The sequence below is a fragment of the Musa acuminata genome, unplaced genomic scaffold, assembly GCF_036884655.1.
Source record: "Musa acuminata AAA Group cultivar baxijiao unplaced genomic scaffold, Cavendish_Baxijiao_AAA HiC_scaffold_1075, whole genome shotgun sequence".
Classification (NCBI taxonomy): domain Eukaryota; kingdom Viridiplantae; phylum Streptophyta; class Magnoliopsida; order Zingiberales; family Musaceae; genus Musa; species Musa acuminata.
In genome coordinates, this window is record NW_027021289.1 from 9,342 (window position 1) to 78,330 (window position 68,989).

The window sequence follows — 68,989 nt, forward strand, 5'->3', positions numbered from 1 at the left end:
GAGGAGGCGCAGCGGGAGCGTGGATGCGATAGCGGGACCCACGAGACGGACGATCGTGATGCATGAAGATGCATCAAGATGTCGACGGAACCGATAAGGACGAGATGGACGATCACAGGGCATGGAGATGCACCGTTGCACACATAGATCTTGATGTGAGTGATTAGGCCTACTGGCTCGGGCCTAATCACATTAGGTTGTGGTCCATGATCATCTGGTGTGATTGCTTATACACATACTAGATATGTATATATATTTACATGCGATATAGATATATATTAAATATGTATATGTGTGACATGTCATATTAGGAGACCAAATCATAGAAACATCTCTCGATAATATTAAGTCGGTAAACGTGAGGCAATTAGATTGACCCACATGGCCTTCCATCATTATAAGTAGGAACCGATTCCCGGTGTAGGTTGAGTTGGTCGAGTCCCTCGAGACTCACATATATCGCGATTCGCTATCTTGCTTACGACATAGAGATGTCACCGGTGACCTGAGGGCATGGTATGCTTGGTCGAGTCCCTCGAGGGTATATCATCAAATCAGACTCATCTTGTAACGAATGTGTTGACTTAACCGAGCATCATGGTTGGTCGAGTCCCTCGAGGCCATGGTGATTCGGAGGCCGAACAGGACGGGAATCACAAGGAGTTATGATCGGCAAGAGTTGCATACCTTTTAGGCTTAGTGTGATTGGTCGAGTCCCTCGAGGTTACACTAAGACGTTGATTGGATCCTGATCCCCACTAGAAGTCGGTCGGAGACTTCCGTTTCATGTGCTGAGGGTGTCGCGTGACTCGTTAGTGAAATAGTGGGAGCATATTAAGATAGAAGTCCATATCTTGATAGTTTATTTCTTGCAAAATCTGCATATTATTCATTTCTGCTGCATCTTTATTTTTAGAAAATGTCGCTTTCGAATCCCTTACGTGGCATACTTGATGTCAACCGCCTCACTGGTCCAAATTATACAGATTGGCTCCGTAACTTGAGAATTGTTCTCACAGCGGAGAAAATCGTGTACGTCCTTGAAACAATGATGCCTACGCTCCAAGAAGGGGCAAGCGAGGATGAGATCGCTCGCTACGTGAAGTACATTGATGACTCCACTCTTGCTCAGTGCTATATGTTGAGCTCTATGACTCCTGAGTTACAGAGACAACATGAAAAGATGGATGCTAGATCCATTCTCCTACATGTCATCAAATTGTTTGAGGAACAGGGAAAGACTCAGCGATATGAGATATCCAAGAGCCTCTTCCGCACTAGGATGACTAAGGGGACACCAGTTCAGAACCATGTCCTAAAGATGGTTGAGTGGATAGAGAAACTCATAGGTCTAGGAATGGTCCTAGAGGATAACTTATGTGTGGACATTGTGCTTCAGTCCCTACCAGATTCCTTTTCACATTCATAATGAATTTTAATATGAACAAGCTTGAGGTGACTCTCCAAGAGCTTCTCAATATGTTGAGGGAGGTAGAGAGTACTATTAAGAAAGAGAAGCCAGTTCTCTACACTAGTGAGACCAGAAAGAAAAGGAAAGCAAAAAGGCCCCTTAAGATGGGAAAGGGCAAGGGCAAACCAGGTAAAGCAAAGGTTGCTAAGAAAGACCCAACAAAGGACAAAGGCCAGTGCATCCACTGTGGTAAAGATGGGCACTGGAAGAGGAACTGCAAAGAGTACCTTGCAGAAAGGGCGAAATAGAAGCTTGGAGAAGCTTCAGGTACATTCATGATCAATCTCCAATTGTTAGATTTTTGTGATAGTGCATTGGTATTGGATACCAGTATTGCTTATCACATCTACAATTTATTGTAAATTCTAGCGGGGGAGATTGACGAGAGGAATATTGCATAAAGGTTTGTTTATGCAAGACACTACTCCACGTATCATGAATGTAAGTGTCTAAGAGGAAACGAGATGAGGTGAACAGTGCATACCTATGGCATTGTAGGCTAGGTCATATCCATGAGAGAATGATTCAAAAGTTGTTAAATGATGGATATCTAGATCCATTCGACTATGTGTCATATGCAAATTGCGAGCCTTGCCTTCGTGGAAAACTGACCAACTCTCCATTTAGTGGAATTGGAGAGAGAGCCGCTGAGCTGTTGGAACTTATACATAGTGATGTATGTGGACCCATGTCAACTCATGCCATTGGTGGTTACTCCTACTTCATTACTTTTACTGATGATTTCTCAAGGTATGGATATGTGTACTTAATGAAGTGCAAGTCCGAGGCCTTTGAGAAATTCAGAGAGTATAAGAATGAGGTAGAGAACCAGACTGGAAAGAGTATCAAAACTCTTCGATCAGATCGAGGAGGTGAGTACAGAGTTTACTCGGTTCCTCAAGGACCATGGGATATTTGGACACCTCCTTATACACCTCAGCTCAATGGTGTCTCTAGAAGGAGGAATCGTACGCTATTAGACATGGTACGGTCCATGATGAGTTTCGCTGACCTACCCATTTTATTCTAGGGATATGCCCTAGAGACCGCAGCTTACCTTCTGAACAGAGTTCCAACTAAGTCGGTAGTGTCTACACCATATGAGATATGGAAAGGGAAGAAGCATGATCTTAAGGTTGTTAAGATTTGGGGCTGCCCTGCCCACGTTAAAAGACACAACCCCGATAAGTTAGAATCAAAGACAGAGTGATTCAAATTTGTGGGATACCCCAAGGAAACTTGTGGGTATTATTTCTATCATCTCGAGGACCAAAAGATCTTTGTAGCTAAGAGAGCAGTGTTCCTTGAGAAGGAACATATTCTTGGCGGAGATAGTGGGAGAATGATAAAGTTGAGCGAGGTTGGAGAACCAAGCTCAAGCATCACTCTACAGCCCGAGTTTATTCAGGTACCTAATACACAAGTTTCAACTTTATGCAGGTATGATAGAGTATCCCATCCTCCTGATAGATATGTGAGACATATTAGAGGAGAGGATGTTGAGGATATTGATCCTCAGACCTACGAGGAGGCTATTATGAGTATAGACTCCGGGAAGTGGCAAAAAGTCATGAATTCTGAGATAGATTCTATGTACTCCAACAAGGTTTGGAACCTAGTTGATGTGCCCGAAGGTATTGTACTCATCGGTTGCAAGTGGATCTTTAAGAAAAAAATCGGAGTAGATGGAAAGGTAGAGACCTATAAAACAAAGCTAGTGGCTAAGGGGTATCGTCAAAGGCAATGTGTTGACTACGACGAAACCTTCTCACCCGTAGCAATACTAAAATCCATCAGAATTCTATTGGCTATTGCAGCACACTATGATTATGAGATCTGACAGATGGATGTAAAAACTGCATTCCTCAATGGGAACCTCAAGGAGGAGGTGTATATGATGCAACCTAAGGGATTCGTGTCCAAGAACTACCCAGATAAGGTGTGTAGGTTACTTAGATCCATTTATGGACTAAAGCAAGCTTCCCGAAGTTGGAACATAAGATTTGATGAGGCAATCAGATCTTATGACTTCGTTAAGAACGAAGATGAGCCTTGTGTGTACATGAAGGTAAGTAGAAGCGCTATCACCTTTTTGGTATTATATGTGGATGACATCCTCATCATTGGGAACGACGTAGGAATGCTATCCACAGTAAAGGCTTGGTTATCTAGACACTTCTCCACGAAGGACTTAGGGGAAGCATCCTATATCTTAGGGATTAGAATCTATAGAGATAGATCCAAGAGGATGCTTGGCTTGTCCCAGTCCAGGTACATAGAAACCATTGTCAAAAGGTTTGGCATTAAAAATTCCAAGAGAGGTCTCATACCGATGAGACATGGGATATCGCTTTCTACGAGTATGTCCCCAAAGACTCCAGAAGAAAGGGCGAACATGAATATGATACCTTATGCCTCAGCAATATGGTCTATCATATATGTCATGCTATGTACTAGGCCTGATATAGCGCATGCTCTGAGTGTCATGAGCAGGTATCAAGCGGATCCAGGCTTGGAGCACTGGAAAGCAGTAAAGTGTATCCTTAAGTACTTGAGAATGACTAAGGATCTTTTACTAGTATATGGAGGTAATAGCCTTAAGGTTGAAGGCTACACTGACTCAAGTTTTTAGTCTAATGTTGATGATAGCAAGTCGAATTCAGGGTATGTATACACCTTGAATGGAGGAGCAGTGTGCTGGAAGAGTTCCAAGCAAGATACCACTGCTGACTCGACCACAAAGGCGGAGTATATTACTGCATCAGATGCAGCAAAGGAGGGAGTCTGGTTGAATATGTTCATCACAGATTTGGGAGTCGTTCCAGATAGCGAGAAGTTGGCTTCCTTATATTGCGACAACTATGGGGCGATTACTCAAATAAGGGAACCCGGGTCTAATCAGAAGTGTTCTGAGGAGGTTCCAGCTTATCAGAGAGATCATAACCCGAGGAGATGTAGCAGTGGAAAGAGTTCCATCCGAATATAACATTGTAGATCCACTGACAAAGCCGTTGTCTCAGATTGTCTTTGAGCGTCACAGGGGTCTGATGGGGATCAGACACATAGGTGATTGGCTTTAGGTCAAGTGAGAGATTGCTAGTCATAGGTGCCCAGCAAGCCAATCACGTGAGCGATAACACGTGTGACTTGATACATAATCTTTTTGCTTATTATATTTTAGCGTATATCACTTTATAACTATTGCATAAATGCATATATATATTATGATGTCCTTGGATTTGTGCAATGGGAATCAGATCGTGATGAGATCACGATAATGAGATCGATTCACCTTTAAACACATATCCTAAATAATCCTGGTCATAGGTTACTCGAGAGGGACATCGTGATAACCGGACAGACTGGTGTGCTGTATACCCGTCCATATGATGGATGCAACTGGTCTCATAGTTTCTCGTGTAGGGACACTAGGGATACAGTACAGGTGCTCATTGGAGAATGAGTTCACTGATTGATCCGCTTACGGAATGCTGGATGGTTGATGATGCCTTATTGTCAGACAGCGATTCCGTAGTCCTAGTGGTGTATCTGGTCCTTAGACTTGAGACACCAAGGATGTCCTGTATGAGTGCTCCACTCTTTGATACCAGACTTATAGGTTTGGCTGTCTCAGATCTAGTACAACTGGTCATTGGGAGTGGTAGTCAACCTTACGAGGGCTATTGAGTGTCGATAGAGGATCATCTACTCTCGGCGTCATGAGAGGAATATCCCATGTGTTCTTGCTTAGACAAATCCCAGGCCAGGGTCATTCGGGTTGAGAGAGAAAGAGTTCTCCGGGAGAATCCGATTAGAGCGAGACTCGAGTAGAAACCGTATGGGTCTGACAGCACCATGCTCGATATACGGTCTCTGGGATATTAGATGGATGAGGGACTATAGATACACGATAACTGAGGACAGACAGGTCCAATGGATTGGATTCCCCTGTATCGTCTGGGGACTACGGCGTAGTGGCCTAGTACGTCCGTAGTCGATGAGTCGAGTGAATTATTACAGAGATAATAATTCACTGAGTTGGAAGGAGTTCTAACAGGTATGACTCACGGCCAGCTCGATATTGAGCCTAGAGGGTCACACACATATGGTAGGCATTGCGATGAGTAGAGGTTCGGATATGAGATATCCGACGGAGCCCTTGTCTTATTGGATGTAGATCCAATACCCACTAGGGAGGACCCATTAGGGTTTGACAAGGGGCCTCTATAAATAGGAGGGATTCAGAGCCTCATAGGCTAGACCCTTTGCTTGCCTCTCCTATTCTCCTCCCCCTCTCCACCTCAGAGTAGGCCTGGAGTTTTGAGGAGCGTCGTCGTAGCCCTGCTGTATGGATCACCGCTAGAGAGGAGGACGTTTGACCTCCTTCACCCTCTCCTAATGATCTGCAAGGAAACAGAAATATACGATCTCCCTAGGTAACACAATCTACTCTATACGTAGTTTTAAGTTTCGCGGATTTTTGCGTACCAATCTTCGCACGACGACGAACATCTCTTTGGGAATCGGGGATTTTGTTTTCTTATTCTTCCGCTGCACATATGATGTCGCCCCCAAGATTTCTCAACAATTACAACATCTTTCCACTCTTTAATAAATAAATAAATAATCATAACTTTATTAATACACATAAATTATAAATATTTATTATAATTTATTTATTTATTTATTAAAATAAAAGTTCAAAATAGTAAACATACTAATATCAACTCAAAAATAAAATCCAACTAATTCTACCTAATATTAGATAAAAGCCTATTCTCTATTAGAATAGTCTATGCTATTGGGAGATTGTTTTGAAAATCCATAACTAGCCATAGGTTTTATTTAGCAACACTAAGTAAGAATCTCAATAAGTCAACTATAAAATAAATATATATCTAAAAGTCAATCATCTCACTAGTGTATATCAAATACTCGAAGGAGCTCACCTTTAATGCAGATAAAGAAGTTTTATCTTACGAGATAAGTTATGTTCTCTAAAAAAAAGGATGAAGACAAACTCATATTGCACTTCTAACAATGAATAAAGTGGTGTTCGTCACTCGTCAAATTAGGGACACATTCCTCCCAATACCGGATAGAGAAACAAAATCATCTCATACTACTCATGTCCATATCGAAATAAAATAATATTTTAAAATATCTTAATTTATCTTTCAAATATCATTAATGTGAAAGAATATCACTTAACTCTTAATTCATTTGAACCCTAGCTCAATAATCTAATTGAACTTGATTTAACTAGAACCTAACTCAATCAATCTCCAATAATCATTTAACCGATTTGGAACTGGTCTAATTTAAAATAGATTATATTCAATTTTGATTAAATAAATTTGAATAAGTTAACCCGAGGATAATTGACTATTTAGTGTTAAATCATATCCACGGATGTAATTGAAACCTCTAAGTTAATCATAACTTTCACCAAAATTGATTAAATCAAAACTGATTCACTAATAGTTCAGTTTTGAAGACTATAAACGTTATAATATATTAATCGATTGAACTTATATAAAATGAATAGCACAAAACGTATTAAGAAAAATATATACCTAATTTATACTATTAGATAGATCTTGTACATATATATAATACTAATCATTATCAACATGAGGTAAGATCGTCTTAAAGGTCAAGATTGGTGGATGCTAAGATATCCATTTGGTTAACAAATTTAAACTGAATTGATTTTGATTTAAAGGATATCAATTCAATTGAATTTACTATCCTAAATTCTTAACCCGTTTAAACCGATTAATTAAACCAACACAAAAGTCTAATTTTAAAAATATTTTGAACTCAATTACATAAATCTTATTGTGGTATCTAATTTGACTAAGATTCCAATTTGATTCAATTAAATTGAATCATTTTATTTGAGATATATATTTTTAAATTATTTAAAATTATAAATCAATTAATCGAGTTGGATTAATCAGTTTTGAATCGATTTGATTTGCTAGATCCAAATCGATTTTGATTATAACTATCTTACTTTAGTCAAATCCAACAAAAAAAAATGATTTGATTTTATCTTAACAGTTCCATATGAATCGGTTTAAACACCTCAACAAGCCACTACCATTCTCAAATTGGTCTTTATTTAAAATACTGCCACAATAAATATCATATATCAATCGATTTAATACATTCAAATAAATATCATATATCAATCGATTTAACCCATTCAAACTGAAGTGATTCACTATCCTAAATCTTTAACCAATTCAAACTAATTAATCAAATCGACACAAAAGTCTAATTTTATAAATTTTATAGTGTTATTTAATTGGACCAAAATTTTGATTCGGTTCTATTTAATATAATTTTACTTAAACTTATAAATTAATTAATCAAGTCATATTAGTCGGGTTTTAAATTGATTTGATCTAAATTGATTTCAATTTCATTCCAATTTGATTCAATTAAATTGAATCATTTCATTTGAGATATATATTTTAAATTATTTAAAATTATAAATCAATTAATCGAGTCAGTTTAATCAATTTTGAATCGATTTGATTTGATAGATTCAAATTAATTTTGATTAGAACTATCTTACTTTAATCAAATCCAACAAAAAAATCCAACAACAGTTCGATATGAATCAGTTTAAACACTTCACTACCATTCTCAAATCGGTCCTTATTTCAAATACTATCACAATAAATATCATATATCACTAGATTTAACCCATTCAAACTGAAGTGATTCACTATCCTAAATCTTTAACCGATTCATACTAATTAATCAAATCGGCACAAAAGTCTAATTTTATAAATTTTATAGTGTTATTTAATTGGACCAAAATTTTGATTCGGTTCTATTTAATATAATTTTACTTAAACTTATAAATTAATTAATCGAGTCATATTAGTCGGGTTTTAAATTGATTTGATCTAAATTGATTTCAATTTGATTCCAATTCGATTCAATTAAATTGAATCATTTCATTTGAGATATATATTTTAAATTATTTAAAATTATAAATCAATTAATGGAGTCAGATTAATCAATTTTGAATCGATTTGATTTGATAGATCCAAATCAATTTTGATTAGAACTATCTTACTTTAATCAAATCCAACAAAAAAAAATGATTTGATTTTATCTTAACAGTTTGATATGAATCAGTTTAAACACTTCACTATCATTCTCAAATTGGTCCTTATTTGAAATACTATCACAATAAATATCATATATCACTCGATTTAACTCAATTAATTAATTGAGTCATATTAGTCAGGTTTTAAATTGATTTGATCTAAATTGATTTCAATTTGATTCCAATTCGATTCAATTAAATTGAATCATTTCATTTAAGATATATATTTTTAAATTATTTAAAATTATAAATTGATTAATTGAGTCAGATTAATCGGTTTTGAATCTATTCGATTAGATAGATCCAAATCGATTTTGATTAAAACTATCTTACTTTAATTGAATCAAATAGAAAAGAGATTTGATTTGATCTTAACAGTTTGATGCTAATCAATTTAAACACCCCCAACAAGCCGCTACTATTCTCAAATAGTGCCATAATAAATAACATAACAGATATCCATCGATTTAACCAGGTTGAACAAAAGTGATTTTGATTGAAAAGATACCAATCCGATTAAATTCGCTATCATAAACCTTTAACCAATTCAAACTGATTAATCAAATCAACACAAAGGTCTAATTTTACAAATGATAAGAATTCAATTTTATAAATCTTATAGTGTTATTTAATTGGACCAAAAATTTGATTGGGTTCAATTAAATTGAATCGGTTCATTTAAGATATATATATATATATATATATATATATATATATATATATATATTAAATTATTTAAAAATATAAATTAATTAATCGAGTCATATTAGTCGGTTTTAAATTGATTTAATTTGATTAGATATATCCAAATTGATCTATCTCGATCAATTGAACGCAACTCGATCGACTCGACCCAACCCAACCCGATCATGGACTAGGACCGATTCGATCGCTTTGGAACTCGAGTTAGATCATGGTGCTAACTTGAGCCGGATTGGAACTAATCATACATAACCCCGTCGGAGTCAAAATTAAATACGACAATACATGAATTCTTCTATTATATACTCTTACGTTATAAAATTAATGATAATATTTGTCTTATATGTATAAATATATAGATTAAGCGGATTTAAGCCAATCAATTCCTTCCTAATTTTAAATCTAATCAAAATTTGACCAAACCAAACCAAACCAAACCAAATCAATATGCAACTGTAACGGAAAAGGAGAGGGTATTTAAATCCGAAGAAATAAATAAATATTATGAATACAATTCCGTAAAATCCGAGGGTGTTTTCTGCAAGATTTGATCCTACAAGAACAAGAGAAATCCAACCCTCACGGATTTGGGGAAGAAAGAGACGGGACAAAGCCAAAAGGGAAGCATCGCTCGCCCAAGAAACCCTAATCGACTACCGGGAGAGCCCTAATCTCGAAGCTCCGCAGAAGTAGCTTCTTGATTCCGGCTCCTTTCCCTTTCCTCATCGGTAGTTGCTCTGCCGTGGAAGAAATCAGGTAGCTCCTCTAAGAATAGTTGTAATTGGCTTGGTGTTCCTCTGTCTTTGTCCGATCGGTGCGCTAAAAGTGGAACCTTGTCGATTGGTGCCCTTTAATCTGTTGGTTTTGTTATGTTTTCTGTGGATTTGTTGCTCGTTGGCAAAAATCTGGGTGGTCGTGAATATGTGCAGCTGAACGCGCATTGTATCGTTGTCTTTGGTGGATTGTATTTTAGGCCGACTATGAGCATGATATCTTGAACTGGAATTAGTGCTTGTACATGTTGTAGATGGTCCCTATATGTGCATGTTTACTTGCAGAAAATGCATGTCTGCTGCAACAGCCATTTATACGGTGAGGACTCATTTTAGGGCTTACTAAGTGATGGAGAATGGATGATATATTTGTGAGTTTTGAGAGGTAGATCCAGGTTTCCTGGATGTGATTGATGTGAGACCTGCAACTTTTATTCGCATTTACTCATGTCTCCCATGTACTATGCAAAAATGCTTTCAAAATGACATATCTTGATTGATCCTCTTAGCTCTGAAACCAAAGTCTTAAAGTATTCTTTGCTTTCTTCAATAGATAAACATTTATATGATCAACTATGTGCACTGAGAAATGTAGATGCTAGTGTCTCTAGGAACCAACACATGTAAATGGATTAGTAGAGAATGAGCTGATTCCTTGATCTGTTTCCTGATTCAACGTTAGCTTCACTTGCGCTGTGAATGTCTGACAAAAATTGTTTTTATTTTATTGTGAATCCAAGTTTCTTTCTTTTTTCCTACCTTCTTGCTTCAGCTTCCAGAATTTTGTATGTATTTCAGGTGGAACTCGGTCTACGTGGACAAACTAAAATATAGCTAATGTCTGTTCATGGTTGCATCAATCAAGTTATGAATGACAGTGGAGAAGACGACGAGGGACCTATTATTTTTAAGAGGCCAAATTCTTCATCGAAACAAAGCCACTTGAGCTCTACATCAAAGAAGACAACTCAAAAGCATGATGGTTCTAATCTTGTTTCTGGTCAAATTGCTCGTAATGGTGAGAACTCTCGTTTGCAAAGTGCTGAAGTGCTCCCTACTGCAAAGACATTGAATGAGAAGCCTATCTCACATTCACAGTCTTCGGTCTCTGTCCAGTCAAAACACATATCCTATCATAAATCCACAACCAATGATGTGAGACCAAAGTATCAGGATGTGTCATCTCTTGAAGTTCGAGAATCTGATGATTCAGATGATGGTAAACCATTAAGCCATAGACTTAATTCACCACCAGCAGCAGTTCAAAAGAAAAATTCCATGGGCTCAGAGAAGACACATATGCATTCCTCAGATCACAAGTTTGTAAACAAGAGTACAGATAAGAAGAATCTGGACAAGCCAATCATCAAAAGAGAGGATTCTGATGATTCTGATGATGAGAAGCCACTGAGCTTAAAATTTTCTTCTTCGACTGTTGTCAATAAAGGTGGTCCCTCACATGCCATGAAGACACAATCTGCAAAGCCTACCCTGAAGATTAACTCAGATATCAAGGGTTGCTCTGATGATTCAGAAGATGAAAAACCTCTTCTTTCTAGGTTTCAGTCAAAAGCCATTGGCAGTTCATCTATGAAAAGTTCAACTTCAGATGACAAGCCTTTGTCTTCTAAGTTAAAATTAAATGGTTCTAGCAAGAAGGAAGGTAATAGTGAGAATAGGTCCTCTGGTGGTGGACAGAAGCGGCCTCTTGGTGATCCTGATCCTACAGGTTCTTCATCAGTTAAGAAAGCAAAAGTTTCTGAAACCTCTGCTTCTGTGAAAGTTAAGCACGAAGTTGCGGTAAAGAAAGAAATAAAAGCAGACGATACCAATCATGTGTCAATTTCACAAAGAATAAAGAAGTCAGTATCTTCTAACAGCGCATCAACCAGCAAGAATGTGTCTCAGAAAAATCATTCATTATTTAAGAAAGATATCAAGAAAATGAAGAAAAAAGATAAGGATTCTAAATTTTCAAAGATATTGAAGGTGCCTCCTGGATCTGGTGGGGGACAGAAGTGGACTACCTTGGAACACAATGGTGTTATTTTTCCTCCTCCATACAATCCCCATGGCATTAAAATGCTTTACAAAGGACAACCAGTTGATCTGACTCCCGAACAAGAGGAGGTTAGCTTTCAGAGATGTTTGGGTCACTTGTTGTCCTACAATTACAACATTTGTTCCCTTTTCTTTCACTCTTTTGCTGCATATTGCTTCCTGTACTTCCAAAAAAGACCAGTAATATTTGTTAAATTTTTGTCGAACTGCAAGGAGTTTTGATGATTTACAGGTTCAAACATCTTTTTCTTTTTTTCCTTTTTTTACTTCTTAAACTCTCCGGTTGCAGGTTGCAACAATGTTTGCCGTGATGAAGGACACAGAGTATGCCACCAAAAACCAATTTATTAAGAACTTCATGAATGACTGGCGACAAATACTTGGTAAAAGTCATGTAATTAAGAAATTTGAGCTGTGTGATTTCACCCCAATTTATGAATGGCATCTAAGGGAGAAGGAAAAGAAGAAGCAGATGAGCACTGAGGTAAATTCCCCTGCAATTGTCTATATAGGTTATCTGATACTGTGATTTGATGAGATAGACACACGAGCAATGGTTTCTTACCTTTTGAATTTGTTATTATCTAACATTAACTATAGATTTAGCTATTTGCTTCATTTGCATGCATATAGTCTTGTACATGGAATTGTGTGAATTTTGATGCTGGCATACATTAGAAGTTGTCGTTGATGTACTTCTGGCCCTTTTCTCTATGGAGAATAAGCCTCTAGGAATAATCACATTTATATTCTTTTGTGAGTTTGTTTCTTGTCCATTACTGCATTTTAGGGGATAACTGATTGCAAGTTCTTAGATTGTGAAGAGGGCTTTCTTTTAGTCTTTTGCTCTTCATCTATAACTTACCATGATTGTTAAATGATTTCCTTGTTATTTTTCTTGTCAGTAATGCTTAGTGTACAACTTCTATTTGAAGTTATTAAATTCTAAACTTTCATCATACATCTATGATTTAAAATGTGCATAAAATTGCAAATCTGTTGAGAATATTGTTAGTCAGAACTATTAAGATGTTGTTCACCATCCCTACTTTTAGCTGTGATTTGAAAATTTTGTGCCACAAAAATTCCTTTTGTTATTGCAATAGTTCAAAAAAAAAGGAATAAAGATGTATCGAGAGGAACAAACGCATGTCGTTATTAATTGACAGTGCATCTTGGACAAAACAATCCATGTCATTTCTTTTTTTACCTCCAAATTAAAATTTATCTTATTGTGTTAGTAAGTATGAGTTACTACGTGTCTATTTTTCTTATGTAGGAGAAGAAGGCCTTAAAGGAAGAGAAATTAAAGCAAGAGGAGAAATACATGTGGGCTATTGTTGATGGTGTGAAAGAGAAGGTAAACTCTAAGTTCTGACTTCAAATTTCATGTTCTTTGTTAGTGTTTTGGTTTGTAATATGAAGTTGGTAGTTAACATGTTTTATGCTGCATCTCTATTTACAGGAAAGCTTTTAAACTTGAATTATATTATTACCTGGTTCTCATGGCTTTGTGTTAAGATGTTGCATGTTTGTTCTTTATTGACAGTCGTGAATTGATTTGTGCATGTAACTTTTATCAAATTTAGAGTTTAGTACAAGTTTGTTATGTTATGGGCATGTTTTATGCAGCTTGAAACATACCATCCACCACATGATAAGTAAATCCGTGATAGATGCTTTGAATTTTGGAAGTCACCTACAAGTTTCTTGAATAGATATATATTTTTTAAATTGGTACTCTCAGCATAGGTTTTTTTGGAAGAGAACTGATACATAATGCAAGGTATCTTTCTTCATCAGTGCTATGACATCTAGGATGCATTTTGTCAAGTATTATACCTTGATTATGGTGATGCATATTGTAAAGTTTGTGGCCATTCTTTGTCTTTGATTTATAATGCCTAGAGCTAATGAGTTGGTTTTTATAGGTTGGAAATTTTAGGGTTGAACCACCAGGGTTGTTTCGAGGCCGAGGAGAGCATCCAAAGGTTCTATTCCCATCATTACTATACTGCTAATAACTGTTATTAGCCGTCTGACAGGATGAGTATAAATTCAGAAACATCTTGCATTGTTTATGAAATTTTAGATGGGAAAGCTGAAAAAGAGAATTCGCCCAAGTGATATTACAATCAATATAGGAAAAGAAGCACCAATTCCAGAATGTCCAATACCTGGTGAAAGGTAATGCAATTCAAAAATACTATGAAATTACTAGTGAGCATTCTAAATTCAGCACTCGAGTCTCCTTTTTCAGGTGGAAAGAAGTAAAACATGATAACACTGTCACATGGTTGGCTTTTTGGAATGATCCCATAAATCCAAAAGAGTTCAAGTATGTCTTTTTGGCAGCCAGCAGTTCATTAAAAGGACAAAGCGACAAAGAGAAGTATGAGAAAGCGAGGCTGTTGAAGGTACTGATTGCTTGATCTTTTTTCCTTTGGAACCGATAACATGCATGAATTTTGACCAGTATATTGGTCCCTAGGCATTAAGTAGAAAGAATTAGGATTTTGTTAAAAATCTCTAGTGTCCACCATTAGACATTGGTGCATGTCTCTTATAATATTCTATTTATTTTACAGAATTATATACACAATATTCGTGCGAATTATACAAGGGACTTTACCAGTAAAGATCCAACAAAGCGGCAAATAGCAGTAGCAACCTACCTTATTGATAAGCTAGCACTTAGGGCTGGCAATGAAAAGGTAAATCAGTATCATTTCGACAGTTTGATCCTCGTTTATTCTGCATTGTTGTACGTTTGAGTTTTGCTAGTGTCTAAATTTCCAATTTTTCTAACCCTTTCAACTATCTGGTCAACTCGTATTTGATCTTGAAAACTAGGCCAGACCATATCAACCTTTCCCCCCAAACACATGCATATTAATTGCAAGATGTTCTTTTTACAAGTTTTGTTGGTAACCTAGATGGGTTAGCTATGTAATTTCCGAAAAGAACAGGCTGATGATTGAATGGATGGTGAAGCTTGTAAATTGTCTCCAACTTACACATTATGAAATGTGGTTGCGACATATAAACATGAGCTTATGTTGAGGTGTTCCTATTTGTTGATACCTCAGTTTATTGAGAACTTATAAGTTGCAGTTTGACTTATTATATTATACCTTGTTAGCAAAACTTTGATCTAATCCTATCCTACTACTTTTTGATGGCGTCAATCTAGCTTTAAGCTTGTTACAATGCCTCATAAAATTCCATGCACTCTGGATTTCTTATAGTCACTGTGCCTAGTAAAATTCTTATTCACCATGAGAGGTTGATATCGAATGAGCTGCATCATAGTTATTCATTCACTTGACACTGAAACATCAAATTGCTGATGGTCCTAACCTTGACTGCTTATCCATCAGATTTCGCCAGGATCAATCTTGAAGGACTTAAACATGAAGATCAAAATTTACTATCATTTTTGCTGTTGTTTTTGTTGGCCGTAGTTTTCCAGGTTGCTGAGGGATACTTCCTCAGCTAATGACCATGGGAAATTTTGCCATCCTACTTTTCAGGATGGTTGCTCTTGTGCTGGGTGTATCTTATCTTGCAAGAGCAATTGATTATATTTGTTTCTTACATTGAGATGTTGCCTGTTTATTCTTTTTCCTCGAACATTCTTACAGGATGATGACGAGGCTGATACCGTTGGTTGCTGCACTCTAAAGGTGGAGAATGTTGAGTTGGTGCCTCCAAATATGTTAAAGGTATAATCTTTTAGGTATACCCACTTGTTTTGTTTCATTCATTCCTCGAATGATTTTAACACTTTTTATCTCTCCAGTTTGACTTCCTGGGTAAAGATTCTATCAGATACTTGAATACTGTAGTAGTTGAACTGCCTGTCTATAAAGCAATTGGAGAATTCCAAACTGGTGAGAGGTGACTACATAAATTTGTATGTCCAGTTTCTGTCAACAGTATGTTTGAACGTTAATTATACATTATTATTCATCAGCTAAAAAGAGTGATGGAGGCAGAAAAAGTAAGGGTGATGATCTATTTGACCTGCTGGACACAAGCAAACTCAATGCACATTTGAAGGAACTCATGCCTGGGCTTACCGCCAAAGTTTTCCGTACATACAATGCTTCTATTACTTTGGATGATATAGTAAGTATGAAGCTGACAGCAAATTTCTATGATTTTCCTCTGTAAGCACGACAGTCCACAAATTCTATCAACTCCTTTCCTCTGACCTGCTTTCTGATAATGAATAGCTTGGTATTCCATGCAATACTGATGTATAGTTGTATTTCTGCTCTTGAGTGCTGGAGAATGATGTTATTGGGTATTGAAACATGTTTTTATAAGTCTATTGATCTCTAGACTATATACTATATCTTTTACTAATACTTGATTTTATTGTCACCTCAAATGTGCACCTTTTTTTTAATCGATATTTCATTCCACACTGTCATCAATGTATTGAAATCCTATTGACTAGAGAAATGGGTTTTGGTTCCTTTTTGTCCATAATTATTTTGCCATGATATCACAGTTGAATAAAGAAACCAAGGATGGCACTCTTCCTGAAAAGATCGCTGTCTATCAGCATGCAAACAAAGAGGTAGTGGTGGCTTCTTTTTTGTCTATTCATTGATTGTGTAGCTTTAAATCCTGATCACAATTGATGGTCTCTGTGACAAAACAGGTTGCAATTATTTGTAATCATCAGCGTAGTGTCTCAAAGTCCCACGAAAGTCAGATGTCTAAGTTAAATGAGAAGATAAACGACTTAAAGGTCTATTGTTTTACAAGTTCTTGTTGATTTATTTTCTGTAAATTTTTCTCTAAAGATACCTATGTGATTTATGTGTTGCAAACAGACCCAGAGAGAGGAATTGGAGATGGATTTGAGTAGGGCTAGGAAAGGGAAGCCTCCACTCAAAGATAGAGAAGGGAAGACAAAGAAAAACTTGTCCCCTGAAGTGTAATATACTTATCTGGAGACTCAAACTTGAAATTTCTTTTAATGTCTGATCTGATGCATTTCAAGTTGCAGGATAGAAAAGAAGCTGGCTCAGGTTGATGCAAAGATCGAGAAGATGGAGTTGGATAAGAAAATAAAGGAGGATTTGAAAACAGTTGCACTTGGAACATCAAAGATTAATTACCTTGATCCCAGAATATCGGTTGCATGGTGCAAGCGCCATGAAGTTCCCATCGAGAAGGTTCATCATCTGCTACTTTATATTTCTGAAAATTCTCTTAACCTTAGCGTTTATGAAACTTATTTTCATCCATTAGCGATTGCATCCAGTAGATGGTTTAATTTATTAGATGTTACTCCACGGTCAAATACATATATTTATTTCTCCCAACAGAAAACTCATTTCTCATATTTATAATTCTTGGCCTGTTATGCCATCCAGATATTTAACAAGTCACTACTTGCAAAATTCGCCTGGGCAATGGACGTGGAGCCAGACTTCAGATTCTAATGCATCACTTGGTAATGATTTAATTTCTAATGTGCGCCATCCACTTCTCAAAACCAAAGGAGGTTCCAATCTTGTTTCTAATTATCTGGAGCTGCATCAAGAAGTCTCTCGCGATACTTCCATAGAAATTTATATATACACTGTGATTCAAATCGGTAGGGAACTTGAGTTCTTGTTTCTTTATATACATTAAAATGTTCACATTGATCTCCTTGATCTGTTCTCCCCGGGACTAACTTGTTATGTGAGCTTTGGTCCTTTTAGTCGCCAAGTTGAAGCTAGTGCTAGGCAAAATGCTTTTGTTTGTTGATGGAATCTAATGACTACTTCCAACTTTAATGAGCCATCTTTGGAAGATATCCTGCTGTCTGTGTTGGATGTATTGTTGGATATTATTTATGATGGATGATTTGATCGCAGGTGATTTTGAACCCATCTTTCTTGCCCAAGTGCCAATATAATCTATTACCTGCATCGCATTCTCTTTGCCAGAGTTTATTGAAACCACAGTGAAGTTGATGTTATGATCATTCATTTAAGAGGTGTTTTACTTTACAGACTTTTAAACACCATTTCTCTGAAGCCTTCCAAGTGAGAAATAGATTCTTTTCAGGTCCACCTTCCCAAGCGTGCCGACGCGTGCTATATCGGTACGGATCTGATAATTGACTATCTAAAACCAAGTCACTAAAACAAACAACAATCTTCTTACATTAAGCCCATAGGTTAAATTATTAAGTTATGAAATATAAAAGTTCTTGATAAATTAGACTTTCTCTTTAACCAAATTCTATGGAAGAGATTTGAATGGGAGGGAGAAGGTTTGCAAAGAACTTTCAACTCAATTTTTTAATATAATATTCGGAATAGAATAGGGCATCGTTAACTTATTGAACCTAAACCCAATAACCTAAATCACAGAGGTAAAATATAAAGATCTAAATTAAGAACAATATATCCATCAGATTTTTATAACTCGATCAAAATTTTAATCTACTTTGGATCATGGTCCACCCTCGGACCAGTACACAGCAAACCACGGTTCAAACAACAGCAGTTTCATCTCAAAACAGGGCATAGCAGCCATCACCATATAAATAAATATCACTACACCCTTAAAAGGAGTGTCATCCTGTAAAAGTTGCAGATGCACCAATCTCGGTGGCAGAAGCACCTCATGATTTAACAGAGGCTCAGATAAAGAAAGACATCTCCACCGGCTGAATGAATGACAACACGCCCTCACCAAATAACTGATACAGTGATGCCAAGAGATGCCCTGCATCAAGATCCTCCTTCCAGGCTTGGGCCAACACGGCAGATCCAGTCGGTGTTCTTCTACCTCCGAATGCCTCGACCGATACCTGCCCTGCAGCAGACGATTGCCCCATACCGGTTCCAGATGATTGTGTAGGAAATCTGTCCTCTGCACCTTGCGAGCCGGTTGTCATGGCAATCGGTTGCATGGTACCTATAGCTCCATCAACTGCCATCTTCTTAAATGGTGGCTGCTGCATAGAGTGGATGGCGCTTGGCTTGCGCTTGTCTGGTTGCACGAGAAAACAAAAAACTCTTAGAAATTATAACGATATTGACTAGCTATTTGGTGAAAGAAAAGAACACTTATCCAAGAGCATATACAATGGCATTTCCAAGTTTAAGAGAATTTGTTATGTTTATATTACAGTAAAGTAGTAAAAGTAGGTACGGATTGACTAGTCTGTTTATGGCAGACCACCATGTCATATGTCCTCTTTAAGTTAGTTATGTCTTGAGTGGAGCATCAAACTGAAAAGTACAGAAAATTAATTAAGATTAAGTCTCGTCACCATGAAAGCCTGCCATCAAACATGAAAAATCTACACTGCTCTCAATGATGCTCCAAGAAGCAAAGTAATTAGCACAATGATACAAAAAAATTAACTTGTCCGTAAGTGTATAAATCTATTATTGTCCATCAGTGATAGATACACAAACAAAACTCTAAATCTGGATTCGCCACACAACAGACGCACAACACCGTGCAAACACCACCAGATTCCTAGAAATTCTTGTGTACCACCATGCATGCATGTTGCAATCATGTGTACCACCATCATGACTAGACATGGTTTCAGAAAGGCCAATCGATTGTAAACAAACTTATCATGTCCAGCGTAGTTCAGCGAGTCATATTGTGACCACCACCTCAGTTATTTGGAGTTTCGTTTAAATTCAAGACTTCTTTCCCCCTCTCAGTACTTTTTTGCTTGGTTCTAGTGTCTTGTATTATTACACTGTTATTACCAAACCCCATCCTGCATCTTTCTAGAAGCCCTTCCTATACTACAACAGCTACACCTTACTCCAGTATCTGAAAATTTTGTGGTGATAGGGTTGGAGTCATGATGGAATGTGACTAACACCATCTGATCAATTTGGAACTTCCTTTAAATAATAGCTTTGTTGTCACTGTTATTACCAAAACCCCATCCTGCATCATTTCAGAAGCCTTTACCATTCTATCAGAATTCCACCTTGCTCCAGTTTGAGAGAAAATCCCCTAGTACAGAAGTCCCAGGTTTTTCAGTTTAACCATTACTCTTGAAGATTCCTCACAGATCAGGATCAACGATAATGCTGATGAACTACTGTTAGAGATGAATAACAAAGAAGTTGCTAAGTCCTTATGGAACAAAAAAGAGGAGCACAAGACGATGATGATAGATAGCATTTCTGCGCAAAAATTGTTTGACAAGAATAAGATATATGGAATGAAAAAATGTAGCAACTAAAAATTCAAGAATAAACAAAATTGCTTACTCGGTGTGCTAGTTGCAACTTTTCCATTACTCCTCCAAACTTTATGTTTTGGAGGAGATAAGAGACCTGGAAACAACTTGAGCCGGTCATATAAACATTTACCTGCAGCACACTGAAATATGCAGTCTACAAATAAGAATCATGTTTCAATATATATTTTTAAGATATAACTGAAGAAATGGATAAGACATACCAGTAAGGCACCATATACTCGCCAAGCTTCTTTCCGCTTCATCTCATTCTTCTGCTTTTCCAGTTGCATCTCAGGCTCTAAGAGTTGCAAATATGGCTCGAGGTTAGGCAGAACTAGAAGACGTACCTAGCAAGATTGAGATACACCTATCAGTTGGAAGCAGAAATAAGATTGCAAGAAAGACAGAGTAATAGGAACTACCACACCAGGTCCCAGTGCAGCAAGGCCTTGAATGGCACCGTAATGTTGTGTCAGTGCTTTAGATGGATCCAGAAAAGCATTAATCAGTGTCTTTGTCAATCGGGACTGCAGGTTGTGATACACATGACCATATCTGTTCAAAGAATTATCAGCGAATTTGATACTCAGAACTGGAGTTCAAAGCATAAATGACCAAATGTGCAAATGTTCTCTAAGAATACACAAAATGATGCTTCAAGGGAATTAAAGTACTGGAACCTGATAAAATGTTATAGACAATTCATCACAAGCATGTAACATCACTGCTCAGGCAAATTGCATCACGACATAACTGTTCCAAGACCTAAACATTAGCCTATAGGTATCACAATTTTCATCTCTTCTTAGAAAAAATGACAATCAGAGAAGGATATAATGCAACTTCTTGCTGGTGCAATGGAAGACTGCACACTAGTAAGCAGTGACTACTTATTTTTAAGTTGTTAAATATGAAAACAAGAGCTTTTCTGATGACTTACCCATCTTAAACGAGTAAATACTAACCACTGAAGCTCAGAAGTAATGTCTTAGTTATTGTAATAAACTTACATATTATATTGGGCATTTAGATGTCTGCACTTCACCTTGTTTTCATAGGTGCACTTGATTACTTTCGCTTGACTAGCAATATTTTGATCACAGTTGGTTAAGATGAATGGCATTTCAAAAGCACCTTTAAAAGTGCATTTTAAACTAAGACACGACTATCATAACAATATTGAAAGAGACTTAAAAGCCATGTAATCATGCAAACAAAAGAACATGTCAAACTACTGCCAAAAGCACAACATGGGCTAACTGTCATCCCCGAGACTAAAAGCAAGGCTACCCATCCCATCCCTGATTCATATGTTTATGGGACTGACGTTTGAAAGTCCCAAATGTCATCATTTTTTCATCCAACCACTTAAATGTTGAATCTCGAGGATGCTAACAGATATAAGCTCCTTGCAGATTACTGCATGCAAGATGTTCATATAAAAACTTTTGGAAAGAACAGGGAGATGTACAAGATTAGTCAAACAAAAGGATGCCCTTACAACCATATGCATAGAAGTTTATAATAATTTTTCTGTTTCAGCATTATTCTACTGATAAGTTGTATCTAGATATTTTCCCTATGCTAAACAGTGATGAGCACTCTTTATTTAATTTTTTTTGGAATATTGAAGTGTTGTTAAAGAATTAGAATAAGTTCTACATTTGACACAGAATGTCCAACCTTCTGCACACTGATGCAGCTAGATTTGCAGAGAAGTCTCTGAGTTCCCAGTGGCTATCAGCTATTCTACTCCCTAACCTTTTGGCAACCACACATGTTATAATTGATGGCATCAGCTGATGCAACTGTACATGAGAAAAAACCATTAATTAGAAGGAATGTGGGTGGCTGTACAGTATTGTCCGAAATATAGTGTCAGAAGGATCAGCATAATAAATATCAAAGTTCATGCCAACAAATACACTGGATACAATCCACAAAAAGATGACATACATAAGGTTCTATGTGAATATGTGGATTATGGAGAAGGCTTCGGACCACACGCATCAAAGCAAACAAGATAGGAAGATCATGTAAGCTTCGGGCAACCTGCAACAAGAAATGGTTTATACAAATGTATGACCTAAGATGATATATTCTACTGATTTGTGATTGACAAACTTGACCTCATCAGCAATGAAGTACGAAAAATATGGAACTAATGGATGAATTCCTGAATCCGCTGCCAAACTCAGTAATGCTTCCTTGAAGAGGATGGACTCAGGCCTAGTCACAGTAAGCTCAGTAATTTTGTCAAAATAGAGCTGCAACAAAAAATTAAGAGAAAACAACTATGACATAATTCTTTTAAGGAAGCTTATAAAATATAACAATGAGAACCAAAAGAGAACCTAAACTGAGTTACTGGAATAAGGAAAAAATACCTGGAGTTCTCTAGACAATACATGCTTAACAGGAAGTTTAAGATCAACATGAAGTCCATCATCCTTGCTGTTATCAGACTTCTTATTTTCAGATGGGGCTACAGTTGCTAGAAATAATATGCACAACAATCAATCTCAGTTCTAGTTAGAGAACAATATGACCAAAAGAGAGGTGGATATTATAAATAAAATTTAGAATTTCTAGAATTGATGATTTGAGGAGCAAGAGAGGAGATTGAGTAACTTGCAAATATCTAAAGATCGAGGAATAAACAAACTAGGGTGAATTCCATGATTGTTGGGTTTAAAACTTCACATACTCCATCAAAGTTTAAAAGATTCATGCATAACCCTCAAAGAATTAAAAATGTAGTAAACATGCTTCCTCAGGCTATGTACTAGAAACTTCATTAGGTGTGGATGTCTATGTCTATGTACTTATGCATGCATCTTTCACGAGGACCATACTAGAAATGAAAAGTCAATTTAATACTAGATATTTGAAAGTTTATCTTTATGATTTGTAATGATTGTAATATTCTTCTTTCTTATGTTAAAAGGTCAACTCCATAAAGAGACAACATATTGCAAGCACACAAAAAAATGATGAGTGCCAGAAAGCTCGCAAGCAGGATGTACATCAGCCTATAATAGATTTTGTTCCACTTTCCAAGAGGTTTAAGCCTCATGTAAGGAATAAGGTCCAACTGCAGCATAAACATTCTCAAAAGATACTATTAAGGGACAGGGTGTTACTATGCAACTAATCTCAGGATATTTTGGCCCTTAACTCTGTGTTACAAAATTTAGGTCAAATAGTACAAGTCTTCTTCATGTATGAGTTCATTTTAATATTAGCTGATGCTGCTGGATATCTACAGGTGTGAACATATGAATTATCCAATTCCAGTTTAAGGATGAGGGATTTCTGGCATCCAATTAGCCAATTCTAATAATGTAAAGTGTGAGCACAGGTACATGTCAAATTCTAAATCCTGACATGAATTATTTGCTTCAAAGAGGAAATAGAATATGTCTTTTGAATTTCATAAGTGCTGTCTCATATAGATGACTAACACTGCCATGCTCACATGCTGTGGCAAGCCTAAGATATAATATGTCAACAAGAAAAACAAGGTACATATTCTAAATTACTTAACAGTTGGAGATGTGAGATAGATTCACAATGCTCCTTTCTGATCAATTTTTTATCCAATTCCACCTATCACACTATCAGTCCCACTCTTTCATCTTTTCTGACAAAGAATTTGAGGAAAACTAGCCAAGTTGACAAGAAAGAAAGGCATATTAACTCTGTCATGAACATAGGGAAATAAAACCTTCAACAGGAGAATTTTCTGGAATCGCAGGTTGGACCCCCTCAATAGCAAGCCAGTGTGCCACAACAGCAGTGTCAAGTGGTGCTTTGGGTAAGGGTGCATCAATAACCTGCAGATTCCCAATGCCAGCAAAAATGACAGTGTCTGTGGAGCAATATAAATTATACCAAAATACCAACTTCACATACCTCCTTGAAATCCACATCTCTGTCATCAATATAAAACAGATCCTTGTGCCCTACAGCCCTTTTGAACCGCAAAGGATCCCCAGATGCAAATCCATATAAAGGCTGTGACAGAAAAAACACATCTACAATAATTATGTTTTGATGTGATGTTACTCAAAAGGCACACAAAAAGTTTCAAACAAATCTCTTTTGATTTCCAACCCAATTGAGAATCCTCTGAGCACAAATATTCCCTGATTCAAACTAAACATATTGTCAAAAGAACTGAAAATCCTTGTGAAAGATTACTTGGTAATCAGAGAAAGCGGAAATGAAACCACCATAGTGGACTACAGAGACTAGCTAGTTTCACAATGAAAGTGATGGTGTTACAGCTAAATTTTGCATGTTTCACAAAATTTATAGCTAACTCTAGGTAACAACACAGGAATCTTTCACCAAGATACTGACAATGGAAGAAAAACTAACAATGTCATCAGAAGGCGAGGGACATGCCAAACCACAGTAAGGACTAACATTGTTGAAGTGAGTCGAACCCAGGATGCTTAACATATACGTTCTCTTTTTTCACACAAGGAACTCTAAGAGTGATGAATTAGTACATTGCCTCATTTGGTACCCAGAATAATCGATATGGAGGGAATAATAACCAGTACTTACCCTAATAAAGGTCTTACTTTTTAAATCAAGTTGGTCAAGTGTGGTTCTCGATTCGAAACTGTTACGGGACTGTGAAGAGAGAAGAAAAATGGTGTTTATTCGAGGTTCCCACAACATTCGTTCGAATCCACAGCAGCAGGAAGCAATTTGTATCAGCAGAAGCTAAAATTTGTACCTTTACAAGCAACAGATCTCGTGGTCCCGCATCAAAAGCCATTCAAATAAAACCCCGCCGAAAGAAAGAAAAAGGAAGCAAAATTCGAAGGTAGAAGGCGCACATAAACGAACCCTACTAACCTCAATATTCCTCAGACTAAGCGCGCTGTCCACGTCATCCGCCGTCAAGATCGTTCTCTTCGAGTGGCGCATGCACTTGATCGCCTCCTGCGCAGACCGTCACCACGTCAGAGGCCACGGAAACAAAAGAAAACAAAGAATCAGGCTGAAAGAACCGGAACTCAGAACCTCAAGAAAACCCTAAAGGGAAGGAGGAGGATTTTTGTGCAGAACCTGCATGATCTCACGGAGGCGGTACTCAACATCGGGGGCGAGGGCGAGGGCGACATCGGGGGAGAGGTTGGCGATGCCAATGCTTTGCGCGACCACCTCAATCGTCTCCTTCGGTACGATACTCATCGCTTCTCTCTTTTCTTCCCTTCCTCCGCCTCCTCTTACCGCGCGCGAGGCAGAAACCGCAAGGACGTGCTCCGGTGACACTTTTAAATCGGATCCGGTTATGGCGAATCGGGTTTAACCAGCTAAGAGCACGGTGAGGTGACCGCCTGTCGATGGGATATGGTCACTCTCCGACGTTTATATGATGCGCGTGTGGGAGACCTTGGTTTGATCGGAATCCAGCAACATTTTTAGCAGTTGTTCTTGTGTTGGTAAAAAACATCAGCTAAGATATGATTTCGCTGGTCCAAGCATGTTTGAGTCACCCAAGTATTAATCTAGATCTTAACCGTACAAATATATGGCGGATGCTGTCAATTGTTTTATGATTCTTTTCTTTGATCACAGTAAATTTACATGCATGCAGTATCGTCTTCGTTAATAACTTCATTAGGGTCCAATGTTGGGATATTGATGCTCTTGAGGACTACTCATCATAAAAAGTCGAGATCCTGTTTACTGTCCCAAACTCACAAGTTAAACCATCGCTTGTGTCTAACTAGTCAACATGATGAAAGACGATGGGTTGAGTTTTTATCTCTTTCTCTACCGGGCTTTACTAATATGAACATATACACAAACCTTTCTCCACCAGCAAACAAAAGAGAGCTTAACTGAGAATTGATTGTTCTTTCAGGGACTCGAGACATGGGATTATTGAATAGACCAATTATAAAGGTACCAAATTGAAATAAGTTCTACTTATTGCTGTAGAGAAGTCAACTGATACGGCCACCATCAAAATTCACAACATGAGCTTGGCCATACTGGTCTTAGGCTGATATCACGGAATAGCTGGCAGAACCTTCCCAGTACATGATCCGAATCCCACGTTATAATCCTTCCCCTACATTTGTTTCAGAGAATCAGCAACTGTCATACATGTATAACATATGTCGCATCATAATTTACCACTTTCTTTCTGATTAGAATGAAAACATTTCTTATAAAATCATGATGAGCACTTTCTTTCTCCCGATAAAAAAAAAAAGGATCTACAATTCATTATGACAATCAACTGTACTGTTATGATTCTGGAACGATGACTAATGGGAGACTGAAAAAAGAATGACACATTCAACAAACAATTGGAAAGTAGATAGCATCGCACACAAGTTAATTTGGGGTCGTAGGCCTCTTTAGGATCGGCTGGAAAAAAGGAACCAAATCATATATATAAACATAGTGCAGAAGATTTAGAGTTGCACTGATAACACTGCTTTGTGGTTACTGTTTTAATGGACCTTAAAGCTTAGGCAGATCAACTTACAGCTAAACACTTAATTGCTAATTTGTGAGTCACTCTTGAAGCATGCTACACGAATTATGATTTCTCTTAAAAGTAAACACTTTATACAAAACAACATGAAAGTATAACTGGTTTATATTGCCCATATTTAGAAAGCATGTTGGTAAAGCATAATTCATGATAGTTCTATGAAAATTAACAAGCTAATTTATTGTGATATTTCTACCACCCGAAGCAGCAACCTAATGGCACGAGCAATATGACATAAGTCACAATAAAACAGTCTAATAAACATTTTCTTTTCCTTAAGAGGGCAATGATGATGTAAATACGAAAAGCCTTAAATAAAGAAATTTAATATCATTGGAACAGACCTTGCAACAAGCTGTGAAAAAGACTTCATCTCCATCCTCCAAAAATTTGCGAGCTGCACCAATCAGGTTAAGTGGCTTTTGTCCATTCCAAGTTAACTCCAGCAAGCATCCAAGCGATTCTGCTTCCTGGTAGAATGATTATTTTATTAAAGAAAATAATGATCAGTAATAACTGAAAAGAAGAAAGACTGTCCAAAAGTTGATTATTTTCAAAAGTATAACGAAGAAAAACACATACAGGTCCACTGATGGTCCCAGTTCCAAGTAGGTCACCAGGTCGTAAATTGCACCCATTGATAGTGTGGTGTGCTAGTTGTTGAGTTAGTGTCCAATACCTAGTTCACATGATATAAACCACCACAGTTTGTTGCTTAAATCGAGTATTAGATTCCAAAAAGGGCATATAACAAAAACAATGAGTTGGTTATAAAGATCAATTAGTAGATAAGATTATATATTCAGAAGCACTATAAAAGGACACATAGCTGATGCTCACTTTCTCAGGTTCCTATACAGCTGATGCACTAATAAAGATATGAAGTAAAATGCCGTATACATGTAAAATTCCAAGAGGTGTATACCAGGTATATGTCCTATATATACATTAAGATGTTAGGTAAAAACACTAAAAATATCATCCTATATATTGTGCTGATAAGCCAAAATAATTGTAAAAATCTCCAGAGAAACATAAATAATCAATCATGAGAAGCCATGTGAAGCCACCAAAGCTCATCTTATGAAAGTTTTATCTGTACAAAGTTAGATAAGAAAAAAAGGAGGGGAATGAAAGTATGAAACCATCAATTTGTTCTCCATTTTATGAATAAATGTGTGACAATCTGCAAATGGTTTCTTTTCTCTGCAGAGAATACAAATTGCATGGAGAAGAATATCATAAAAAAAATTATTGCTTTTCAAACAATCACAATGACAAAGCAAGTATATCTTATATAACAGCAATGTTGAATGTGCCAACTACTTGTTTAAATTATACAAAAAGAAAATGTCAAAAGTGTTTTTAAGAACAAAGTATGGAACACTTCCAATCAAATCTAGACCTAAAAGCATAACTCAATCCAACCTAATATATATCAGACTGCATCATATGGGCTTCAAAACAAATGCAAATGTAATACTTTCAGTTAGAATGTTTATCAACTAGTGTCATCCCAATAGATATTCAACGACTGTTTGTAAAATGTAAATCACTGTAATGTCAGAAAACTTGTTAGGTCCACATGCACAGCTCCATCAATGAGTTAAATAGTTACAAGGCAAATTAGATGCTAACTACTAGTGACAGTTTATTGTAGTAGAACCACCCCAAGACACACACATACACAAGAGACTACAACAGGAAGTAACTATTTTATCCATTATAACAAAAAAAAATCAAAGAAATTAAGCACCAAAATAATCAGGATGGACATTTTCTTCTTTGAGATAGTAAAAAGAAAGGTGAAAATAGAAGAACCAACTAAAAATTAACAGAATCTTGCAAAGAAAGATGGCCAGAAGTATTTTTGAAAGAAGGATAGCATGTCCTTACAAATTATTGAAATTGCTCCTTGTGAGGATCACTGGATGTTCATGCCCTGCAGGTTTGATCCATACCTTTACAGCAAAAGTGTACAATATCAATAGAAGAATACAGCAAACCATCCATGAAAGCTTATACAGATTAGTAATTGGTCAATATAACATTGATATTAGAAATATTTTTGGGAAACTGAAGTTTCGGGGAGCAGTTGGAAAGCAAAGGAACTAACCAATGAAATAAGCTAAGGGTCATACCTCGAGAGGAATATCGTAGTTTATATGCTTAGACTCTGCCAAGTACGGCAAGGGCTGAGGATCCTGCAATTTATAGAATATTACTTGTAGCTAAAATTTTGTCCTACAAATACCATCTTACTAGTCAATTAACCATATGTAATTTAGTTCAACAAACAGGCAGAAAAAATTGTCCAAACTGTATTCAACAGAGTAATTTAAATCAAGGTATGCAATATCGTACCGTACCGGAGTTTCGACGTTCGCTCGGTACAGTACGATATTGTATACCGAGTGGTATACCGTTCGGTATATATATATAAAATTCGGCGACATCGTTGAACTCTTCTCTCAGGCGGGGCGACGTCGCCGAGACGATGTCGTCGAGTTTATATATATATATAAATTAATAAATATATATTTATATATAAAATATTATATATATATATATATTTATAAAAGGTGACGTCGCGTCGTCGAGGCGATGTGACATCGCCTCGTGTATATATATATATATATTTTTTTTCTTTTTTCTTTTTTTTTTTTTCGTTCCGTCCGGTAACGGGCGGTCCGTGTACCGGTCAACTAACGGACCGGTACATACCGCCCGTACCGGACGATATTATTCGAAATTGCATATCTTGATTTAAATTCCTAATGCCAACTAAAATAAGGGATATATGCACCTGCTTTGGACCATCACAAGCAAAAGGTTCAAGAGCATCTAGTGTCACAATCCAGGGCGATATTGTTGTACCTGAAAAAAAAATTGCAGGACAATTTTTTTCCAAACCTCAGTAAGTTGAATGCACTTACGCATTAAAAGAAAACACTAAATGTTTGCTTACCAAAACTCTTTCCAAGAAAAGGCCCAAGAGGAACATATTCCCAAGCTTGGATATCCCTGGCTGTCAAGAATCTTCTAGTTGATTAAAAATCCAGAGCAAAGAAACCAAATGTTATTAAGTTAAAAGTACTACAAGAAGAAAAGAAATGCTAACTACCACTCCAATCATTCATCAGTACAAGTCCAAATATATGATCTGCTGCCTCATCAACATTGATTGGTTTGCCCAATTCATTTCCTGGACCAACTATGGCAGCCTGGAGTAGCAGGAGAAAGTCCCTTAAAGATGATAATTAACTGCTAGGTAAATATCATGCAATTCAGCAGAAACTATTACAAACATGTACCCTCTGGTAATTTAATGGGCAATGCATGATTCATAAACAAGCCATTGAATGAGCAAAGACCTTGAGATATGGAGATCAATTCATATAAAAATGAAATAAGAAACTAGGTGGTTTATGTGGAACAAAAAGGTATGAAACAATTTCATACAACACTAACCATTTCAAGCTCAAAGTCCAGCTTTTGTGTTGGTCCAAAATAAGGTGGAGACTTTTCCGTTGGATATCCTTGTCCTCTAATCATACAGAAACATATATTAGCTTCAAATGACAATACCTCAGAGCATGTTGTGTCAAATTTGCTAGATATAATAAATAATTAACCACACAGGTGAATGAAGTGTGGGCATGAACTAGTGGGGTCCTCTGAAGGTTATCACATAAAATCAGCAAGCCCAATTCTAAAAAATTTGGGAAAGAGATCGAATCTGTAGTAAATTACTAATATGGCTAAAAAATTTGATCCTTCCAAATATGCGGAGGCCTACTTCCCGTAGTTGGGATTTAACCCTTTCGTTGTTCCAAGGTATACATTCAGATGGTAAAAAAGCATGAAAATCTTATGGACTTGATATGAGCTTTATCATCTGAATAGATGCACTCTTTATGCATATATTTCTGAAGGAAAGTCATAGTTGGGATTTAACCCTTTCATTGTTCCAAGGTATACTTTTAGATGGTAAACATGAAAATCTTATGGCCTTGATATGACCTTTATCATCTGAATAGATGCACTCTTTATGCATATATTTTCTGAAGGATGGTTGTTTAGAAAAAAACTTATCAAGTAAATGAAGGATTTAAGCTTCAGCAACGAAACTAAATGCTCTGGATCACATATTCGACATGGAACATACACAAACAGACTAAAAAATTATATATGTTCTAAAAAATATTAAGGTTATCAAATTGGTGCTACTTGAATTATCGTAAGGAGCATCTCAAAATCAACTAAAACGCACCTTGGGCGAATGATATCTGTACCAGAAATTACAACAGAAGACGCCCGCCCATGATAAGCTATAGGAAGGTGAAACCTGAATTTTCACCAACTTTCAATTAGGGAAAAGGCATACAATCTCAATATAGAAATTTTGCTTTCATGCAACAATGCATGTAACAGAATAGATAAACAACATTTTTAATGCTTAAAAATGGTGCCCAAAGAGATATTAACAGAATATTAGCGATAATTTCAGCATTTTACCTGATGTGAGTAGGTTTTCATTACAAGATTGCCTGTTAAGGTCAAATATATTCATTTTTTGGTGGCAGATATAGCAAGTTAGCAACAGTTTGTTTGTGGATGAGCAAGAAACATTGCTGACACCACCACTCTCTCTCTCTCTCTCAATTGTTATAAGTTATTTTCACAACTGAGAATATTAGATTATGTAAATCAGAATAGATGCAGCATAAAAAGTAGAACATTCTCTTTTTCCTGGTCAACTACAATATTTAAAAGATAGTTACATGGTTTTGATCAATTGGGAGAGAGCGGAGAAGGATACATACATCCAAAATAATCAAGATCACCGTGGTATAGATTCAGATTATCTTAAGTTTGACAAGTCAAGTGGTTGTCTAACTGAATCAAATGATAAGTGTAAAATACCAATTCTATTTCTAAAAAACAAAATTTAAGGTATGAAAGAAAATAGAAGATCTCAATCAATCTGCCATTGAAGATACTAGCATATTTAATTTAACATTAAATAATTGCACAGAATAAATGAGACATAACCAAGATGTAACAGAAGAACTAGACAGAGCTAACAAAAGTAACATATAGGATCACATAATCAATGCATGACTTCAGAACTTGTGGGTTACAGGACAAACAATAGATACTAAAAGGACAGCAGATAACCAGAACTCCAGGTATGAAAAAATCTCAAGTGTCCAAGATTAGCATAGCATAACTAGAATCTAGAAATAAAAGCAGGTAAAGGTCAGAAGGATAAAATGAGCAAGTATTGCATTAGATAAAAGGATACGGATGTTATAAAGGATTTCGTGGCCAGATTCTAAAGTAGATTTGTGGGCTGATGTTAAAAAATGTACTAATTATAATAATATGTTCAACTATGCAGATCGAGTCCAGATAACATGTAAAGGTAACTGCTGTAGAGAAGAACAAAAGCTACCAGTTGACTGGAATTGGGTTCTCTGGTCCTCGAAATATGGTCCCACAGTTCTTTGCGTGATGCATGGAAGAAAAGAAGTCTGTATAATCTCCAATTACAGTAGGAAGAAGCATCTCCACCTCATTCTGTTTTTAGTAAATGGTGAAACGGTCATTTAACTTCAAGAACAACTTTTCAACTTCAGAAATAGATATGAGTCAATGACATTCACATACCATATTCAGAAGGGACTTCTCCCTTAAACTAGTATTGTCACGTAGTGTTGGGTCTTCGGCTGCATAGAATAAGAAAAAAGTGTAGGGGAAGTTTTGTGAACCTAAGGATCACTGATATATTATGTACACCTATTTAGACATTAACACAACAAATTCAGCCTACTTTTTCTGCCACTGAGCCAATGACAACTGCAGATGTTGATACAGTACAAGAAACTTGGGACGACAACAGGAGAATAGATAAAGATAGTCATAATGGAAACGTTGACGCATGAGTTTTTTGGTTTATGCAGCATTTAGTTTTCTTATCAAAGGTAAAATTGAGCAAGACAAACATTTATTGCATTTGTTGTGCGACGATAACTAGTCAGTTTCAGCAAAAATAAAATCACAAATCTGCAACACGGTCTCTTCCATTTTCAGCATGCTATGAACTAATGGAAATTCAAGGGGATCTCTTATGATTAAAACCAGCAGAATCCTGCAATAACGGAAAGATATTGGTCTATACTCACCTAAGGTACCTTCCACATCTTGCACAAAAAGCAAACCCTCTACAAAATCCTAAACACATTGTTGCATAACATGCAAAAGCCAATACAAAATGGAAAATTGGGACAATTGTTACCTGACAGAAGTCTTTGTAAAGTCAACCTCGCCTCCTTCCACGCAGGTCTTCCCATTCCTACGAACATGTTAAGACAAGGCTGGTCCAAGAGAGGAACTAAATAATTATTATACAGAAAAGAATCGAAAAGCAAGTAATGAGCAGGAACACAGCAAAGAGAACTTGCAGTTCTTCATGTCATAACCTGGAGGAAGCATGGTGAGTCCCTGAGGATGGGGCCATCGAAGAGACCAGCAGCAGAGATAACCGAGAGGTCGAGGACGAAATCGCCGATGGCGACGCCGGGGCGAGGTGCCGGACGGGATCCATCGCCCCTGGCTGTGGAAGTGGGGCGGAAGACGCCGTAGGGGAGGTTTTCGAGCGGGAAGTGGGAGTCGGGAAACACCTCGACGAACGACCTCAGTCCCATCTCTCTCTCTCTCGCTCTCTCTCTCTCTCTCTCTCTCTCGATCGAGGGTTTTATCATATGAAAGGCGAGCCGAGACAGTAAGGGGCGGTTAGGTACAGGGAATTAATCCATTAAAATTTTAAATCCCAATTTACTTGACTATTTTATAAAAATATTACTTTTTATTACAATTCGCCTTTTCTTAATATATTTTATATTTAAAATCCTCATTATTAATCCCTACCAATTGATCAATTATTATTATTATTATTATTATTATTATTATTATTATTATTATTATTATCTCACAAAGGACAAGAAAGGAAAAAGAAGTGGAAGGATGCTTTTTACCTTCCAGTCTTCTGACCCAGCAACCACATCTGCATGTCTACCAGCTCCAGCTCTTCAAGATCCACATCAAGGTAAGTGAGACTGGAAGCATATCTGTCTTGATGTGCTTTGGTGCTGGGACTTTATGAAGGTGGCTTTTCAATGCTTGGTCAAACGAGGTTCTAATTTAAGACCGACGCATTGCAAAAGAAGATAACCTGTGACGGCAAGACAAAGACAATAAGTAGCTGCGTGACCAAGCTTCATGCATTCGCCAAAATGCTGTAAGAGTAGCAGTCATCTCTCCTCGAACAAACAGCCGGAATGGCGTAATTCAACCGATACTGCCTCCACTCTGACCCCTTCATTGCTAGGAGAGCTATGAGTTTCTATGCTCAAAGGGGGGAGAATTCCAGAGACCAAAGCCACCAACACTTCTTCCCTCGCCAGCCAAATCCCTCAGCTGACAGTGATTACCATCAGGATCTTGTTGTTTCACAAAGCGCTCTTGACAGCTTTGAGTCTTGTCATTTTGGGCGAAGGAGCGGCCACGGAGTGGCAGAGGGGAAAACCTCTCCTTCGGCTCTTCTCCATTTTTGACTATGATTACCATGCCATCTTCTTTAACTCGTAATAATGTACTTTGGAACTCCTCCCGGCCAATATCATCTCCCTGTCCAATTCAGACGTCTTCACCGATTCTTCTTTATCATCATCATTCTTGTAAATATCTCTTCCGACTGAAAGAGTATTGTTGGAGACACCACTGCTTTGCCTGCCGCCATTGTCATCATCCTTCCAGCCGTGCCTCCTGTATTTCTCAAGTGAGTCGAACCTCGTCTTTAGAGGAATCGAAGAGCCCGAAGGCCGTCTTTTTTAGTACTCTGGGTTATCAGAGTCATCATCCTTCGAATCGCTTCCATCAAAGTAAGAATTTTCCTGCCTCCATCTTGATTGCGAACATGAATTAGTGTCCTTTCTGCCAGACCCGGGTTCCCTGCAGCCTGCAATCGGCCATGATTGCCTTTCCCTTCTCTGCAATTAACTAAAGTTGCGTTCAGCATAGTTTGGACTGAATCAAAACCGAGCGTTTCTTCGACGAAAGATATGGAGAAACTAAAGCAGAACACAGGATTCGGAACTCTTCCAAATTGATTGAAATTTTCACTCTAACAAGATTTATTTATGAGTCTATATGTCGATAAATTCCGCAATCAATAATGTTCTTGGAGAAATGATTCCTTCCGAAAGGTCTCCATCTCCTCAAATTGTCCATAGTCGAAGATGGCAATATCAATAGTCCTAGGCCCAGAAAACATCAACTAAAAAGACGATTTTTATGCGTAATCGTATTTGAATCGGAATAAACCGTCCGAAAAAGAGGATCTTGCAAAATAAAAAATCAACTAAAAAAAGCGGAAACCCAAGAACTGAGAGATGGCGAAAGGAAATAGTCGCAGATAGAAGAAGGCCTATCCGAACGCTAACCTCAATTCCGATCGGAGAAGAGCAGAGTCGTTGGGGTTTCGGTGTACCGAGGAAGAACGGGAGCCCATGAATTCCTCTATGCCACGTAGCTATGCTGACACAACATGGTCTGACCAACCATGCATCGTCAAACAAACTCAAAAAGGTTGCCTTGTATTAGGCGGGCCCGAGTTCCTCGCCATTAAGCACTGCCATGTTCACAATCCAGAACACTCCAACTTGCAAATTTGAAGATTACATGAGATTCAAGATTAATTACATATTATTCTATATAATTAGTTATTATTAAGATTTTAATCTTTATATTTTTAAATTTTATATTAAAATTTTTATACTTATACAAGTAAAATATTTAATAATGTTTCTTTACGTTATTAATTTTATAAAAAAAAAATATCATAAAATTTATGTTGATTCCGTCTGATTTATCATTCAATACATATATTTTTATCATAAATATAGATAGCTTAATTTATTTTTTAAAAAATAAAAAAAATATTTAAAATAATTAATTATTTATAAAAATAATTTATAATTAGTCTTAAAATTCATGATGATTCAATGAATTGCATACGTGAAGAAAATGTCATTATTTTAACATTATATCTCAGTATATTGTACTTTGGTTGTCTTTCTTGGCTAAGAAAGTTTCCGTAGACGTCTTTATTAGATTGCATGATATTTTAGATCGAAAACCAACGTACAAGATCGTCAACCCTCGTCCTTTGATGGGCCCGCCCGATAGCTACCGTTACCCTCGACGAAGGGGCAAAATCCGATTACGTGTACGAAGGGCCGCAACAAAATCCGCACCTCCCGGCACGAATCTTCATGCACCCTGATCACCAAGAGGGCGCATCATCGACCGTCAGATCTGCCATCCGTTCCGCCATGATTGGCTCCATCGATGAAACATCGAAGACAGTATGTGCTCTGTAGCTGATCCGACGTGCCACTGATGATTCTATGCCGGTCTTTGTCACTCAATTAATCATCATTCAATTATTTAGAGCATTGGATAGCTATAAATATGTTAGGTGCTCGGCTTCAGCCTTCAATTGGGGAAGGATGTCTTCTCATTGGTGGACAATTAGAAGTCGAAGCATGCATGCATGCCATTGATCTCTCCTCGCTGATATAATAAACTATAAAATTAGTTCAAGAATAAGAATAAACTATAAAATAATCGAACTCTATATCGATTGTGGTGTTTTTAAATATATTATAGTGATTTTTGACATCTTCAAAAAAAATACTATAACTGAAGACCAGTCAAATAAAAAAAGGACTAAAAGACTTTTTGACATGTTAATGATATGAAAAATAGATAAAAAAAATGCATGCAAAATATAAATTTGTCTAATCGCAACTGTATATGTAAAGAAGATTTAAATTGATTTCTTGATATAACTAGTCTCGTCAAATCATCAATCTAAAAATCTGTAATATGCTGGACATGAAAATAACTTTTATGCCAAGATTGAAATCAAATACTTAGATCTAGTTTAACGATGCATACGTTTTGAAGTCATCTATTCAGATATTTCTGTGCAACTAGATCCTTTCTCCTCTCTTCCTGTTAATTCACAGGACTAACTAATTCAGGATCAACTAGATTGATGGTTTAGGGAGAGAGTTGAGAAGAAAAGTGTAATCCCTCGACTATGTTCGTTGTGAGACGTGCGTTTATGTGTGCCCACAGTCCCTAGGTCATATCTAGAGGTTTATGATAAGATATTATGAGATTTCTTCCTATCAAGATTATTTTCTAAGGAATCGTGCTGGATTTCTATTATATTGACTAAAATATTTAAACAGAATCTAATTAGTTATATTATATATCTTATCCAATTATAAAGAGCTATAAAATCTAAGACAATGATCTCTATGATATAATAAACTATAAAATTAGTTCAAGAATAAGAATAAACTATAAAATAATCGAACTCTATATCGATTGTGATGTTTTTAAATATATTATAGTGATTTTTGACATCTTCAAAAAGAAAATTCTTTAGATTTATATGAAAAATACTACAACCGAAGATCAGTCCAATCAAAAGGACGAAAAGACTTTTTGACCATGTCACTGATATGAAAAATAGATAATAAAAAATGCACGTAAAATATAAATTTGTCTGATCCCAACTGTATATGTAAAGAAGATTTAAATTGATTTCTTGATATAACTATCGGACTTGGCCTCATCAAATCATCAATCATAATATATCCTTTCCTTGATTCCAAGTATTTTTGATGGCACATTATTCATGTACTATAGAGAGGGGGCCAAGCGGTGTAGCAGCAGTTATGCTGGGGGCCATTGGTGAAGTGACCGCATCGCAATCTCAAGTATTCCATACCCGATACGCAATTGGGGTGCCCACCGGGGCCCACCACATGACCTCCATTATTATATTGTTTTTGCCCACTGTCTCTTTGTCCGAAGCCAGCAAAGCGAACGCGAACGCGCACGCACACCGTCACCGTCGCTTCTCTCACACCCAGAGCAGCGGCAGCAGCAGCGGCGGAGGGTAGAGAGGAGCACGGAAGCGCTCGGATCTCCTCCTGAGATCCACCCCTCCGAACCGTAGCCCTCCGATCGACGCTCTACGGTGAGCGCCCTCCTCCTCCCATCTCTTCCTGCTTCCCCTTCTTTCCCAGCCTGGAACCCTCTGCGTTCTCGTGATCTCGTGAAGAAACGCCGCTCGCCTCGGGCTTTTCGCTGCCCCAACCGCCCGCATTCTCAGGGGATCGGTTTGTTGGGTACCTTTCGGCTCCATTCGAAGTGGCCTTTTAGCAATTGGCGCGTGGTTCGCTAAACGAAGGGTCTTTTTCTTCGATGCATTGCTCGGAGATGGTCATTCCTGCTTCCGATTCCGTCGATTGGAGTTAGTTCAGTTTCCAAAGGCTGCTTCTCTCTCGATTCTCTCCGTCGTAGTTTCGCTGGGTACTGTCGACTCCATGCCCTTTTCGTGGATCTGCGGTCCGGCTTTCAACTTCCCACTCTACTTTTACTGGACAGTTGTCTCGATTACACCATATCGTAACATCATGGCTGGAGAACATGTTACTTCCTATTTTAACCAGTGACTCTCTGAAGATAAAGACTTACGGTTGGCAGGATTCGGCCTGTGTGATGTGGTTGGGGGAGATGGTGATCGTTGCATTCTTTTTGGAGTTCTTCATTTTCTTTTTACTCTACAATCTTTGAGTAGGCTTAGCTAGTTCTATGGTGTAATTTTAGTTTGATCTAAAAATGTTACTTCTTTACGTCAACCAGTCGCTATCTTAACATAAGGACATACAGTTGGCAACATATAACTTGTGTGACATGGTTAGTTACATTCTTTTTGGAGTTCTTTATTTGCTTTTTGCTCTCTACTGTTTTGGAGTAGACTCAGCTGCTTCCTTAAATGTGGTGAATTTTTAGTTTGATCTGGGAATAATTGTGGACTTGAGGCTGGAGCAGTTCACTGTTGAGGTTGTTTAGCTAGGTGTAGTTGGCCCTCAGGTGCCTTAAGAAACTTTCAGTATTTTGTGCTTTAATCCTGTCGGGAGTTCTTTTAAATTAATTCTTAGTGTGCCAATTGCACCACATGTTTCTTTACTCCATCTTGCTAGACAAAAACCCAACTCTTTTGTTTCTTTATCGCTACAGCAATCTCAGCTAGTTGGAGCGGTCTAAAATTCATACTTTGTGACAAGGACTCGCTTGTTACATGTTTCATCAGTCAGCAGGAGTAAGCTTTCTTACTGTTCTATAAGGTATAACGATCTGGCATGATTCGATTTGACCTTTCTAGTCCAGTACAGTGGAGATAGTATGTGTATGGAGTCTTCCATTGTGCAGGTTCCCTTGAGCTGTAAATGGCGGTTTCAGATACTCAGAATCCATTATTAGGTGAAACAACATGCGGATCTTTGCTGCAGCAGTTGCAGGTTATTCAATTTCTTGCAGATTTTTCTTACTTGCAATCAGCAACATGAAGCTGATCAAATGACTGTCCCTGTATTTCAGCTAATATGGGACGAGGTTGGTGAAAGTGATGAAGAACGCGATAGGATGTTGCTTCAGCTAGAGCAAGAGTGCTTAGAGGTATATAAGAGGAAAGTTGAGCAGGCTTCAAAGACAAGGGTCCTTCTTCTGCAGTCCTTGGCTGATTCGAAAGCTGAGCTTCTCAGACTGCTTTCTGCTCTTGGAGAAAAGTCTTTTGATGGCATCGTGAGTTACATTTATGTTCCTCAGAATCCAGTGGCCAAGAAATCTACCTGGATAAAAAAAGTGACCTTTTTATGACTTGCATCATATTTACAATGCATAAATTCTTCATGATGGGACATTACCTTGTGCATTGGCAACACATTCTTAGATTAATTCTTTATGATGAGAGACAGGAAAGTGGTTACGCTGTAACCTACATGCATGCTTTTGAAGTCTGCTTTAGAATATTATATTTAGATAAAAAGAAACTCTCTGAATATGGCACTGGTTCTTTTATTTATCATACAATACCATTATCTCAGCCTCCAAGACCTTAGGATATAATTAAGTATTGATCTGTATCAACTCTTGGAGCAGGAGTAGGGTTCAACTGATAGAAATAAGGTGGACTCTCTGACATATGGTTATTTCCATGCCTGAAGAGCCCTTGTTTATAGTGACATATTATTTCAACTGATAGAAACCATCAAATAATGTTGTTTATGTCGTCGGGAACAATAAATTTATTTTGAGATCAAAACAAGGTGTCAAATTTAATGGCCATTAATACCCTTCATCTTTTCTTTTTGATATCTTTCGTCGACTTTAATCATCAGAAAACTTGCATCTATTTTATGCCAACTAGTTCCATACTAATTAGGTTTGGCATACCTGTGAACACGTAAGTATCCTTCGAGAGCTGGAACTTTCCTTTTTCTAAGATTTTTTTCCAGAGTCCATCAGTGCTTATAAGTAACATAATATTGCAATAAGTTGCCTTCCAATGTAAAACTTTGTCCTGAGAAGTGGTTGTGTAGTTACTGCCTGAAATTCATAGTACACAGATACAGCATATTTGTCAGACCAGAATAGTTCTTATTTAACAAGTACAGGATTTGAACCATAACTGCAAAACCACCTATTTTTGGTTTCTGTTTCCATCATCAAAAATTGGATTTTTAATTAATAACAGTTGCTAATTCATATGTTTCAGCCTGATAAATCCTCTGGCACAATCAAGGAGCAACTAGCAGCTATAGCACCACTTCTGGAGCAACTGTGCAAGCAGAAAGAGGATAGGATAAGAGAATTTGCTGATGTGCAACTGCAAATTGAGAAGATCCGTGGAGAAATTGCTGGAACTTCAATAATTGGTGAGCAAATGAGGACACCAACAGTTGATGAGGAGGATTTGTCACTGAAAAAGCTGGATGAATATCAGCAACAACTGCAAGAACTTCAGAAAGAAAAGGTTCCTTGTCATAGTGATGTTGCTGAGTTTATCTTGAAAGGATGATTCCTGTGGTAACATTTGCATGTATAATTCTGCAGAGTGATAGGCTGCACAAGATCCTTGATTTTGTTAGCACAGTTCATGATCTGTGTGCTGTTCTGGGGTTGGATTTCTTCAGTACGATAACTGAAGTTCATCCTAGCTTAAATGACTCTGTTAGTGTACAATCAAAGAGCATCAGTAATGATACCTTATCCAAGCTTTCTGGGATGGTCATGGTGCTTAAAGAAGATAAAAAAATGCGACTAAAAAAGGTAATTTCTACAATGCAGCATCATATTGGCTCTTCAGTAGTTCTTTTCAGCTTTATGCTAATGGATAAACAACATAACTGTACACTTCACTGGATTCAATCCTAGTTTTGGTGTTTGGACAGCATTCCTTTCAAACTTTTCAATCTCCTGATTGTGCTTGGGGTCTACCACTATTTGAAATTCTAAACTTCCACATGTATTGGCGGCATGTTATGACAATCGAGCATTCATCCGTTTTAGATGTAATGTCGTTAATGATTCTGGCTTGTTATATTGATGTCTATAGTTTGATCAAATGGGTATTGTCTTGTATTAGAAAAATGATATTGGAATTAACTGCTGGTTTTGTTGCATGCTGACTCTAAATAGCAACTGAAATCCCGGATCATAATCTTTGACATTCTTTTCTGTATCGGACATGTTAATTTTGTATTTGTTAAACATCCCGGATCATAATCTTTGACATTCTTTTCTGTATCAGACATGTTAATTTTGTATTTGTTAACATCAGGAATGAGGTTCATTTATCGGAGTAGATCTCCATGATTTCACATGTCAATTCTACATGGAGCATATCCTAAAAGAAAGTGAGATTAGATTATACTTCGTGGTGCACCATGATTATGATTTAGCAACTAATTTTGTGTTAACTTGTTGTTTCCAATTACCCACATTCCTTTCTGCAAGATACAGCTTTTTCCTGTTCTAGTTCACATGAGGAGCATTCTTTTCTCTATATTCTTGATCAAAGTCCTTCTTTCATTGGCCGTACCAAATTTATTCGGACTTTAATTTCTTGCTGGGCATTAAGCCATGGAAATTTCTTCCACAGGCTTCCATTTGATGGTCCAGAAATTCAGCTCCTTGTTCTACATCCTCACATTTGCTACTTCAACAAGAACAAGCATAGTTATAACTATTTGGTATCAGCTGTATATTTCTGAGATTTAGCTCTTTCAAGAGCAATATCACTAGTCAAATCCAGGGCCATCAAATTTGTTTTAAGTTGCTAACATCTGCAAAAATCCACATCCTTATTTGATATTCCCAATTATTATGCTGGTCGAGTTACCTAGTGCAACCTTACTCTTGAGGCTTGGGATTACCATGAAAAGGATGCAATAGTATGCATGTGTAAGCAAAAGTGAGCTTAAAATATATCTGGAATTTTTAAAACGTATCACTTTTTCATCTTTAAATGACCTTAGAAGTGTTACTAATAAAGTAGAGTTGTCCATGTTCTTCCCTTTTTGATATGTGGCAGTCTCCTCTCTTGCCTAAATTTATCTTGCCTTGTAATTCAGCTTGTGGTTTATTTGTCAAGTCATCTCTATTGAATTGAGTTTCTGTCACAGAACATGTGATTATATGGAGAGAATATAACGAATAATAATGTGTAAACTATGTGCTGTTGATCAGATAAAACATAATTTCATTATTGTGTTTAGATGATGAGGCAGGAATAAACATGTTAATAGGTAATAATATTTTCCGTTCTATTGTTATCATCTCTTTTCTTCTGATGTTTGGCTTCACATTTTATGTCAATTAGAAAATGCATGAGCTAGTTTTGAGTTTTGCTTTTATTCCCTTTTCAGCTTCAAGAGTTAGCTGCTCAGCTTACTGATCTTTGGAATCTGATGGATACACCAATGGAAGAGCAGAGTCTGTTTAGTCATGTAACCAGTAATATGTCTGCTACAGTGGATGAGGTCACTGTTCCTGGAGCTCTCGCCCTTGACCTGATTGAGCAGGTTAGTTAGAAGAGAATTCTTAATGATGCTCAACTTTTTTGTATCTTACAATTGAGTTGATGCTAAAGTTCTTTTTTTTTTTTTCATTTTTCTTCTGTTGTTGCACATATTCTCTCTTTCTATGTCAAGGCTGAAGTGGAAGTTGAAAGGTTAGATCAGCTAAAGGCAAGCAAGATGAAGGAAATAGCTTTCAAGAAACAAACTGAACTTGAAGACATTTACACTCATGCTCATGTAGACATCGATTCTGCAGCTGCAAGAGATAAAATATTGGCTCTAATTGACTCTGGAAATGTTGAACCTTCAGACTTACTAGCAGAAATGGATAACCAGATATTGAAAGCTAAAGAGGAAGCAATGAGCAGGAAAGAAATTTTGGAAAAGGTTGAAAAATGGATGTCAGCATGCGAAGAAGAAAGCTGGCTTGAAGACTATAATCGGGTACCAACAGTAACTTGCTATCATGTTTACATATTCTTACACTTGCAATTTTTTATGCATTACTAATTTATTATTCTGCTCGGTGGCCACCTTGATCTCCAAGTCCAACAGTATTCTGTTATACATCTTTTCAAATTTCCTGACTTTGTGATAAAAATCTTCTGTTGATGGAAGGTAAGATTTAATTCCAACAAGAGCAATTGTCTCTCTACACTGTGTCTTATGTTGATGCACACACATTTGTTGATGTTGCTTTATGCTAATCATTTTTCTGTTTGTAACTTGTAGTTGCTTCTGGGTATATGTTCTTTCATATCAAGTTTCTTTTAGCATGCTATGACAACCTAAAAGTTGAAGAAGTTTCTTACAAAGACCAGCTTGAAGTGTTATATAATTGCTACTAGAACATGACATGTGACATTTAGCTTGTCCATGTAGTCTCTTTGTGCATAATTGAACTTGAGAAATTATTAGAATAAAGAAGGGAATCTACAATGGAATAGTTCCTTTCTGTGGTCCAAGCAATTCTCTTGACCCATGATAAAATTCCAACCAAATCTGACTTGTGTGATGTATGATTTCGTTTTTCAGGATGATAACAGATATAACTCGAGTAGAGGTGCACATTTAAATCTGAAGCGTGCTGAAAAAGCTCGTGTATTGGTTAACAAGATTCCAGGTATCTTTGTAAAACCTTGTTGAGGTCTATCAATTTTGTATCTCTTATTATGATCAAATTTCTGAAAGAAATTTATGCCTTCTGGCAAGAATTGTTTTCAATGCACTTGTAGAGGATAAGTAGGTGGCTGCTTTTGCATATAGACAAGCAATGGATATTTTCATTTCCAGGTTCCTTATCCTATTAAAGGTACACTTAACACTGGAGCAGTATGATAAATGCTCTATCAGATGGGAAAAAATATATAGATGCAAGGGTTTATAGCAAATATATTTTAGTGCCTGCACGTGCATTAATGATTGATATTTTAGTATGTTGCTATCATATTTTAACATATTGATAGCTTGCCTCAAAAGATTGGTAATGTGTTAACAACTGCAATTATCGGATGGAGTCATTGGCAAGTGAACATTGCAATTGCCAAATATATGACCAAGCTTTCAGCTAAGGTGATTATTCAAACTGCCAAAGATGTGAAATCCTTTGCTTTCCTGTATTCCTAATCCTAGAAAACAAGGTAATTTTCTCCATAACTGAGGAATGCTGGCTTCTCATCATCTGTATTACTTTTCTTAAAGGATCATTCTGGTGCATTTTTATTTCCAATATCATCAGAATCAGATTGAGACTGTGCATTTTACTAGCTCCTTGATAGCTAAAAGATCCTGGTTGGGACAAGTAACAGAAAACATGAGTGCCAATCAATGTTCCTCTTTAGTAGATTGATTCTGCAGCTGATTTTTATGATTAGAAATTGATCTACAGTTAAGTCTGTAATGGCTGGAAAATCATTTCAAAATGTTTTAATGACTTGACACCATTTGTTTTTTCAGCTCTTGTTGATATGCTGGTTGCCAAAACTCGTACATGGGAGGAGGATCGTGGCATGTCATTCACCTACGATGGTGTTCCACTTCTTGCGATGCTAGACGAATACACCATGCTAAGGCAGGAAAGAGAGGGGGAGAAACGAAAGCAAAGGGTAATTTTCAGCTTGTTCAATGTTCATGATGGTCTACTAACCCTAATTCATGGCCAGTCACAGGTCATGAGGCTTATATTTCCTTGCTTTGTGCTCATAAACAGGATCAAAAGCGCATCCATGAGCAACTTGCCACCGAACAAGAAGCTTTGTTCGGTTCAAGGCCAAGCCCAGCCAGGCCGCTTGGTCCGAAGAAGGTGGTGGGGCCTCGCCCAAATGGCAGTACATCAAATGGGACCCCAAGCCGGCGGCTATCCCTCAATGCAAATCAAGGCAGTGCTAACGGTGTTCGATCTATGAGCAGGGATGGAAAGCGAGACAGCAACAGGCCTGCAGCTCCAGTGAACTACGTCAAGGAGGAGGCAGCCTCCCAAATGTCTGCCACTGAACAAGCTCCAGCTTCACCATGACTACATTTGCACCTCTTCTCCTTCTCAATTGATGCAGTCGTTGTTAGGTTGTGATAAGTTGATCTACTTGACCGAGGAATCAGCTCTATACTTATAAACTGTGTCCTGTTTACTTTCCGAACATAATATTTGTCATTGTAATTAAATAAGCATGCCTTGTATTACTTCATTTCTGGTGAAGACTATGCTTAATTAACAGAATTCATGCATACATGGAATTAGCTTTATATATATATATATATATATATATATATATATATATATATATATATATATATATATATATATATAAAAGAAATTTTCCTAGAGCGCGTCTAAACTTTCAAAACTTTTCGTAGAGTATTTTTGTTTTCATAAATGATTATTTTACTCTTAACGCTCATCAATCTATTTTCGTCTTTGTCTTACACCTCATGTCATCTCTATCATCACTTGTGATGATGGCGATCTCGTTCGATCCATCTCCTCTACCTACAAGGCTCTAAATTGATTTTTTCGCATGACAAGGGATAATTAAAAATTTCTTAAAAATATAATATTTTTCAAGAATTCCTTATATATATATATATGTGTATGTATATATATGTATGTGTATGTATATATACATATATATATATATGTATATATGTATATATATACATATACGTATATATATATATGTATATATATATAAATATATATCCCGGAGCCTTTTTTTAAACCCCCGTGCACGGGAAACTAGCCGTTGCGGTATCATCGACGTCGTCGTCTCTTCCAACGGCTACTTAAATCGCCTCTTCTTCTTCTTGGTTGTTGTTCGTCTTCTTGTTCTTTCTTTCCCTAAGCCAAAATGATGGTGGAATCCTCTTCACTTCCTCCTCTTCCCCCTCCACTGGCGTCGGCTGCACAGCCCCCGATCCCCACCCCTCCGGCCACCGACAGGAGGCCCCGCCGGCCCCGTGCTAGGGAGGTCACCTCTCGCTACCTGTCCCCCTCCCCTTCCTCCTCCTGTTCGTCTTCCGAAACCCAACACTTCGCTGCGTCTCCGAGGAATGTTTGCCCCGCCGTCTCCCTCCTCCCGCTCCTCCCCAAGAAGCCGCACAAGCATCACGAACCCCTGGAGGCCGACGAGAACCAGCCCCTGACATCCACCCGGCGCAGCGTGGAGACGCCCCTCCCCGTCTCCACCAAGCCTCCCAGCACCCTCAAGAAGAAGGCCGTCGTCCGGTTGTTCGCGGACAACAATGCCGCTACCGGTGCAGCGGAGCAGCCACCGCGGCCGGGTGATACGAAGCGGAGGCCGAGGCCGGGAACCCCGATGCCGCCCCACCTTGTCGCGGATGGCACCAGCGTCGGGAGAAGGAACCCCCGCCCTCCCACGCCGGCCCGGGTGAGCCCGTTTCCGTTCGAGGGCAACAGCTACGGTCATGGAAGCGGCGATAATCGGCTCGAGGAGACCTTGTCGGAGAATTCTTTCTCGGATTCAGAGACTTGCAGCGTTAGCAGCCAGGGCGGCCTCTGTGACAGCCCGCCCCTCCTCCCCCCTGCGTCTTGCAGATCGAGGCCGGTGGCCGAGGTCCGGTCCTCCATGCCGGAGGCCGACCTCCTGTCGGCCAGACGCGCCACGGAAGCGTGTTCCAGCCGACAAACCGGCGCCGAAGACTCTGCTTGTAGGGCGTCGACCAGCTCGTTCTGCCTCCGATCCCTAACCCCGGCCATGTCCTGCCGTCAGCAGCAGCATCCGCTCAATTTGAGCAAGTCCGTCAATAGGCCCCTTTTCTCGTCAAAGCCGCCGCAACCTCCGACTGCTAAATCCAGCACGGAGGTGAAGAAGGGGAAGAAGGAGTCGAGCCGGAAGGAGGAAGTCCATGTGCTTAAGCTACTCGACAACCATTACGTGCAGTGGAGGTTCATTAACGCCAAAGCACGAGCAGCAATGGAAGCTCGGAGAATTGCTGCCGAGGTTGGTGAACGTTGAGGCTCCATCAACAATTTGAGCTGATTTCTCATCGATCATCACACAAATACTGAACAGATTGTATTGTTTTCAGAGATCACTGCACGGGCTTTCGGCGACGATCGCAGAGCTCCAAAGCTCCGTTACTGAGAAGAAGATCCAACTCGAACAACTCAAGAGAAGAGAAAGTCTATCGTCCATCATCCGCTGTCAGGTAAGGCCTGTTCTTCTTATGTGTGTGGATTTCAATTCTCTCCTCATCTGCATTGGATCACTCTGCTCTGATCCACGCAAAGGGTGTTTGTTGATTCAGAAGGTTTCAATGCTTGCAATAGGCAAAGTTTTTGAACCAGGGTTAGGATTTCAATCCAGCTACAATTTTAACACCCCATTTAGTCCGATATCAAAAATGGTAAAAAGATATGTTAACCGTCATTGTTTTAGACGAGTTTTGGACCAGTAGTATAGGCTCAACAAATGAATAGATTAGTTATCCCATCAGACTAGGTCGATACTATCAAAGCTGACAGGCATACAGCGAATGACTCAAGTAGGTAAGGATGATGACTACCCATGGATGAAGTTAAAAGGCATGTTACCCTGGTTTAATTATGCATCAAAAGAAGATGGGTCTACGGTCATTAATTTAGGTTTAAACATTTTTGAACTAGTGATTTAGACATGTTAATAGGTTGATATTATCAAAGCCGACGAGCATACAACGAATGACTCAAGTAGGTAAGGATGACGACTACCCATGGATGAAGTTAAAAGGCATGTTACCCTGGTTTAATCGTGCATCAAAAGTGATAGAAGATAGGTCTACGGTCATAAATTTAGGTTTAAACATTTTTGAACTAGTGATTTAGACATGTTAATAGGTTGATACTATCAAAGCCGACGGGCATACAGCGAATGACTCAAGTAGGTAAGGATGACTACCTACTCAAAAGACTCGAGTAGGTAAGGATGAAGTTAAAAGACACATTACCCTATTTAATCGCACATCAAAAGTGATAGAACTAGTGATTTAGCCTACGATCATTAATTTGGGTTTAAATATTTTTGAACTAGTGATTTAGACAGGTTAATAGGTCAATCATCGTGTGACAATAATGATATTGTTGCTACTCATGCATCAGATTTCCCAGGTTCACTACTCTGATTTCATCAGAAACAGCAGTATTCCGGAGTAAACTAAACTAGCAGGATAAGAAAATTGCAAAATTTAAGCATCTAGTGAAGTAATTTTGGCAAATCCAACAACAGGTGATGAACCAAGTGTGCTTGCAGCATGATGACAATGATCGACTCTTTTTATGTGTGGCCTCAATCCTCATGTAGGAGCATTACTAGGAGGACCTTTTTTCTCTTCTTTTCTTTTTTATCCTTTGAGGGATGCTTGCAAGGCTGACTTGTATGATTTATAAATCCATTTCCATGATAAATGCAAAAACATATAACATCTTGTTCGTGATCATATACTAATAGAATCATGGTCCTCTGCTCCTAGATGCTGCATTTGGATGAGTGGACAGTTCTTGAAGACGAATATTCAAGTTCTCTTTCAGGAGCAACAAAGGCTCTTCAGGATGCTTCACTTAGACTCCCAATTAATGGGAATGTGAAGGTACAACATCTTTGGGTTAATTTCTCTATGAATCATAACATTTTACTCCCTTTTTTTTTCTCTTTTTGGTTGATTTTAAATTATATTTGATCTTTTTTTCAGGTTGATAATAGAGAACTCAAAGAAGTTCTAGACTATGCATTACTAATGCTGGAATCACTTTCTCCATGTGTGGAAAATTTTCTACCAAAGGTAAAATTTGTTGGATATATAACTGCATGCATGATTTCAAACTTCTTCTAAAAAGAATTTGAGAATCTTCGTTACTAATCTACCTGCCATATGTTCTCCTTAGTTCTGCAGGCTTGTTCTTCCATAAACCAATGTTTATCATATCACTCACATACGCAATATTTCTGTTTTTCATTAATTTTTTTTTTATAAGGTTGTTTGATACATGATTCTGTAACCAAGTCGATGCTCCTAAATGCCAAACTTGTGATGTGCAAGAGAAATATAAAGTTCTGTTTAAGTACTGAGAGGGTTGACTCTTTTCCGAAGGCTGACTAAAATTTTTTGAACTGCATGAGCATGTCTTATGTGATGAATTAGGCATTTAGTTTACTGAATGATTACTTCAAATGAACTTTCAAGTATTTGTAAATTATGTTACCAATATATCAAGAAATTTTATCAAGAATTAGACACCTAAACCAATGACTAACTTCTGATGAACAGTCTCTGTCTCTCTCTCTCTCTTCTCTCCTCTCTCCCCTTGTGTCTTTGGTACATGAGCCTTCCACCTAGGTGATTACTTGTGAATGCCAAACTTGTAACTGTGAAAGAAAAGTATAAAGTTCTATCAAGTGCTGGGGACTCTTTTTTTAAAGGTTAGCTAAGTTCTTTTGAACTGCATAAGTATGTCTTATGTGAAAGACTATTTACTTATGAAAGACTATTTACCAAGATTTGATAAATCATGTCACCAACTCACCTAATCTTCTTTTAGACTGTAGTAAAGATTTAACTTTGCTAAGTTGCAGCTTGTAGTCCTTCTTTGTCTTTGATGTTCTACCATGTTTATCTTTACATTGCTAGACTCTTATAATGGATTACTCTTACAACAGACAGCAGATATTGATAATGTAGCTTCAGATCTCGCAAGTGTAATCAGTACTCAGAAAACTCTAGTTGAGGAATGTGGAAATCTTTTATCGGAGGCACATAGGTTGCAGGTTAGCCTAGTTTCACCAAAGATGGTGCTTACATCCATTTTATGAGGCAACTCTTAGTAGTTGTGGAACCTGGCAAAAAGAAGTTTAATCTTTTTAATACTGTTGTTTTCAGGTGAAGGAATGCAGCTTGAGAACCCAACTTATTCAAGTAAAGCAGCACAATGTATACTCAAGTACCGTACTTCAGGTCTCTTAAGCATTCCAACTGTCAGGAAAACCATATGTTATTCTTTCATTCTTTGAGTTCATTGAGATGCCACGGTGTCAATAAGAACAACCGTCAGAAAGGAGAGAGTTTCCAGTGAAGACAGTGACATCCATTCATTATGAGGCTAGATCTAGTATCTCAACTTTTGTACATCAAGCAAACAAAAAGAGTGGCCTTTTCTTGTATGGAAACATTTTCGAATCATGGATGAACAGTTTCAGAATAAGGTCTTGTGTCTTCTGGTGCTTCAGTTGTTAGTCTGATTTCTGAAGAGAGCACACGATTCATGGATCTAGGGAAGAAGAAACTTGGTCCCCTTGTTGGCTAAGATTTAACTTTGAGCTAAGCTAGAAACTACAGGAAACTAGATTCAGATTGATATTGATAAATGCTATGGAGGGAAAAATCATGAAGCCAACTGAAACAAGGTGCCATTGATTTGTTTTCAGAATTGTATCAAACATAATGTATCATGCTCAATGATATTTTTCTTTTAACTCAAAACTGGTGTCAAGCCTGCTCATAAGCTTGGGAAGATTTCATCTGTCCTCAAGAATATATGGAGTTTTTACAGCTGCAGAACATTGCTTATTTCTAACAGTTTTTGGATCATAGGGAGGTTAAAATTTCAGGTTCAAGAGTTTGTTAAACTCTTGTTCTATCAAGAGTTTGTTAACTTGTTCTAACATATAATCTACGGTCAGGGGAGATTCTCTCTCAGATAAACCATCTCTTCAATTAAATGAATCATCAAATTATTCAGGCAGAATAATAAATAGTTGCTAGAGACTGCAACAAGAATGGATCAACCTGACTCAACCCAAGTCCAACAAAAATACTTCACTGAAGAAATTTTTTTAATTTTAGGAAAAGAAAACCTATTTTGAAGTTATATCAACTAAAAGCATTCTGCAATTTGTAAGTATCAAGGAATGCTTCAACACTGAGACCAAATTTAACAACAGTACTGCAAACTTAATCCAGTAAAGGTGGAGATAGAAATCTACTATGTTGAGACACACCAAGAGAATACATTCTTCGCAGACATCACATAGTTTGCTGACATACCAGGCACCAAATTGCACTCATCCCATGGCATGCTTCTGCGTCCAGGCCTGGGCAGTCATCTCATACTTTGCTCTGTCAGTCTTGTACATGTGAGCAATTTCAGGCACTAATGGATCATCTGGATTTGGATCTGTCAGAAGGGAACAAATGGACAGCAACACCTAGAAGTAGACAAATACATCATATGTTAAGATCTAAAAGCCGCAAGGAAAGATTCATTGACCAAGACAACTATGTCTAAGCAACATTGGGACATCTCTGTTGCCACAGATCCTAGTGTAGCTCCAACAATGTCCAGCCATCCAGATTCCACAAGCCTATAACAACTGGTCCAGTCATCCAAAGTTAGCTCTCAAACTAGCTAGGAGTTTATAGTTGTTAAATGGTAAATCATACATGGAGAACAAGAACAATTTGGATCATGAGCTGCAGTTTCTCAAACCCTTCGTAGTATCAAAATAGATTTAAGCCAATAGTGAACTAATAGATACACCTAGTTAATTGAGGCTGTTCCACACATGAGAAAGAATCAAGGGTCTAGAAACAGATCTAAAGTACCTTTGATATAGTCAGGGCAGGGCTCCACTGATCCTTTAGAATGTCAAGGCATATACTCCCATTGCTATTAATATTTGGATGGAAAACCTTGGTGCAGAAGGACACCTGAAGAGGACATAATGTTGCATAAATTATTCTACGACATGGGAGCAATGGGCGTGGCAACAAAATGGAAAGCAGTGCAATTAATTTGATATGCATAATAATGTGCTAGATAAAGTTAATAAGCTGTGTGGCCATGACTCTATGATGCCCACGATTTTGGGCTCACATTTAATACACCTAGATCCAAGTTTTTGTTAGGCCACAGTTGAGTAGCTAGAAAGTAGGACTCAAAAGCTGACATGAAAAACACATTACATTTATCCATAAAAAAACTATAAGTATCCTTCAATTAAGTATGTGAAGATATCAAATTAATAATGAGATAAGCTTAAGACCTACACACAGATGTTGGTTTATGCTCACTTGGTGATTTAGCCGACTCTAAAGATGTAACGATGCTAGTTATCTCAAAACAAAGATTGCTATTTTGCTCACTCATTACAGCTAACCCTAGTCATGAGCTCCAATTGCAACATATTCTCATGCAAGATTCGTAATACCGTACCGTACCGGTATTTCGATCTGGGCTCGGTACCGGTATGGTACGGTATACCGAGCGGTACACCCAGGTGTACCGAACGGTACACTCAGGTGTGTCGAGAACTGTAGCACTGCTACAGTGCTACAGTGCACTCGGACCGGTAACAGGCGGACCGCGTACCGACAACCTGTCGGACTGGTACGTACCGCCCGTATCGGGCGGTATAGTTCGGTACTGCAGACCTTGTTCTCATGTACAAACGAAAAGGTATTAGCCATATATGACATGATGTGCAAGATAGGAGCTTCCTTTTACAAGTTTGTGACTCTAGATGTATACATGGGAATATCTTACGTATATTGTTAAAAGGCCAGCTTATTGGTGCTCTGGACTTAAGCTTTTAAAGATTGCCATAAGTTTCTCAGTTAACAATAAAGTATAATTACGTGTCAGAAACTGACACTAAACTCTATAGATAGATTTTGATTGTATTCTTTTATTTGTCAAAAAAATGTCATATTTATTAGTGTTGTCAAACAAATGGTCTTATTAAATTTGTTCATATACAAAAACATAGGGAAATATATAACTTTGCTGACACGGATAATGATCGATTCTAAATGCCATAGTTTCATTTTAACTTGAAAGAATTCTTCAATCATCTGATTGAGTAAGCTATTAAACCTTTAAAATTTATCGGAAAAAAAAGAAACAAACATGATTCTGAAATAAAATTTATAAGCAGCTCTGGTAGCAAACAAAAATTTCAAAGAAGAAATTGAAGTAAATTGCAACTGATCACAAGAAAGGATAGAGCAGATATATATTTTAAAGCACAAATCATTAATAGATGTGCACCAAGTCAATAACAATAGTCTAAAATATGAACAATTTACCTTGGGTGGCTTGAAAGGATAATCTGGTGGAAAGTGTATATTCACCAGAAATACACCTCCAGCAAAAGGGCTATCGCTAGGTCCCATAATAGTTGCTTGCCAGTGGAACATATCTTCAGCCACAGGGCCTATAGAATCAAAGAAACAAGCAACATAATGTGATTGCAGAAGCAATTTATTAAGACCACCATGTAGCAATTATATTAATATTTATCCTTCATTAAAATCCATTATTTTTTTTCATATGTCCCTTTCTTTGAGAACCAGATTTCCTACCATCTATTTCATTAATGAAAATGTTCATACACAATCAAATGTTACATTTGATAATTCACTTGTGTAATAGGAAGAAACCTTCTAAAAATAATGAGTCTATAATATTATAATTGCAACAATTTCAAAAACTATATCACAGAAATCCCTCTATCTATAAGCTGTAGTCCCAAGTTTAGACTCCCTCTTTTTTATTGCTTACACATTTCAAAAAGCATTGGTTCCAATGCTTGTGAGGGACCATTTGATGTCTTTTAAATTAAGCAGACAGTTCTCTAAACAATTTTCTTAAAGAAGCTAGGCTCCTTGAATAAACGAATCATAAAGACTCAAGTCATCTATTACCCTGTTACTCAAAATTTTGGGTGCACCAAACCAACACTTTCAAGAGCAGAGATTTAGTTTAATATGAGGATAATCTCCGTCATAATAATTGGTTTAAATCGGCATAAAGATATGTAAGCAACCATTCAAACAGGTAATACTAGGAAGTAAGCATCACCTGCGCTGCACGATGTGGGAGGATCCTTCTGCAAGTCCTTCAACTCCTTCAAAATCCGCCTCGAGGCCATCAATAGCAATCGGAATCACAAATCTTGTCGAGGTCTCTGAAACAATCGAAGAACAATCGAGACTTGAAGTGATCCCATGAGATGCAAAAGCAAAAATTTGATGTAATGCACCGGTAAATCAAACACTAGAAGTAACATCGAGACTCGGGCGCCCCTCCCTCCAGAGTCCTAATAACACCTTCAAATGTCATGGCAGAAGCTATTACCTTGCCCAAAATCCAATCTTTTTCGATAAAATCCACCAAAATATCGAGAAGTTAAAATTAAGATGATGAACAGATAGATCAGCAATCTCTCATCTCCTCAAAGAAAACGAAGATGGATAGGTCAGCAAATCCACTGAGTCAGCGATCGAAACTGTACCAATCAAACATAGAAACCAAGAACTAAAAGAACCACCATCGCCAGAATCATACCGTCCGAGGTCGAAGAAATGGACTTCGATCGATCGACTCGTTCGCGCTCTCGCTCGGCGGGTTTCCGCTCCCGAGGCGTATTTATAGGGCGGGATTTGGATTGTGCCGGCGCGTTTCCTATGATGGAAATGGGTAAATATTGTCCGTTGGATGGTGGATGGACGGATCCGATGGCTCGAATACACGTAAAGGCAACCGCATCCTTTTCTTTCCTCTGCATTTAAAGGCGGGGTGGGGTCGCGTGAGAAGCACGCTGGTTAAAGTAGCCGGTTACTAATTCGTGTTGCATCCCTCGTCTCGAGTGGCCATCCCCTGCCCTACACTTGTACGGTGGAGGAAACCCCACTATCAATAATACAACAAAAACAATAAAGTAATAATATTATTACACTACAGAAAATAAATATTTGATAGGTGAGAGAGTAGAGAGTCAACACTTTTCTATCTCACTTTTTTTGGTCAACCTTTTTGATGGGATTCTTCTGAATCAACTTTACCATAATATTCCAAATACATTGACAGAATTTTGTAATTATGAATACCCTTTTTTGTTTGATTTGATTATTTTCTTTAATATATATATATATATGTATATATGTATATGAAAAAAATAATTAATTGCATAAAAAAATAAAATCCACATAAATCTAAGATTTATATATGGATAGATAAATTACTATATAAATATATATAATAAAAATATAATTCTCCATAGAAAGATATAATGCATAGCTACTCACGTAACAAATGTTATAACACTGGCCAACAAGTTCTTATTTGCCTTTGGAAAACGAAAATATAATGGAGCAAAACACTCCTGCACCGACGATCCTCAAATAGGGTACGTGGCATCTTCTGGTCCCTTGAGACATGGATCTTGCGGCTATTCACTAGTGGCAGCCGTGTGCTTGACGGGTGGAGTACCCGCAAATTGTATCATATCCAAACCCGACCCACTAACAACTTCAAGCCAAAGCAGAGTACCTATTGACCGCTGCTGTGTGTTGGACCAGAAGACAACCGTAGTCAACCCCAAGTAACTCGTAGAACACAACAATGCGACTTTGTTTCATAGCAGGTAGTACATGAACAATTAAAGGGCTGTTACACAACAATTGTGGAGTGGGACAGTGGGAGTTTTCTCAATGATCTTACAAGATGGCACCAAATTTGCAAGATCTGATAACAGAGAATGAATCCATCTTGCAGACAATACATCAGCACGGTTGGTTTCCTAATTCAGCAAACTTCTGATAGAAGAACTGGCCTTCGATGGTTGCGGCAGTGGTGGATGAGGGAGAAGTCTTGCAACTGGAGCTGTGGAGGTTTACTGAACTCATCGATAGCTGATGGAGGAGAGATGGGGAGCAAATGGCCCTGGTTACCATGTCTGGAGCTTCTTGTTTGGTCGTGCTGAAACCATTCGAAGCGATTTGCTCTGACGCTATCTTATATGCCTTTGCTAGCAAGGAATCGATGTACTTCTGATGCGCGTCCATTAGAATCTGCAGATGCTTCTCAGCCTGATCAAGGAGCCCAACAAAGAGTTTTAGTACAATCTGATAAGCATTAGAAGCTAATAAGATGAAGATCTTAGTTGACAGAAATACTACAAGTTAAGATGGATGTTATGTGTAATCACAGTTGACACTCCAAGTTTAAACTTGATACAGAAATGAACGTATGTGGACAGGCTGATAATAAAACTAAAGAAGAAAGATGAACAAAAACAGTGTAGTAAGAAATATGTGAATGTCTATTACAGATTAAAAGTCAAAGAGGCTGAAAAAGATAATATGGATCACAGCGTAGTAGGTCGAAACCAGGAATCTTGATGTAGACAAGATGTTACTTGGTAACGTGGATGAAGTCAAATTTTATCATGTCAGAGCAGAACACTTAAATGATGGCAAATGTTTAGGACCTTAGGCTATGAAAAATGTTGATGAAATCAAAGAGAAAGAAGATTTAGTTACCTCCACTTGTTCAAGCAGTCTTTGCACTTCCATTTGTGCTCTTAGTGCCTCTTTCACTTCCTGACCCCTAAAAGCAGGAGCACCAACCATGTCCAATGTTTCCCGACATGCTCATGCATCGTGCCTTGTACAAATTCACAGAATTAGAGGTCCAAGCAAAATAGACTCATGTTTATTCGATGGGAAGGTTAGATACTACTTACTGACATCAAGAGTAGGTACTTTTTGGAGATAAAGCACTGCTGCTCCTATTCTCTAAAATGCAGGAAGCTGAGATTCAAGTGGCAAGGAGTTAAAAGCGATGTAGCCGAATAAATGTAAAACAATCAGGCTTCTGTATGATCACTTGTACTGATTGTCAAAAAAGTAAAATCCCGATGATTGGATTCGATTAGTTTCTCTCATACAACTAGATATGAAAAGGTGATTCCCAAGACAGTCAATGCAAGAATCTCTTTCAAGTATTTACTCTGCCTGCTCTATCTGTTTTCCGCTAGCCTTCTGAATTGGTAGCCGACGAGAAACATTTTCTGAAAAAAAAAGATATAGCAAGTTCCATCGACAAGAAGGACAATTTAAGAGGAATTTGGAAAGAGATCCGAGATCTGACTTATCTGACTATATTAGGAAAGAAGATAGAACTGAGACAGACTCCGAACTTCTTTTCCCCGATAGGTAGTTATAACGACGGGGGTTTAAATAGATCACCTAAAGACATCAAGGCCTTCTACCAAATTCTTTGGAACCTTTTTGGAAAGATTATTGAATGAGCAGACAAGGTGTTGAGCAAAGACAACACAAAGGAAGAACTTCTGGACCTGCCATCTTTTGACTGTTCAGTCATTTCTTTGCCTGATTGCTTTCCTGATCTGTATTTCTGAAAACATTAACAGGGAAAACCAAGTACATCAGTGAAAATCAAATTGATTCTAGCAGCAACAAGAACTCAGAGGAGCTTCATGAATTGAGAATCATTAACTTGTCTAACAGTACCTGGAGATGACTCTTCAGGTGAAAAAGTGTCAGCCCTTTATAGCACCCATCGTTTGCATGATAGCCTTTGGTGTTGCTTCTACAGTATTCAACATGTCACAGACAAATGATCATCAAAACCAACAATTTACATCAATTCAAATCACTAAGATGAGTGATAATACTTTGGCAAAAGATGCTTAAACAAAGAGAATTTGATTCATGTGTTCATGACTGACTCTATAACGTAAAAGATTACTTGACAAGGGAAGCAGCAACCGATTGGGGGAAAATTAAACTGTTCATAACTCTGATACATGTGTTCCATGTGTCATCAACCTATATCACCACACATTATTCAGCTTCATAATTGTATTTTAATTGTGACTCCATTTGCTAGTTTTGCTGAGGATTAGTTCAAGATCATTCAACAAGTTTTAGGTAAGTTAGATGGAATTGTCTAAACAGTGACACCAAGAAATAGTGTAAAGTCAGGCAGAATCTGGTCATGCTGTGAAGTTGTGATATCAAAACTATTTTTTATTATTTTCATTAACCACGACCAAGAAAGCTATGCCTCATCCAGATTCACCAGCTTTAAATGTCTCATGAAAATGATTTGGATCTTGCTTTGTTTATCCTTAGCAAAGTCATTCATGAAGCCTTTGACTGATCAAGACTCCACTAGGCAATGGTTATGTCTAAAGAAAGCCAGAAAAATGTATCCAATGAAACCATTTATTTGCTTCCTTGCTATCTGCTTGTTTTGATTACTTGAAACAAGTCAAACTTTTATTGGTCAGTCCTAAATCTGTCGTTTGCTTTTGTTTGCCAAATGAGTACATCAAAAGCTAAAAACTAATTGCAACAACTGCACATTACAGTGGCCATTGGAGCTGAGTGATGGCTAATGAGAGGCAAATGGAAAGAGGAACCCGAAAGCATGGGACATCAGAAGAACAAATAAGCAACGATATCAAAGTACTCCTACTTGGATCACGAAAAGCCCGTAGTCAATTGAGAAGGCGCACGTTTCGGTCATTCATGAGAGACAACAGAGAACAAGTTCTAGCGGCCTAAAAGGCAAAAGGAGGGAGACAGGGATGGCAGCGAGAGGAATAAACAACGCAACAAAACCAGATAACTTTCGAAGCGATTCAAAACGACAGAGAAATCGATTCGAAAGCCCACACCTTTCGGTCATTGATGATGGAGAACCAGGGAACACTTGCAGCAAAAGGCAAAAAGGTACCAACTTTCGGGGGCCCCGAGCTGGGCGACGGCGTCGACGAATCGCTCGTGGAGGTCAGCCGTCCATCGGAGGCTGCAGCTTGGGGTCCGCCGTCGGGACCAGGCTCGGGCTGTGGGTCTCCTCCGATGGAATCGAAGCTTCGGGTCGGTGGATCAACCCAGAAAACAAGATCAAAACAATTACACACTCTCTCAAGCTCTGAGAGAGAGAGAGAGAGAGAGAGAGAAGGGGAAATGTGGTGGCTTTTTGGCTCTTTGCTGTAGTTATTCCAATGGTCTTTGAGGTCCAAATGCGAGGTGGGCTTTGGTACCTTTTGGCACTGAACCAAGAAAAAAGCTCAAACCTGTCTCTCTCTCGATTTTATTTGAATTATAGTTGTTGATGGGATAGAATGAACCATACGGCTACAGAGAGAGAGAGAGTCATGTGGGAGACGTCCAACGTTCGCTTTTCAATTGACCTCTGCGTTTAGCTGAAGCATCCATTGTCTTGAACAAGTCAACGGCTGTGGCTTCTTCCATCTACTTTTCTTCATGTTGTTGATGTTGTTATAGGTTGTACTCTTTGTTTAACCTCACAAAGGAGTTGTTGATGCTTGTGCTTTAGAGCTTCATCCTCTCCTGCTGAGGCTGGAAGTGGGCATAGGGGATGCACATTAGAGGAAGGTCCAACTTTTCTATGATCATTCATCTTCTTAAAAGAATTCTTTGTTCTTTTTTATCCTTGATAAGTTAGAACTTGGACTCAATATGTAATAGGTTGGAAGATCAATTGAAGCAGATTGTGATTGTTAATCATCTAAGATTGAAGGGTATAAAGGATTCAGAAACCTTGAATCTGAGGAATGATTGATGTTCCATTGGGTTATCCATGATGATAAGTGGGTGGATCATATAATGGTGGCTATCTGTCCATGAAATCTCATGGAGCTCAATAATATGATTGATGTTGATGACATTATTGCATAATAGTATCAGCTTGGCTTGCATTTGATGATGGACTGGAAACAGAGGATGCCATCTCATGGACCTCAGTGATACAGGCCTACTCAAAACCATGGGTGTGGCTGCACATTGCAGGTCTTCTCTCAGATGCATCAAAACAGACAAACAAAGAAGCTGATGGAAAGACACAAACAGAGACCTTGGAAATGATACCACCATCACCTGTTCTTGTCATCTCCCAGGACAAAAATGTTCACCCTTAACAGTTGAAATCTTACTATCATGTCATCCTTTGCAATGCAATCTGCTTATCAAATTATATCTGATTGCCTGATATTATCATTGTATTTGTAATGTGATCAATGTTCACTTGATTTCAGGATTTCTTGGAATGCTAGAACAACTTCATCCTCATTTACCAATATCGACACCCGAGTCTTTTCTGTTTCCAACTTGGAGTGAAGCAGTCAGAATCATAGATTTGTAAATGAGTAGAAATTGATGAGCAATGTATTATTTTCAATGATAAGTAGATCTGAAAGTAATGGAATACATGATCTCCATGCCAGAGAAGAGTAGAATCCATCAATATCCATGTCCAGGAGCAAAGTTATTGTAGCTGCCATGAGTTTTGGGAGATGGTGGCACATTCTGTGAAGCTCTGTCACCCAGGAGCTGCCTTTTGGGAAGAAGAACTCCATCTTCTGTAGACAAACATGTAGAACAACTGTAAACTAAATATGGACTTTCTCTAAGTGAGACTAACTAAGATGCATGAGGAACTGAGTCTCTCCCAGAGCTTGAAGCAATTCTAATCCAAAGAAAAAGGATAAAAACTGAAAGAAAACAAAAAAACAAAAAAAGAAGAGACCAATACACCTGCTGTTATCTTCTAGTGTTTGCCAATGGGGAAGAACTACCACCAAGCAAGAGAGAGAGAGAGAGAGTACCAAGAGCATTTGGAAGGTGCATGATGACTCTGGAATCAACTGCAGCTGAGCAAGCAAGCAGGAACAGAAGGAAGACAACCCTGTGAGAGCATCTGCTATCCATGTTATCAGTCAACTCATTCTCTCTCCATGATGCTACTCTCTTAGATTTATAGAGCAGTTGTGTCAGTGCACCTTCGAAGTCCTCGCCAGAGGGGATCTAATTCTTGCTGCTGCGTGTTAGTCAACACCTGATGAAGAAGAAGTCACAAGTACCCTGTTTGACCCTCCAACTCTGGTCAGGATTTCCTATGGTCCATGCCAAACTTTGAATGGCTTGGTGTGGATTCTAATGGACAAGCCTAACTATTTTATTCAATTTAATGTTGATTTTGATGATTGATTGATGTGTTAAAATTGATTTGACTCGATTTATTTTTCAAAAATAAATTTTTTTCTTATGCTTTCAAACTTGAAAAATGATTCTTTTCTTAACATCGAAGATCCCAGTTTGGATTGTCTCGATAACTAGACTGATTTTTAAGAGTATGTCGAACAAATTTTCTTCGGTAGTTATATAAAAAGTTATTCTATATAAAACAATAGTATGAAGGAGAGAAGACTAACTTACGTTGTCTGAAGATTTAATGGATTAGATTCGATTGGAAGAATATTTTCATTAGATTTGGTACTAACGCAATAAGTATATTTTAATGATATCTGATGATTAGATTTTATACAGACACGCATTCTTTTGTCCCCCATGCAGATATAGTTATGTCCCCGACATATCCAACTCTTGGATTGCCTATGGATTTGGTCGTCACTCCCTTCTCTCAAGATAAGTCCATCCTATGATCGTGTGACTACCGGCCCATGTGAGGTGTCCTCAACGGATGTTATCCAAGTCATATGATTGGCCATAGATTTGCTTGGTCGCCGCCTCCCTCTGTCCTCCTCTCCATCTAAAGATTGTGTTGTTAACCGCCCAAGTGAAGTGTTCCCCCCTCTAACCCAAGGGAAGAAGGAGGAGGCTATGATTGCGTCTTTTCCTACTCCCCTACGACTGCGCTCCCCCTTCCGGTGCCCCAGGCCTCTGTTTCCCCGAGAAAATGGGGGGTGCCGGAGGCGGGGATGGACTTGGAGGAGCTCCATGTGCTTGGCTGCTGCGCCGTTCGTCAAGGACGGAGCTCTGAGGGTCAATGGCAGGGAGGCGCTGACCGGCGTGCCCCAGAATGTCGTCGTCTCGCCGCCGTTGATGGATGGAGCAGCGGCGTTCTTGGGCGCGGTGGCCGATCGAGAGGACTCGCGGCACGTCTTCAAACTCGGTGTTCTTAGGTAAAAAATGCATCTTTCTTTCTCTGTGTTACGTATACATTCGCATATGAATCTCGAAGCCTTTCTTGGTTTCTCATGATTGGAGATCTGAATGATTCAGATGAGCAATATACATTATACTTTGATTCAAGATGATTAAAGATTGTCAAGAAATCAACCATCTGATGCCAAAATTTGGTTTTCCTTTTTCTTTATCGATTATACACATTTTACTCTTCTTTCCCCCCAACAAAAAATCCTTTTAACCTTTATCACTCTTGTTGATTTATTTTGCTCGTCTTGTTCTTATTTCAGTTTGCTTTATTGGAATGCCACTGTTTTGATGTGCTTGAATGCCTCATCATATGATGCCAAACTAGAACATTCTTCATCTATCATTTTAGATGAAGGGAATTGTCTCTTTGATGTAGCTTCATTCATGGTATTGTGATGCAGGGACTACCGACTACTTTGCTTATTCAGGTTCAAGATCTGGTGGATGATTCCCCGCGTGGGGACTGCAGGCAGTGATGTGCCTTTTGAGACCCAAATGCTGCTTCTTGAAGCAAGACAATATGAGGCTGTTGATGGAGGAGTTCGCGAAGCCGCAGCCGATCCAGCATTCTATATACTCTTCTTGCCTGTCTTAGATGGTGATTACAGAAGCAGCTTGCAGGGGAACTCCTCAGATGAACTTGAGTTCTGCATTGAAAGTGGTAGTTATCTTGCAGCCATTGTCTAATGGCTATCGTCACACTCCTTTAATGACTGCTTTGATGTTGTTACTGCTCCTGTAGGTGATCCAGCGACTACAGGATCCCGGTTCCTGGAAGCAGTGTTTGTGAGTCACGGGAGCAATCCATTTGACCTCATGAAGGAATCCATGAAGTATGTCTCCTCCAAATGCAATGAAGAACATCTGATCTTTATTAAATGTTACAGTCTTTAAATTTTCTGCAGGATTAGAACATCATCATCAACTCCTCTGATATACTACCCTTTACAGAATGCTAGAGAAACACAAGGGGACCTTTTCAGTGCGTGAGCATAAAATGGCAAGTTGAGGATCACATGTTATGTTATGTATCAATGATTTATCGGATGAGACATGTTGAAACTTATTACCTCTTCTGCTTTGTTGGCTGTTGAATCAGAAACCTGGAGTGCTGGATTATTTTGGCTGGTGCACTTGGGATGCTTTCTACTTTGATGTTAATCCTCAAGGAATTGAAGATGGATTGAAGAGGTAACTATCTTCATGCTTTTTCCAATGGAATCTATCAAGTATTATATGTGTAGCTGCCACTGCTGACAATTCTGGTTTGTTGTATTAGTCTAGTTGTTTGAAGTTGTAAATTGCAAAATGATTATGCTGCAACTGCAAGAATGTGGATTTAATGTATGATAGAACTTTGCTGGTTTCCATCAGTCTACAGGATCAGTTGGTAGCATAAATAAGAAACTGGTTCCTGCACAGTGGCAATCAAGAAAAATATCTGCTCTAACTTTAATATCTTGTTATGAATTTTCTTGAAGTATAAAGATACATTATGTATGTATGTATGTATGTATGTCTGTGTGTGTGTGTGTGTGTGGTGCTTAATATACTCATTGATCTCTGTTGATCTAGTTTATCGAAAGGAGGCACACCGCCAAAATTCCTACTGATAGATGATGGTTGGCAGGACACCTCAAATGAATTCCAGAAAGAAGGTGAACCAGCTGCTGAAGGATCTCAGTATGTTTTTTACAGCATTAGTTCTTCATCTTGATACAAGTAGTCCTTATCTATCATCTAAATTTTTATCTCCAATACGAAGGTATGGTGCTAGATTAGTCAGTGTTAAAGAGAACAACAAATTCCGAAGAACAGCAGATGGAGCCTCAAACAATGGAGCTACTTCTTTGAAGGATTTTGTTTCAAATATAAAGCAAACATATGGACTAAGGTAGATGTTCAACGATATCTCCTTTTCTTTCAATGTATCGCAAGTTACATTCTTCTTTAAACCCCAATTAGGTATGTCTATGTATGGCACGCACTGATGGGGTACTGGGGAGGAGTAAGTCCAGATGCAGCAGAAACAAAGAAGTACAATTCAAAGCTAGTTTATCCTGTTCAATCTCCAGGAAATCTTTCGCATTCCAGAGACTTGACTATGGATTGCATGGAGAAGTATGGGGTTGGCATGGTCGACCCTGAGAAAGCATTCGATTTCTATGATGATCTGCACAGCTATCTCATGTCACAAAATATAGATGGAGTTAAAGTGGATGTACAAAATATCCTGGAAACAATTGGAACAAATCATGGTGGCCGGGTATCCTTGGCTCATCGCTTTCATGAGGCACTCGAGAAATCTATCGCGAAGAACTTTCAGGATAATAGTATCATATGCTGCATGGCACAGAGCACAGACTCAATATACAGGCGAGGAATACAAGTAGAACAATGCTTCTAATCTCATTTTAATTCAACATTAACAGCACAGTGATGTTTCGTCTCATATTTCGTGATTCCAGTTCGAAAGTGAACTCTATTACCAGAGCCTCAGATGATTACATGCCAAGAAACATGTTATCACAGACACTTCATGTTGCTGCTGTTGCATTCAATAGTATGTGGCTTGGAGAAGTTATGGTCCCAGACTGGGATATGTTCTATGTGAGTCTTTGCTACTTCTATCAGTTAAATTGAAATGATTTTGACTCTTTATTCTCATGACACCTTGATTGCCAATAATGCAGCAAATAATTTATGATTCTTGTCGTTGCATCTGTTGTCTTTCCCTTTGTAAACTGACTATGTGGGAATAATGCCATAACAATGATTCCAGAGCCTCCATTATGCCGCAGAGTTCCATGCAGCTGCAAGAGCTTTGGGAGGTTGTGGAGTCTACATCAGGTGAAAACATATGACATGTTTTGGCATGTAGAGATAACTTGTTCAAACTATAAAACTTTGAGGTATGATGATCAAACTATGTCTTACAGTGACAAACCAAATCAGCATGATTTTGAGCTTCTTAAAAAGCTTGTTCTTCCCGATGGATCAATCCTCAGAGCTAAATATCCCGGGAGGCCTACTCGAGATTGTTTATTTGATGATCCAGTGATGGATGGGAAAAGGTGTAGTTCCTTTCTATCAGTAAAACTCCATCAGAGAACTGTTACCTTCTATCAAGAGGAAGTACTGTGCTTTATATAACATTTGCTCTCTCTCTCTCTCTAAGGAACAGCCTGCTGAAGATATGGAATCATAACAAATGTACTGGAATCCTTGGCATCTTCAATTGTCAGGGTGCAGGGACATGGCCATGCCTTAAAGTTCCAAGTACTCCAAGTTCTGAGGTCACATACCTCACTGGCCATGTTAGCCCTGGTGATGTTGAGTATCTTGAAGAGGTTGCAGGTGATAATTGGACTGGTGATTGTGCAGTTTACTCCTACCATGATGGTAAGTATCATTAGCTCTCTCTCATGCTCTCATACATAGTACATATTCATCTACAGAATTGTTACCTACTTCATCAAATGCAAATTTATTCTGACTATACCCTTAAGAGAGACAGATCACATGGCAGTAAATGTGGAACAACCAAAGACACTGCCATCCACTGTAATATTTCAGTGTCCAAATAGTAGAGATGCCAAGTACATGGACATTAAAGCTGCAGGATACTGAATGTTTGAGAACAAAATGGCAAATTTATCCTATTCAGGTTTCAGACTAGAATTACTTCACTGCTTTCTTATTTTCTTTAGAAAAAGAAAAAAAGAGTAGAATTTATATATTCTTTCATACACTATATTGAGTAGCAAACTAATATAGGAAGAGACATGGCTGAATGAGCAGATGGATGACAGTGATTAAAACTTGCCATGTAGTGCTCCTGTTCCTGAGTGGAAAGGAAGCATGTTAATGTTTTTCATGCTGTGACCTAGTTTAATCTCACTTCTCTCCTTTCTTTGGAGCAATTAGAGTTTGATTTTGAGTGTCTCTCTAGTTTGTTATCAGAATCACATGACACAGGCACCTTTCCTTGCTCATCTTTCTTCCAAAACAACAGGATCTCTCTCCATATTGCCAAAGAATGGATCACTGGATGTCACACTAAATGTTCTGCAGTGCAAACTTTTCACCATATCTCCAATCAAGGTAAGTTATTATTCATTTTAATGACTGTTGCCTCAACAATTCTTCTGCGTCACGCCTTGTTCTTCCGTTTGTTCAGAGCTACGACGATACCATCCAATTTGCACCGATCGGACTGATCAAAATGTACAACTCTGGTGGTGCCATCGAAGCCATGGACTTCATGAGCGATCGATCTTTGTGCCGTTTGAGCATCAAAGGCAGAGGATCTGGTCTTTTTGGAGCTTATTCCAGCGTAAAACCCAAAGTTTGCACAGTTAACTCAACCTCTGAGGAGTTCATGTTCAAGGATGACAACCACATGCTGACACTAACAATTCCTTCAGGAGTGGATTACTGGGAAATATGTGTTTGTTTTGATGCATGACATTTGTTTATGCCTCAAAACCATTCATTTCTCCTTTTTTTTTTTGTAATCAATTATGTAGAGAGGACAGAAAAATAAAGATTCAATCTAAAGATTTTCAGTAAATTGCAGTTTGAAGACAACAAAATTTGAAGATATTAGCTAGCTTAATTAGTAACTAGATATGGAATCCTGTCATTACTACTTACCTTTACAACAAAAAAACAACCACCCACCAATTTCATCATATCCAAGCTTGAACAAAAATATTGATTTAGATATTTATTTTTCTAACTAAACCCGAAAATTCGATTTAAGTGGATAAGAAAGACCGAAAGGTCCGAAAACACTTAATCACTCTCATAAATGATGGCCCTTTATATCTCTATCGTCCTCATCTTAAATTATGTATATTACCAAATAAATAAATAATAAATAAAAATAATATTTAATTTTCTAAGTAAAACTGAAAATTCGATTTAAGTGGATAAGAAAGACTTGAAAGGTCAGAAAAAACTCAACCACTCATAAATGATGGCCCTTTATATCTCTATCATCCTCATCTTAAACTATGCATATTACCAAATAAATAAATAATAAATAAAATAACATTTGTTTTTCTAACTAAACTCGAAAATTCGATTTAAGTGGATAAGAAAGACTGAAAAGTCAGAAAGAACAGGTGACCCCTTTAAAAGTGTCGGTGATGCTGGAGCTGTTGATGATGTTTCGCAGCTAAGCTTGCCATGGCGAATTGCTGGAGAACCGCTACGTGTATTACAAGTTGGAGACAATTTGGGATTGCCAAAGTTGGTGCCCACTTAGATCCCAGACTTTGTGTTCTTAGGAAGGAGAACAGGTGGGTCCACCAGTTCCAAAAGGGCCCCACCCAAAATGAAGTAAGCTCTTGTTTTCTAAAATTTCTTTGTCAAATAGTAGATAAAATAATAATCACCAAATCCTTCCTTCTACAGCTTTTCAATTGCCTTTGATTTGGATTAATTATTTTGATTCAAATTTCCATGTGAACAGTAGAAAATAATCACCAAATTCTTCATTCCACAACTTTTCAGTATCTTTTTTAATTGAATAACAACTATTTAATTATTTTTTATTGAATACTAGCAGTGTAAATTACAGTGTGCTCAAAATTAGAATTCTATAAACATATATATATATATATATATATATATATATATAACATGTTTAAAAATATTATAAATGATTTAAGTAAACTGTTAATTTCAATCAAACTAATTATAAGCTTAAAAAATAATATTATAATAGTCTATGAATAATAATGACTAAAGAGATATAATATAATATCAGTTAATAAAATATTATAAATATTATTAAAAATAAATAAGACAAATAAACATATTATAATAATTAAAAATTAATAAAAATATATATAAGAAATTTTAGCAGAAAAAACTTTTGAGAGATATTTTAGGTATTTTTAAATCAAAGATATTATTTGAAAAAAAAAAGATAAGATACTTTTTAAGAAATACTAAAAAATATGAATATTTTCTAAAAAAACCCATTATATATATATATATATATATTTATTTATTCGACCAGAGAGTGACGATTGACCCCTCTCTCTCTCTCTCTCTCTAGTGTTTATTTTATTTAATTTTAATTGGACCAGTGACAACGCACATGGAGGTGGACCCCACTTGATGGCCCACCACGTGGCGCCAATGGAGCAGTAGGGTGTCCCACTCCGCCTCCGATCTTTTTTTTTATCGAATGAATAAAATAATTAAAAAATAACTCTCACAATATATATATATAATATTAAACATAGAAAATGATAGCTCGATTATAAAATCTCCAGCAATTTTTATATTTTGTTAGATTATTATTAACACTTAAAAAGGACTAAAAAAGTCTCCAATACTCTCTTTCAGGCAACTCAAATTGGCTGGTTCTTCCGTTTAATTAAATAAAAAATCAATCAAATTGGATCCAATTCAACTTCGTCTTTCTTAATTATTTTCCGATCAATGGTCGAATCAGACCAACCAAGACTGTGGGAGACAGACGAGCCACATTAAAATAATTGTAACGCACTATAGTCCATCGTTTAATCCAGTCACATTACTGTCTCCATCCACAAGTTGATTCGTCGAAGTATATATACGTTGTCCATCAGATCGATCACAACGGGCTTTCGGAGCCTAATGGACGGCTGGGATGTCCCATCCGACTGGTGATATATACATACACTCCCTTTTATCGATTAACTACGCATCTCTTCTCTCGCACTCTCTCCCGGTGAACAGAGTTGCGTGGTGGGGTAGATGGTACGTGACGGGGGTGTGTTTATCAGCTTCGCCAGGTGTAT

General features: G+C 37.7%; 7 protein-coding genes and 2 long non-coding RNA genes across 15 annotated transcripts; 4 read left to right on the forward strand and 5 right to left on the reverse strand.

Moving 5' to 3' along the window:
* The first annotated feature begins 9,875 nt into the window (after window positions 1-9,875).
* LOC135666149 (DNA topoisomerase 1 beta-like) lies at window positions 9,876-17,955 on the forward strand. 2 transcript variants are annotated; one of them, XM_065177711.1, is made up of 16 exons: window positions 9,876-10,058; window positions 10,874-12,205; window positions 12,426-12,620; window positions 13,416-13,496; window positions 14,068-14,127; window positions 14,229-14,323; window positions 14,397-14,553; window positions 14,725-14,850; window positions 15,781-15,861; window positions 15,939-16,029; window positions 16,113-16,267; window positions 16,656-16,724; window positions 16,809-16,898; window positions 16,984-17,087; window positions 17,160-17,328; window positions 17,530-17,955. In XM_065177711.1, exons 2-16 carry the CDS (start codon window positions 10,913-10,915, stop codon window positions 17,596-17,598), a joined length of 2,835 nt encoding a protein of 944 aa, XP_065033783.1. In that variant the 5' UTR covers window positions 9,876-10,058; window positions 10,874-10,912; the 3' UTR covers window positions 17,599-17,955. The 2 variants fall into 2 exon arrangements, with proteins under 2 accessions (XP_065033783.1, XP_065033784.1); XM_065177712.1 differs by lacking the exons at window positions 9,876-10,058; window positions 10,874-12,205; window positions 12,426-12,620; ... (4 more) ...; window positions 14,725-14,850; window positions 15,781-15,861 and having other exon boundaries at window positions 15,939-16,036.
* A 700-nt stretch (window positions 17,956-18,655) lies between these two features.
* On the reverse strand, window positions 18,656-25,647 carry LOC135666147 (transcription initiation factor TFIID subunit 6-like). The gene is made up of 12 exons (XM_065177709.1): window positions 25,458-25,647; window positions 25,245-25,331; window positions 24,288-24,389; window positions 24,100-24,208; window positions 22,760-22,866; window positions 22,502-22,639; window positions 22,329-22,424; window positions 22,056-22,180; window positions 20,795-20,927; window positions 20,594-20,719; window positions 20,401-20,512; window positions 18,656-19,144 (listed from the first exon to the last, which is right to left on the reverse strand). Exons 1-12 carry the CDS (start codon window positions 25,581-25,583, stop codon window positions 18,792-18,794), a joined length of 1,614 nt encoding a protein of 537 aa, XP_065033781.1. The 5' UTR covers window positions 25,584-25,647; the 3' UTR covers window positions 18,656-18,791.
* Window positions 25,648-26,205: 558 nt separating this feature from the next.
* On the reverse strand, window positions 26,206-33,709 carry LOC135666148 (fumarylacetoacetase-like). The gene is made up of 14 exons (XM_065177710.1): window positions 33,387-33,709; window positions 33,203-33,281; window positions 32,575-32,633; window positions 32,360-32,484; window positions 31,175-31,249; window positions 30,373-30,448; window positions 30,026-30,125; window positions 29,870-29,929; window positions 29,708-29,778; window positions 29,043-29,105; window positions 28,798-28,862; window positions 27,484-27,580; window positions 27,246-27,371; window positions 26,206-26,469 (listed from the first exon to the last, which is right to left on the reverse strand). Exons 1-14 carry the CDS (start codon window positions 33,666-33,668, stop codon window positions 26,407-26,409), a joined length of 1,341 nt encoding a protein of 446 aa, XP_065033782.1. The 5' UTR covers window positions 33,669-33,709; the 3' UTR covers window positions 26,206-26,406.
* Window positions 33,710-37,843: 4,134 nt separating this feature from the next.
* On the forward strand, window positions 37,844-45,595 carry LOC135666139 (65-kDa microtubule-associated protein 1-like). The gene is made up of 11 exons (XM_065177705.1): window positions 37,844-38,023; window positions 39,070-39,176; window positions 39,262-39,350; window positions 39,430-39,633; window positions 40,607-40,864; window positions 40,945-41,160; window positions 42,759-42,914; window positions 43,044-43,355; window positions 43,947-44,034; window positions 44,868-45,016; window positions 45,121-45,595. The coding sequence occupies exons 3-11, from the start codon at window positions 39,279-39,281 to the stop codon at window positions 45,424-45,426; spliced, it is 1,761 nt and encodes a 586-aa protein (XP_065033777.1). The 5' UTR covers window positions 37,844-38,023; window positions 39,070-39,176; window positions 39,262-39,278; the 3' UTR covers window positions 45,427-45,595.
* A 656-nt stretch (window positions 45,596-46,251) lies between these two features.
* LOC135666142 (protein ENDOSPERM DEFECTIVE 1-like) lies at window positions 46,252-51,057 on the forward strand. Its single transcript, XM_065177706.1, has 6 exons — window positions 46,252-47,368; window positions 47,457-47,576; window positions 48,876-48,992; window positions 49,095-49,184; window positions 50,060-50,167; window positions 50,280-51,057. The coding sequence occupies exons 1-6, from the start codon at window positions 46,256-46,258 to the stop codon at window positions 50,361-50,363; spliced, it is 1,632 nt and encodes a 543-aa protein (XP_065033778.1). The 5' UTR covers window positions 46,252-46,255; the 3' UTR covers window positions 50,364-51,057.
* A 141-nt stretch (window positions 51,058-51,198) lies between these two features.
* On the reverse strand, window positions 51,199-54,891 carry LOC135666143 (ubiquitin-conjugating enzyme E2-17 kDa-like). The gene is made up of 5 exons (XM_065177707.1): window positions 54,745-54,891; window positions 54,259-54,364; window positions 53,484-53,611; window positions 52,002-52,106; window positions 51,199-51,604 (listed from the first exon to the last, which is right to left on the reverse strand). The coding sequence occupies exons 2-5, from the start codon at window positions 54,326-54,328 to the stop codon at window positions 51,461-51,463; spliced, it is 447 nt and encodes a 148-aa protein (XP_065033779.1). The 5' UTR covers window positions 54,329-54,364; window positions 54,745-54,891; the 3' UTR covers window positions 51,199-51,460.
* Window positions 54,892-55,788: 897 nt separating this feature from the next.
* LOC135666144 (uncharacterized) lies at window positions 55,789-59,360 on the reverse strand. 6 transcript variants are annotated; one of them, XR_010509714.1, is made up of 6 exons: window positions 58,949-59,355; window positions 57,714-57,792; window positions 57,190-57,597; window positions 56,924-56,990; window positions 56,721-56,844; window positions 55,789-56,267 (listed from the first exon to the last, which is right to left on the reverse strand). It is a non-coding gene; the product is annotated as an uncharacterized LOC135666144 (long non-coding RNA). The 6 variants fall into 6 exon arrangements; XR_010509711.1 differs by having other exon boundaries at window positions 56,924-57,466; window positions 57,539-57,597; window positions 58,949-59,354; XR_010509712.1 differs by having other exon boundaries at window positions 57,539-57,597; window positions 58,949-59,295.
* Window positions 59,361-60,376: 1,016 nt separating this feature from the next.
* Window positions 60,377-61,020, reverse strand: LOC135666145 (uncharacterized). Its single transcript, XR_010509715.1, has 2 exons — window positions 60,839-61,020; window positions 60,377-60,592 (listed from the first exon to the last, which is right to left on the reverse strand). It is a non-coding gene; the product is annotated as an uncharacterized LOC135666145 (long non-coding RNA).
* Window positions 61,021-61,742: 722 nt separating this feature from the next.
* LOC135666152 (probable galactinol--sucrose galactosyltransferase 2) lies at window positions 61,743-66,762 on the forward strand. The gene is made up of 14 exons (XM_065177716.1): window positions 61,743-62,155; window positions 62,591-62,850; window positions 62,932-63,022; window positions 63,141-63,189; window positions 63,289-63,380; window positions 63,765-63,872; window positions 63,955-64,083; window positions 64,155-64,565; window positions 64,658-64,799; window positions 64,972-65,039; window positions 65,129-65,263; window positions 65,374-65,591; window positions 66,205-66,293; window positions 66,370-66,762. Exons 1-14 carry the CDS (start codon window positions 61,854-61,856, stop codon window positions 66,655-66,657), a joined length of 2,382 nt encoding a protein of 793 aa, XP_065033788.1. The 5' UTR covers window positions 61,743-61,853; the 3' UTR covers window positions 66,658-66,762.
* The last annotated feature ends 2,227 nt before the right edge of the window (window positions 66,763-68,989 follow it).

Excerpts from the sequence above, each read along its gene's own strand:
- LOC135666149 (XM_065177711.1), top strand. The coding sequence starts at position 10,913 with ATGTCTGTTCATGGTTGCATCAATCAAGTTATGAATGACAGTGGAGAA. Across the intron at positions 14,554-14,724 it reads AGAAAGCGAGGCTGTTGAAG|AATTATATACACAATATTCG; the intron begins GTACTGATTGCT and ends TTTATTTTACAG. Across the intron at positions 17,088-17,159 it reads AAAAACTTGTCCCCTGAAGT|GATAGAAAAGAAGCTGGCTC; the intron begins GTAATATACTTA and ends TTCAAGTTGCAG.
- LOC135666148 (XM_065177710.1), bottom strand. The coding sequence starts at position 33,668 with ATGATAAAACCCTCGATCGAGAGAGAGAGAGAGAGAGAGAGAGCGAGA. Across the intron at positions 33,282-33,386 it reads ACTCACCATGCTTCCTCCAG|CCTTGTCTTAACATGTTCGT; the intron begins GTTATGACATGA and ends CTCTTGGACCAG. Across the intron at positions 32,485-32,574 it reads AGAAGTCCCTTCTGAATATG|AATGAGGTGGAGATGCTTCT; the intron begins GTATGTGAATGT and ends TACTAAAAACAG.
- LOC135666143 (XM_065177707.1), bottom strand. The coding sequence starts at position 54,328 with ATGGCCTCGAGGCGGATTTTGAAGGAGTTGAAGGACTTGCAGAAGGAT. Across the intron at positions 52,107-53,483 it reads ATCCTTTCAAGCCACCCAAG|GTGTCCTTCTGCACCAAGGT; the intron begins GTAAATTGTTCA and ends TGTCCTCTTCAG. Across the intron at positions 51,605-52,001 it reads CTGCCCTGACTATATCAAAG|GTGTTGCTGTCCATTTGTTC; the intron begins GTACTTTAGATC and ends GTCTACTTCTAG.
- LOC135666142 (XM_065177706.1), top strand. The coding sequence starts at position 46,256 with ATGATGGTGGAATCCTCTTCACTTCCTCCTCTTCCCCCTCCACTGGCG. Across the intron at positions 47,369-47,456 it reads CTCGGAGAATTGCTGCCGAG|AGATCACTGCACGGGCTTTC; the intron begins GTTGGTGAACGT and ends TATTGTTTTCAG. Across the intron at positions 48,993-49,094 it reads CAATTAATGGGAATGTGAAG|GTTGATAATAGAGAACTCAA; the intron begins GTACAACATCTT and ends TCTTTTTTTCAG.
- LOC135666152 (XM_065177716.1), top strand. The coding sequence starts at position 61,854 with ATGATTGCGTCTTTTCCTACTCCCCTACGACTGCGCTCCCCCTTCCGG. Across the intron at positions 62,156-62,590 it reads TTCAAACTCGGTGTTCTTAG|GGACTACCGACTACTTTGCT; the intron begins GTAAAAAATGCA and ends ATTGTGATGCAG. Across the intron at positions 64,084-64,154 it reads AAGCAAACATATGGACTAAG|GTATGTCTATGTATGGCACG; the intron begins GTAGATGTTCAA and ends AACCCCAATTAG.
- LOC135666139 (XM_065177705.1), top strand. The coding sequence starts at position 39,279 with ATGGCGGTTTCAGATACTCAGAATCCATTATTAGGTGAAACAACATGC. Across the intron at positions 39,351-39,429 it reads CTTTGCTGCAGCAGTTGCAG|CTAATATGGGACGAGGTTGG; the intron begins GTTATTCAATTT and ends CCTGTATTTCAG. Across the intron at positions 43,356-43,946 it reads GGCTTGAAGACTATAATCGG|GATGATAACAGATATAACTC; the intron begins GTACCAACAGTA and ends TTCGTTTTTCAG.
- LOC135666147 (XM_065177709.1), bottom strand. The coding sequence starts at position 25,583 with ATGAGTATCGTACCGAAGGAGACGATTGAGGTGGTCGCGCAAAGCATT. Across the intron at positions 20,720-20,794 it reads CTGCACTGGGACCTGGTGTG|GTACGTCTTCTAGTTCTGCC; the intron begins GTAGTTCCTATT and ends CAATCTTGCTAG. Across the intron at positions 19,145-20,400 it reads AGTTGCAACTAGCACACCGA|ACAAGCGCAAGCCAAGCGCC; the intron begins GTAAGCAATTTT and ends TCGTGCAACCAG.